The following is a 60,948-nucleotide window of genomic DNA, read 5'->3' as shown; positions in this document are numbered from 1 at the left end:
GTACGTAAAGCTTGGAAGGAGCTTTTCCCATCTGCATTTAAGCAGGACTGACCTTCAGCATGAGAAGAACCCAGCAACCTCTGTTTCACTCATGCTTGTGATGACCCTTCCATACCCTTCATAAGGGCACAGGCCTGCCATACCTCTGACACACGAGTCTTGTTGGAATAATTGGACAGTCATGCAATGCATTGCCACTGGTGCTAGCATTCCTGGGCAAGCTTAATACAAAGGCTTGTCTTCAGAGCCATCCAAACCCAAAACAGAAAGGCAAGCAATCACAATGGACTAGGTGAAGTCTATATTCTGTGTATTCCCAGGCACCCTTGGTTAGAGACTGCAGGCAACAGTGATTGTTCAACCTGGCAGAATGTCCTTTTCTTTCCTATTTGCCATTGCTAGTAGAGCCCAGACTCGATCAAGTGGAGGAAGATAAGCAGCAGTCACTGGTGGGACTTTTTCACACCATCAAGTCATCAACAGCAGGTACAGAACGCTTGCATGAGGAGTCCCGCATTTGAGATCCCACACAGGGGGAATCCACGCCGCCCCAGACTGACAGCATACAGCTTTTGTGACCCCCTCACTTCAGTGGCCGTGACAGGAGCTGCTGTACTCTGGCTGCCTTGACTCCTGTCATCGAGAGATCCAGTTCAGGATGGGAAAATCTGATGTTCACATCTTGCAATATGAACCTGGATGTCATCCTTTTAAAGGGAGCTGCCTACCCAGGCATATGGCTGCATGCCAGGAGGTGGGAGTGAAACATGGTTGCTTCATAAATTCCTAAAGAAGCACATAACTTCAACTACTTCAACTGCTTGCTACCTTACCGATTGAGTCAACAGCTAAATCCCAAAAGGCACATCCAGAAATAAAAGGGCTCCGTTTAAAAAAAAAAAAAAAAAAAGGAGGATCAGGATCTTTTACCAAGACCTTCTCATTAGGAGGAAGACAGAAAGTCCCCCATGACAACTCCAAGCCACTAGTTGCGCCCACAGGGTGATCCAGGTCTGGCCTTAAGCTTTTTGAACTAACAGCACTTTCTTCCTACTTTGAGCAAAACTACCTGTTTTGCCACCTCCCCAACAATTTCTTCATACAGTTGCCAGAAAATCTGCTAGCAGTAAAGCTGTGCTTGCAGCACCAGCAAATACTCACCAGCATCAGCATCTTCAGGGCACCACCAGCCCTGACTGTCCCTGCCCAGCCACCCATGGCTCCCTCACAGCCCAGCACCCCACATCAGCCCCTGGGGCTGTCAGTTCTTGCCCCAGCAGGGCCAATTTCTGGCTGTCCACAGCCCTGCCCAACCACGGCCCCCACCAAACCGTGGGGCCAGGAACCTCCCCATAAAACAGGTTTGATCACTTTGCATCCCCTTGGTTGCTGTTATTTATTACCAACATACGCTGGAGTGTCTTCCCTTTGTGTCTGTTCTGCTGTGACTTACTGTTGCAACATAGCACTGAGTGATGATCTTTAAGTGAATTTTCATATAGGAATGCCAAATGCTCACGTAGCAAATGAAACATTGTGAATTAAACCAGCCAAACCACCATGGCACAAGGGCCAGCCAAACCACTGTGGCGTAAGGGCCAACATTCTGAAAGCTCTCTTTACCACTGCACACCACAGTTTTGAGCAGCTCCGCTGAACCCACAGGGGCTTTGCCCTTCCAAAAGGGCTGAAAATGGTGGAAAATCTGACACAAACGAGTAATGAATTAATTTGTAAAAACAAATACTAACAAATGGTTGAAAGGAGTGCTACAAGAACACCTTCTTATTGTAAAGGGCTTTCCAATTCGCATATTTACAGCTCTTTTTGCGTTTCAGAAGAAAGATGTTTTTCTAGTTTTTACTGAAGCAATAGTTGTTAACAATTCATTTGGACTGTTTTTGCCTTTTTGCAGTGCTAATTGCCCAGAAATCCACTCTTTATATCACTCTTGCCACATGACCTAACAGATGTTTGCATGCCCCTCTTCTGTCAACATGGCTTCACCTCATGGACCTCATCAAGGTTTCCATCATTACCACTATGACAAATAGTTTCTCAGTGTCACCCTCCCTTGTGACTGGCCATGGAAAGAAGAGCTTCTCCTCTGCTCCCTGAGAGTTTATAAACCCAGTGAGATCTTTCAAAGCAATGACACAAGGGCTGTCAGTGTAGTACTCATGCTTAAAGTCACTCAAGGCAACAGGTTTTCGTTACTTTTCCCCCAAGTGGCCTTTAGTGCATCGCCCCTGACACAAACACCTGTTGCAGAGACCTGAAATACCTCACAGAGCCGAGGTGGGGCTTTAACCTCCCCAGTACCCTCTAGCCTCGTTTTTCACGGGTGTAACCCAGGCCATTCCCCCTCTTCCTCACTATGTCGTAAGGCCGTGCCTAGGCAACACAGGCCGATACTAGACCTCGGGCGGCCGCCCAGCCCCGCCAAGCGGCCGCCCCCTCCCGCTGGCACAGCCCCAGCCACAGCCCCGCCCGCCAGCGCCACCCCAGCCTCGTTCCCGGCCCGCCCTCAGCCACGCCCCCCTGAGGGCGCGCAGCGCTGCTCCCGCCCCCCTGCCCGGGGCAGCGCCTGCGCCTGCGCCGCCCCTCGCCCTCCCGTTGCTCGGTCGGCCGGCGTGGGGGGCGGGGGGAACTGTCACCTTCCGCCGGCCCTATTGGTCGCCGGCTGGGCCAGGGCGGGTGCGCGCGCATCCCCGTGCCCGCCTACCCCCGCTGCCCGGGAGGCCCCTCAGCCTGTGCCAGCGGCGTCGGCGTCCTGCGCCGCCGGCCCCAGCCCGGCCCCCGCTGCCGCTGCGCGAGGGGGCCCGCCCCGAGCGGGGAAGGAGCCGCGGCCGCCGGGGCGGCCGTAGCAGCGTTACCCCTCCGGTACGTCGGCGGCGGTTGGCTCTGCTCCCCTCTCCCCTCACCCGCGCGGCTCCGTGGGCCGCAGTGCGGGGCCGCCCCCGGGCTCGGGGGGGCGGCCGGTGGCCAGTCCGCCCGCCTGCCTGCTCGCCCTGCGCGCACGGCGACCTGCTGGCCGGAGGGAGGCGGGGCGGCCTTGCCGCGGCGGGGCTGGACGGCCCGGGGGCCTGCGTGAGTGTCCCGGGGCGCGGTGGGCGCTCCGGGGCGGCTGCTCGTTCCTCGCCTGGCCTCGCGGGCCGCGTGGTGACCGGGGCCGGGGGGTGCGCGGCGGTGCCGCCTCTTTGACCTCTCCGGCGGCAGGTGCCGCGGGAGATCTGGCCCCGGTTGCCGAGGGGTGCGCGCCGCCGCCGCTGGTGTCTCCTTAACGAGTTGCAAGTAACTTTCCTCGTCAGGGACGGCGAGACCCGCCCGCGGCCTGGCGGCGGAGCCGGGGCAAGAGCCGGGGGGGTGGCAGCCGTCGGCCGCTTGGCGTGGCGGGTTCCCGGCCGCGGTGCTGCCCCGCCGGGCCGCAGCGGTGCTGGGCGTGCGTGTGCTGGCAGGTGCCGGCTTGGCGGCGTGGGTCCGCCGCCCCGGCCCTGGGAGTTCTGAACAGCTCTCCGCAAACAGCAGCTCGCCCCGGTTTGCACAGCGGCGTGTGACGCTGAAGCCGGTGCGCACACGCAGACCTGGTGGCGCAGGGATCCCGGTGCTCGCCGCTGAGGCTGGCTGCGCTTGCTGTCAGCAGCGCGCGGTGTGCATGATATTTATGTGAAATTATTTAAAAAAAAAAAATCCCGTGTTTCCTTCCCGTAGTTCTGTTGGCTTCGAAAGCCAAACACAGCAAGATTTGTATATTTCTTAATGTTTCTTTTGGCTTTCATGAATTTTAAAATTTAAGTTTGTTGTTTGTTGTTGTTGTTTGGGTTTTTTTTATAGGACCCTTTTAAAATTATACAGAATTCTAGGAGTTCTGGCCTGTTCCAACATAAAGCCCTTTAACATTAGGATGTGGGATACTGGATTTATAGCTTAGAATATTTGCCTTTCATCTTCATACATGCTTTAAAAAGTTGTATGCAGAAGGTAAATTGACAAGGATATCTAAATATTTTCCTGCCTTTGCTCATAAAGACGGTGCTGATGAATATGAGTTCATAAATCTATTGCTGTGTTCAAGCCTCTTATAAAAACAGTATTTTTTTTTTTAAAAGGCTACTTCTAGTTTGAGTACTTAAGTATGAGCCTGTAGTTTTGAGTATGTGTTTGCCAGATAGGTCTGATATTTCATAATCTTTTTCATGTGTGGTGTTTAGCATGTGTGTTTTATTTTCTAGTATTTTGTCCACAAAAATCTTTTCACTGCCCAGGTTTGGTCAAGGAGCTGTGTGTAGCTTGACTTCACTATGCAGTTAGTCAAAATCAGTAAGACTATGTATGCATTTACTTTGCTGACTGGTCCTGCTGAAATGCACAATAGAATAGTCCCTCCTCTGCAAGCAGTTTGTATGTCCACATTCCAGGATGCAGTTTCCTGGGAAAATAAAAGTATTCAATACTAGTAGCAAGGTCACTGGGGACTTCTAAGGACACAACTTGGTAGCTGAGGCTCTAAACCGTATTTTATGTAGTGGCAGCTTCAGACTAGCCCTGTGTTAGGTTTGCTTAAAGTTTCATCTCAATGTGGGCTTTGAAAGGAAGAAAGAATTGTGTGTGTGTGTTTTCCCCCACACTCACCCCCAAATCTCCTGTACTTCCTGCACTTTCTTTTGTGGAGTTTCTTTTGCCATCTTCCTCCACCCCCGCCTCTGAGGGATTCCACTGCTTCTCTTTTTATATCTTTCACACAAGATTCTGAGTAACAGCTGTGAAATGTAGTGTTCTTGTCGATCTCTGTCTGTAGCTGTCTGGCAAATTGGTAAGATGTAGTAGTATAAGGCAAATGCTTCATGTCCAGCTTTGTGTGATGGCACAGGGACAGGGGAGGCGCTGTAAAACTGTCTCTTCTGAACAGTTGGATTTCTTAGTGCACCTCTTGCAAGTTCAGCAGCTACTGCACAGTGAAATTTCAGTGTCAGTGTTTGATTTTTGTAATACTTACTGCTGACTAATTTACTTCATCTCGCAGACTGAAAATACTGTTGAAGAAAACGACAAAATGAGTAGTCGTCGAAAACGTGCACCTCCATCAAAAGTAGATGAGGAGAAACAGAAAGAGCTCTGCTGGAATATGCATGAAGACCGGAGAAATGAGGTGATAACATTAGATGATGAACTGACTGATGAGGACCACGTTCCAGGTCCAAGCACTTCTTCTGCATCTTTCATTGTTATAGATGATGATAGCATTGATGAAGATCTCATTCAGAAAGAAGGTAGTGGCTCAAAATCTGTTAAGTTTTTGACAGTTAATGATGAGGAAGACTCTTACTCCATCTTGACTCCTGTGTCAGTACAGCTAAATATTATAGTCTTGCCATATCGTGTAGATGGGTCCTGGAAAGCTTTGTTGGGAGAATTTGCTCTTCGTCTTCCTTCTGAGCAAATTCTGACTGAGGAATTCCATGAAAGGAGCTTTACCTTGATGAGAGGAGACTCTGATGATCAGCTACAGGTTTGTGTTCATGAAAGAAGTGAAGAGGAGTACAGTAATGAAACAAAAGAATACCTGGGTGCTTATGAACAACGTATTTTGGTGGAGCCAACTTTAAGTGGTGAAATATTGGAAGGCTTGAGATGGCTGCAAAAGAAAAAGATAATTGGACTTTATCAAAGACCTGGAGAGGCTCAGGTTTTAAAGGTATGGGTTAATATATTTGTTTTGCATTTTAAATGTTCATTTGTTTGTTTGAAATATAAAATAAAAACCTCAGAACAACAAAGTCTGGCAACTGCTGTGCATTTATATAATGTGATGAAAATATGTAGTTTCTGCTTGCCTTTATGAATGTCTTCAGTATGTTTTTGCCTAAAAATCTGTTTTTACTTTTGCACCATTAGTAATGCGTTACCCAAAGGAATCACAGAAGCTTTTACCTGCAGTGTTCTGTATCCTCTATGTGGTGATTTTTAATGGATATATCTGCCTGTCTACTAATTTTCAAAGCACTGCTGTTATTTTCATACTTTTCTAACAGTTATTGAAATGATTAACTGTATAACCGTTTCACAGGTTGGAATTTACCTTCTGGAAGCTGGGCTAAGTAAACCAGAGTTTCTCAGTGATGGAGGTGGGAGACCCAAGAAAGCTAATCAGCTGATCCAAAAACTCATGGAAAAGTTCTATAGCTTTTTAATTCCAGGTAATGCAATTCAGTTGAATGTTGATTAATTTTTGTTATTAAAGCATGTTGGTTTGGTTTTTTTCAGTAGTATTAAATGTAAGTGAAAATAATAAGTTATTCCTCTATCTAGAGCAAGGTAATTTTTTTCAAGGTAATGTTATTAGTGATTCTCTCTGTGTTAGCATATGAATAATGGCCAGATAATGATTAGTTTATGGTCAAATTACAGGTGATATAATATTCCTTGTCTACAGATAAGACCCAGAGGCACATAGAAGTTTGAGTCCTTACCTTTTTGCAAGTAAATACAGTTTTCACTGATTCTTGTTGGCTGATTGAACAGTTCTACAGTAGCTTGTCTTAAGTTACACAGGGAACTGTTTAAAAGAACCATGAATTAAGTTTGGAAAGCTTTTGTTCCTGGTTAGTGCCTAACACACAACTGTGACTACATTATAACTGCTTTACAATATAAGCCAAGGAGAAATTTTGTGAAGTACTACAAAATGCGCCTTTACAACAGTTTTAAAATTACACCAGTGCAAACTTATAAATATGGGCCTTGTTGTCATTTTGAAATTGAAGATACGTTTGCCAGATTATACTGGGTAGAGAGACAGATTTTTATAGAGTGATCAATGACCACTTTATAGTGTCATGGCTTAGGAAACTTAAGAAAACCCAACCTTTGTCTTGTTCCTCAGTGTAGAATGGCTTCAAAATCTTAGTTGAATACTGACTCAATGACAGTGACAGTAATACACTGAGTTTTAATGCTTTTGCAGAAGCAACAGAAGCATAGCGCACACCCACCCACCCCCAATACTTGTACTTCATTTCAGAAGGCAGAAGTGTATAAAAAATTAGGCAGCTTGCTAAAGAGAAGCTAAAAGGAAGAGGTAACGGTAGAATATGTACATCCGTGTCTGCTGCAAAGAGTAAATGCACAACTGTCAGAAAAGACGAGATATACCAAGAAAGGGCCAGGACCAGTATAACTTTAGTATGTGGGGAAGAGAAGATACTGCATCTAAGAGGTCATCCTTCAAAAAACTGAAGTAATCTGACTATAGCAACTTGTCAGTTTAGGTTTAAAAGCACACTGAAGCAGATCCAAAAAGAAGTCTGAAGAATAAAGAGCTTAAGATATAGAAATGAATAATAATATTTTTAAATGCAAAAAGAGAAATGTGGTATCATAAATACATTAGAAGTAGAATATCTCCTGAGAATTTGTAGACTTGAGATGACTAAGGCATTTGAAAGAGTGCTCAAATAAAATGTGCAGGAAGCACAGTTTGCCTCTCTGCCAGTCTTCTTATTGTGGAAGAGTTGGGGAAAGGTACTGTTCACAGACAAAATGAATAGTGACCTATTTGGAGAACCAAAAATAATTTTCTGCTGGAACCTGGGACATTTGTCCTCAGTACGCTAAAGAATAGATTTTTACGGACTGTGTGATTCAGTATAGCTTACAGTTGAAGAGGTGGTGTAGCGTCTGAAATGGAAGATATGCCCCTGAATGTTACTAGAGCAAGAATGTGGACCTGAGCAATGGGTTGTTATACCTTGACTTATCTTTTCCAAAGCCATTCAACCCCTCATGCTCCTAAAGGAGCTGTGTTGCCAGTTGGTAAAATTTCTAACTTTTTCAGCATGTGCAGTTTGATGTGGTGTAAAATAATAATAGTCTTGATTCTACAGCAATGAATGCCATGTAAACAACTAAATAAAGGGTGCGGAGAATCAAAATAAATGGTTGTGAGTATGTATGAAGGTCACCAGTCAAGTCCTACAAAGGATGCACAAGGCATGTGCAGCTTAATGTATTCTGTTATTATTAATGTATTCCTAATGCTTTTGGAAATACGATTGGTGAGATGGCATCATCAACAAACTTTAAATGTCTTATTCAGCATAATAGAGATGAAGAACAACTGAAAGCTTGCAAGCAGGCTGACCAATGGAGATTCAGTATAAATTTAATGTAGATAAATATTTCCACACTGTGAAACCAGTTACATTTTCTAACAGTTTTTAAGTACAGATGGAGCATAAAGTAATATAGCCTTGATTCTACGGTGATGAAGGTTCTTAAGAAGCATAAATGGATTTATGTTAGAATAAATTCTAACAGCTTAGTCTGTGTTTGAATTTCACCTGTTTTAAAACAGAATAAATTGAAATTTTTGTAAAACTGCACATAAGTATGTATTTTAACACTCGCAATATACACCTAAAATGGACTCTACGCAGCATTCCAGGATGAGGCTTCTTATCTCCATTGATGAACAATTTCTTACATTGATGGAGTTGCACACAAGGATCTCTGTTTGCTTTAATAAATATCTGGTTTTATAATAGTTTGTATCCTTTATCCGCTGTATAATGTTGCATGTTTGTTCTTGTTGCTCCAGTGAACGCATAGACACAGATCACCTATAGATCCAGCTAGCTTTGTTCTTAATATGAAAAAAATGGTCTGCGTAATTGATTTTTTTTTTAATTAAAGAAAAAAGATGCCTATTTAATTGCTTTTCTAGTGAATGGTAAATGTTTCGGAGTTTGTTTTCCCATAGTCTCATGGAACTGTAGTATCACATGCAGTAGCATGCCAATAGAATAGACCATATACGATCTTCCTTCAGTTTTCTTAAGAAGAAGAAATTCTTTGTACAAAGAAGAGGGTTTTGGTCTTTGTATGGCAATTTTTAATACCAAATGTGAAGCAACAAATTTTCTATTCATCCATAATAAAGGAGGAAAACAATTACATTTTCAGTGATGCAGATAGTCTTATACAGCAACCTGGAAACTGCCATACAGATAAAATGTAAAGATCCTACTGCAGGTTCAATAGTGGAACTTTAGTTCAGTCATTGAAGGAATTAAGTAGGATACTTGATGAAACCTATCAGAGAAATTGATTTTTCAGGTAGTGTAATACCATCTGTTTCTTGAAGGTTTAAAAAAACCCAAACAAACCAGAAACAAAAGCTATGTAATTGAATTACGTTTTGTTATGGTTGAAAGCATAATTAAATATTCACTGTTTAATAAGTAACTGAGAGAGGAGTAACTTCCTTAGTGTCCTTTTAAAACTCCCTGTGGTACATGAACTTTTTAATCAGGGGGGGGAAATTATCTTTGAGAGAATGAACAAAAAGGTATGGACAAAGCATACCAAGTCATATGAAAAGAACATTTTACATTATATTGTAATCTTTTCTTTCATGTAAAATTCTGGAATTACTTAGTTTATACAGAAGTCAATTTATTAAGCTCTGAAATGTGGGACTTGAAAACTGTTACTTTACCAAGTGTAATGATAAGTGTCATTATGAATCAACTTCATTGATCAAAGTTATACCCTGCAATCACTCTGATTTCTCTGTTCTTTCCGTGAAGTGAGGAATGTGTGTGAGAGGATCCCTTGGAATGGTTCTGTAATATATAAAGCTGCATGTTCTGCTTGGTGCTTTCATTTGGCTGGAACGTGAATAATCCTACACGTGCACTCTGGTTGCCTTCTTTGCAAGTCTATTTTATAAACATGGATTTATAGAAACTTCATGTCTTTTAGAATTCTTTTGTTCCTCGTGAAGCCCTGGAATTGTTCCATTGACTTCAAAGGATTAGATGAGGGCACTCCTGGCTGCCATACATAGGCACATAATTTCCTGCTGTTTGTTTTGGAAACCATTCTTCACCTTCACTATTCACTTGAATGAAAGAAAGCTTTTGCTTTCCATGAGAGTCCTAATAGCAGCCCCAAACCTTATTTTAGGATTAAGCTCTCTGATGTTTGTGCCAGGTACATCTCCTCTTTGTTAGCAGAAAGCATTGTTATTATAATTTGATTTAATTGTACCTGCCGCTAGCTGTTTTCTCTTTTTTTATCAGTATATTATACTTTTTAAATATACCTTAAAGTCACTTTGTGTTGAAAATGCTGGCCTTGACTTGCTTCTAAATGTTTTTGGGTTGGTTTTTTTTGAGAAAAATACTGCAAGGTAGCTTTACCTCCAATACTAGCTGGAGTTACCGTCTTGTCTTTGAACTGTAGAACTGTACAGCTATGGTATTGGTACTGATGTTTTTATTGTCCTCTAAGACCATTGTTCCCTCATCTTATATCCCAAAATGCTGACCCTTTAATTTTTCATGAATTTTTGTTCTATCGTGCTTAAATTCTGTGTGTGCCCATATATCCACTTCATGTGAAAAACAAATAAGCACAAGGCTTTCTTTCCTAGAGGATAAAAAAGAAGGCTATGCTTTCTGTCCTAGAGGGTACATGCTTCTCTTGAGGTAGGATTTTAATTTCTAAAGTACACCTTGTCTGAATTTTTGTAATGATGCAAGTGGTGAGAATTTCATGTTGTCCTACTGCTACAATTTTTTTATCCAGATAGATAATTTAAAGTTAATGTGAAAACTCATTGAAGAGAATCGCCTGTGGGTTTTTTAATACATTATTTTATCCAGAAAGGCTTTGTTTCATGAAAAATACACAAATCCTTGACAGCCCGCTGTGTTTTTTCTGCTTTCTAGAAGATCATGAACTCGTTAACATTTAAGTCTGAAATGTGAGTTACTTGTAGTTCTGTATCAGTTGGAAATGTTTAGTGGAAGGTCTTGGTTAAATAAATAAGGTCTGGTTGCTCTATCCCTAAATACTAAAAGAACAGCTTTGCTGATTATGTATACCTCTGTGATTGCCATAGTGTGTTAATCTTAAATTTTGGGACAGTAGTGCTCATTGTTTCCTGCTGCTGCCTAGCTGAGTCAGGTACAGCCATGGCACGTTTAAATGATGTTTTGCATTGCTTGCTTTCATATAATATTTTGAAACATGTTATTTCATATTTCAAATAAATGTATTGCAGCAAAATTTACTGAAGTGTTGACCACGGTTGATTGATAATGCATGTCTTGAATTATTTGGTGTACGCAGATGAGCTGGAGGAAGATGAGGAAGAGTCTGACATGGAACTAGAGCGACAAAATATTGAAGAGCTTTATGACTTTGTAAGGCATACCCATCAGCAGGATATCGACTTACTGAGAGAGGATGTGCAGCATCCTGCATTAATTCCTATTCTGAGGCCATACCAAAGTGAGGCTGTGAACTGGATGCTTCGCCGAGAGAACCTTGCAAGCACTCCGAGCAGTGGCAAGTATATGAGTCTGGAAAACTGGTGTAATTGAGGAAAGTGGCATTGTATTGATTGAAGCTTTGTTAATGATTTCATTGCCATTTTTATAAAAGCTGTTGTTTGGGTAGTACCCTAAATGATAAACTAAATTTTGCTGAACAGCAGTTGTATCTTGTTGGTCATAAAGCACTGTGGAGGTAGAGGTCTGCTTTTTGTCTCTGAAAGTCGCAGTAAGGCTGAGCAATTTTAAGCGGTATGCTGTTTCTAGAGAAACCTCATAATGAACTCTTTTCTTCATAGAAAATGGACTGCACTTCTTATGGCGGGAGGTCATCACTCTGGATGGAGTAAAAATCTACTATAATCCATTTACAGGCTGGTATGTTTTTATAGTTACCTGCTTCTGAGAACGCCTCAGGGTTGTACTTTTTGAAAACCATATTGGCAGCTTTTACCTTGAGGATATGAGATAATTGATAACTGTCATTTTTCAGTTAGCAACTGAAGGAGTAGAACAGTGATATTTTTAATTTGGAAAAAAAAAAGGCAAACTGGAGTATGTAAAGCACAGGTAAATATGTAAATCTCAAGTTGAAGACATTCTTAACTTTTTTTTTTAGTTTTGGTACAGATTTATGGGTTTAAGATTAACATTTTTTTTAAAAAAATAGGGCATTGGAGGCTTCAACCTTCTGGTCCAATGTTTTTAAAGTCTAAAGGAAAGAGGTACTATAATGCTTTTTATTAATGCTGAGTATTGCATTACAAATTCTATTTCATTTTTCTCATTAATTTGTTTAGAATAGAACCTTTTGATTACTAGTTTGCTTTTTATTTTTTCCCTATATAACTTTCAGATGTTTAACATGTGAACATGAATGTATTTCAATAGTTTGGAGACAAATGTTATGATATGCTAAGGTATAGGAAGGTGAGGCCTGTTAAGGGGAAAAAAAATCCAAAAAGTTCTGGCATACGAATTCCTCTCGGTCAGGTCTGTACACCCAAAAAACTTGCTAGTTTTTGTCAGTCTCAGTTTATCTAATAAAAGATAATGCCTCACCTTAGAAACTTTGCCTTGCTGAAGCTATGCTGTGTGTGTCCCTGAACATGTGCTTCTCTGTTACACCATGCTACAGTTTAATTTGGGAATGTACTTGAATTTTAGTATTATCCGTGAGTATCCAATTGCTGGACCCCAGTGGCCTGGAGGTATTTTAGCAGATGAGATGGGTCTTGGAAAAACAGTAGAAGTGTTGGCTCTTATTCTGACTCATACTGGACCAGACATTAAACAAGATGATCTGATGTTACCTGAGGTAAGAAAACCAGGATAAGATTTAGTACGAAGAGTTAATGGAAATGCACTTCTCTTGAGTTTGTTGCTTTCTGGTTTATAGAGGTCCAGGTCTAAAGCTGGATTAAAGTACAGTGAAAGTGTTTGCTTTGTAGGAGGTGGTACTTGGTGGCATAAATAGTGGAATGGTTTGCATGAGAAGTGATTGATAGTTTGCCATTGTTGAAGAGTGTTAGCAGGCAACTGCACTCTTAATAGGCTGTTGGTAGTTTACACACAGTGCAGGAGTGTATAAATATGTAACTTAGTGTACAATGTTGGAAATAATTCTCCCCTTAATTTCATTGTGTTGATGAGTGTCAAACATCCATTGGACGTGCATTCTGTGCTAAAATAGGGGTGATTTAAACTCTGTGAATAAAGATTTCTGCTCCTCCTCTATTTCATATGATAAATGGGCTTAGTTTTGTATCTTTTCACTTTCCTCATCTGTGCATTCTGTGAAAACTTAGCACACTCACTAAAACCAAAAATTCTTCCTGCAGGGAGAATTTTAAGTAAACTTTTGCCACTTCTGTGAGTTCCATCCTTTTGAATTGATGGCAGCCCATTTCACTGTACATCTATTCATAATGATCTCCTGCCTGATTGTAATTTTATCAGCTAAAAAGACCCAGTTTTAAAGATAATAAGAAGATTCTTAAATGTATCAGAGAGTCAGCGCTGAGGAGTGTGAAGAAGGGAGTATTGGCACTAAAGCATCTAGACATCAACTGGCAGCAATAGCTAGAGACCATAGCTTTTGGAGAGCTGGAGTTAGAAACTGTTTCATCATATGAGTAGTTGGGACAAACACTTAGCTAAAATTTTAGGATCTTTATGAACAGAATTACGTGACATTGTCTGTGATTAAAAGGTACTGTTCCACTCATCCAGAAGACCCCTTTTCATCTGTATTTTTCTTGTCTTCAAACACAAAATGACTTTGTCCTGAAGAAAAAGAAAACAGAAGTGCTTTATTCCAACAGACACTTTCTGAATGACTCCTGGCTTGTATCAGAGTTACTCCAAGTATTTCAATTCATCGTAAGGCTCAAACAGTGTTTGGAATTTTATTGCAGTTAGTGTTAAAGAATTCAGCAAAGAAACCAGTTGGACAGGGCAGAGTGATGTGTCAATGAATACAGCTATAACAGTTAATCCAGTTAATCATAGAATCATTTGTTCCAGCTTTGGGATTCTTTTTTTATGTCCTGGTTCTTCAATATGCATCTCCTTGAATTAAATCACTATTCCTGAATCATTAATAATTAAGTAAATTTGGGGGGGGCAGTCTCTAAAAAGCAACTGACTTGTTACACAGGTGACTAGGTCTTTTCAATCTATATTGTGTACCTCCTTTTGTGTTTCTAGCTACATATTAAGTACATATTTTCCTTCCCCCATCAGTAACCTAGATCACTTACCACTACAGTCCTGCAACAATTCTGAAGTAGCGGAGGACCCAAGTGGCTTGCACAGGGCTGTTTTTTCTGTCAGCGTAAGGTGCTGAAGAGTTTGCTGAGAAACTGAACTGAATGGGGTATCACTCTGTACACTAAAAATGAGCTATCTGAGCAAATTTGTGAGATCTGTAGCAGCTTATGCTTATTTTCAAATGTGAAAAGATTAATGAAGTTCAGAATGACTGTGAAGAAATGTGAGCTAATAACTTATTTAATGTTGTCTGCATTAGGGTAAGCTCGTGAACTTCTTTGTTCCACCTCAACCTTCGGAAGGAAATAAAAAGAAAAAACCAAAGGAAATGGAGCTTAAATTGAAGGAAAAAATACAATATCCTAGTAAGTGTTTTTGATGACTTTTAAAATACCTTTTGCTTTTGGCATCAGTCTTATATTGGCTGCTGACTATGAGCTCAAGACTACTCTTCAGTTCTGCAGAGTGAAATTATTCTTTTGCTGAGCACTCTGATCGAGGATTGCAATGCTACAAAGTCATCCACAGTTAAAAGTTACCAACTCAGAACTCTGTTCTACAGAGCTCCATGTAACTAAAGGTTGTTGTAAAAGAGTTTATGCATTTAACTGAAATACACTGCCTTTTTATAAACTTCAGTAAAAAAGAGTGGCTTCTGTTGCTATTCATTATTGTCTAAGAATCATTGAAAAACAGTGATTTGTAGGGCTACCTCAAGTAAAGCATTGTCAAAACTCCTGCCTGTCTTTATTTTGCATTTTTTGGATGAACACAGTGTTTATAGTTCCCTTGATGTGCATTCTCCAAGGCAACTTTCATTTTATCTGAGCTGTAAGTTTTTTTGCATTGATTCTACATACAGGCTTACGAGTGATGATACTAGCAGCTGTCAAGGAAATGAATGTGAAGAAAGGAGCATCCATTATTGCAATATTTAAGTACATCAGTGCTATATATCGGTATGACATACAGAGAAATAGACGGCTTCTCAAAAGGACTCTAGAAAAACTAATAGCAGAACGAGTAGTAGAGCAAGTCAAAGGACATGGTCTGGCTGGGTCTTTCAGGCTGGGAAAGAATTACAAGGAACAGAAGAAGCGAGAGAGAACCAAAGAGCAGGTAAAACATGCTGCTGTAGTTACTGCAAAGAATGTTGCAAATGCAGATCTTACTTCTACCAATTGCATGCTACTGTCAACTGTGTTGTCTGTGTGCACTATTTCAGCGTCACTGGCTTATTGATAAAAATGAAGAAAATTGAAGCATTTACTTTTGACATTCATGAACAAAGAAGCAGAAATCATAAGTAGATTAAATTTGGGCCTAAAATATTAACTATATCTGTCATAAATCTTTTAAAATAGTGTTGTGGGAGCTGGTGGTGTATTGTTCTGTGAAGTTGTCTTTTGAACACTGGTAAATATTAACCAAATCTTCAAACTGGAAATTAATATAAAATCTTAATATCTGTGTCTTGATGTGTTTATACATTAAAAAAAAAAAGGTGAGGAGAAAGTCTGTATATTCTTGGTTAATTTTGCTTTGTAGATAGCAAGGTCTTCAGAAAGTGTTCAGAAGAAGCAGCTGATTGATGCTAAAACTCAAACCAAAGAATCAAGAAATAGTAATGTCACTTCTGAAAATGTCATTAAAATCCCTTCGCGGGTGGATATCACCATGGAAGAACATGATTATTGTACAACTAGCAAAAATAACAGGAAATTTGAAGCAGATCGTGAGAACTCTGTAAAAGAGAATAATGTGCAGCAGGAAGCTGTGGTCCCAAAGTCTCCTGATTTGCAAGGCAGCCTCCTTGTCTCCAGTGATGTGAGCAGTCATCCTGATTTTGATGTTTCAAAAACTACAGCTGATGTCCAGCAGGAAATTCCAAAGGACCAATCCTCACATTCCCAAGAACATGCCAGCGGTAACATACAACATAGCAGTTCTGTATTTCCATTTAACACCTCTGAATACCGATTTGAATGCATCTGTGGTGAGCTTGGGTTGGCTGACTATAAAGCTCGTGTGCAGTGCCTGAAATGTTACTTATGGCAGCATGCGGAATGTGTAAACTACAAAGAGGAAAACCTGAAGATCAAGCCCTTCTACTGTCCCCATTGCCTTGTGGCAATGAAACCTGTTTCCACGGGAGCAACTCTGATCATTTCTCCAAGTTCTATTTGTCATCAGTGGGTAGATGAGATCAACAGGCATGTAAGATCATCTTCTCTTCGAGTTCTGGTAAGGTTGTGTTCATATTCTGGCGACCTACTTTGTCAAGGCTCGGGGCTTCCTGTCTGACGCATCACATAAAGTTCGGGGGTTTCTTTGTCCTCTGTGTCAGAATTGTGCGTTTCTTGTTATTAGACCTATGTTTTGGCATCCCATGGTGCATTGGTGTCCCAGAAAGACTGGCTGCATTTAGTTCTTCATTTTTTATCTCATTAGTTGGTCACTGGGAGGTGATACATTGGACTAGGTATCTATCAAATGGAAGCAAATTTTGAGCAGTTACAACAGCAGGTGATTTGAGAGGGAAGGTTTTGTGTGTGTGTGGTTTTTTTTGTTTTTTTTCTGAAAGCTTACCAAGGAACTTAGAAAGGCCTAACTATAGTTGTTCTGGTAGTGTTGTCTCACATTTGCACCCAAGCAGCTCTCTAACAGTTGCTTCTCATTTTTTTTCTAGATAAAATCGAATGTTTCAGTAGGTAAAGTGTGCTTGTGAATTTCTGGTTCTTGGGCTTTACAAGAGAAGTCTTGGGCCTTGGTGTTTCCAGAAAATAACACCTTTGCAACTGGGGCACAGTGTCTATAACATCTGCCATATCTTTTAGGATCTTGCTCATCTGGAGACCATGTATTGTCCTTTTACTTGATTTCTAATAGCTGTATGTGTATAAAATAATTACACATATAGCAACTATGGCTATACAGGATTTTTTAAAATATAGTTATCGCAGTATTCAAGGGTAGCCATTGTCTTTTATTAATGATGTAGTCAAGTTTTGTCCTTTGTATTTTTAGTAGGCAAGAACCTTTGCAAGGATAAAGTACTCTGAGAACCGTACATCCCTTCTGTTTTGAATAAAATAATAGTAGTAGCAGATTGATGAAGAGGGAAAGCTTTGTATTCAGGGATATATCTGATGTCTTCAGCTATGCTGCATAGATGCCCGATGTATACATGAATTCTAGGCTTCCGGTGAGCTATTTGTGTGAGAAGTGTAATTAGTTTTAGTGCAGCAGCTAACAAATGTGTAAAACTTGCACAGTTTTCTTAGGATCCAGTCCAAGTTTTATACCAGCTTTGATGAAAACTGTCAGAAATAGATTTACATGGTAACAGTAAAAGAGCTTAAATCCCGCATGTCTGTACGTTAAGCTGTGTAACACCTTCCATTCTAAGACACTGTTTTCAATTTTTTTTAACTGCCAACTATAAGTCATCCAGACTTCCTTTCAGTGTTGCTTCAAAATGAGAATTTGTTGGGTTTTTTCTGTAACATTAACGTGAAAATAGTGCAGACATTTCAAAGAACTAGTTTCTCATGTTAACAGGCTTTGCATTGCATGCAAAGGGTGTTTTTTATTTTTCCACCAGCTTGCAACCCATGGGAAATTCTGATGGCTTTATGTAATAGACAAAGAAAATTTATCTGTAGATCTTGCTTTGTGGCAGGTTGTCTTTTCCTGCCGCTGTGAAAACAACCAACACTTGGCCAAGTTACAAACCTCCGGAAAATCTGTTCATAAATACTATGGAAGAGATCATTAGACTTCGACAGCTACTTTTTTTTCTTCTTCACAGTTGCTTCAGTGAGCATGCTCTTTTTTTTTCCTTCTTTTTCCTCCTCTTTCGTTCTTTCTCTTTTGTTCATGTGCATTGACTTGGTTGCACGTCCTCCATTGTCACACTCTGGAGCTGAACAGAAATTTTCTGCAAGTGTTTCTTCCAGTTGACAGAAACACTGTTGCCGTATGCACAAACATAAAGGAAGATTATTACTTGAAGAAAAAGACCGTTAACAGTGAAATTAACAAATGTGAAATCACATACTGATCATCAAGGGGTAAAGATGGGGGGGAATCAACTAAGGTTTTATAGTGCCACCTTAATTTTGGTATTTTTAACTATTGGTTGTGTGATTGAGAGTGATAAAGTTTGTGCCCATATGAGGGACTGAAAGACACTGTGATTTTCTTAAATGGTAAAAGTGTTTGTAGGTAGTTGCAGGTAAACACTAAGCAAGATTGTGTGTTCTTATATGATAAATCATGAACTTGCAGAATGAGAGACGAATAGAAAGATGCTAGTTATTTCAAGATGAGACTAAAATACAGATTCTTGCTAAAAAAGATAGGGATATTCCTGTATCTGTCAGAAGGAGGCCTTATTTATGTTAATACTGTGATTAACCTACAGACCTAGATGAGTGTTAAGGAGTAGGTAATGATAAAACTCTTAAAGTAAGCAATGGATGCCTGTAATTTTGAAGTAGGTTCCTGAAGTAAATTGGGAGCAAGAGAAAAAGTTTGTATGAGAAGGAGAAAAAAAAGGCAATTGATACATAGCTCTGGTAATAATTGTTCTTAGTACCTGAAAATCCAGGACATGAGGAATTGCTCCTATTCTAAAAATAGATTTTGTGTACTGTACCACATATTATTTGAAATTTTAACATGTTTTGGTATTGTAAGTATACTGGGACTCGTACTACATGCTGTATTTATTTTCTTTAGATAAAGAATATTATCCTGGGGAAGCATGTAGTAAGATATTTGGTGTAGCTTGTTAATTTTTTTATTTAAACTGTATTTGGTGTAGCTTGTTAATTTTTTAATTTAAACTGTAGTATGTTTCCAAAGGATTAAAATGCTTTAAAAAGCATTACACTTAAAAAAAAGCTTTATGCTTAAAATGCTGGGAGATAAGAAAAATACTTCTGATATTAGAACAAATGTCAACATGAAAGGTTTATAATAATATTCTGTGGATGCACAGGGACTGTTTCTTACTAGGTATTCTTTCTTTCTCTTGAGTCTCTGTAGAAGTCTCTTTTTTTTTGTAGATAAAACATTACCCAGAGTATAATTTCTGGGTTTTAAATGTTTTGCTGCATAATTCTGTCTTTGCTTAATTATCCATGAAATTTTTGGGGCATTGGGGAGAAAGGTAATATACCTATGGTAAAGAAGGAGAGGACTGAATATGTAACACTGACTTACATAATGTTGCTCTGTACAACATTATGAAATAATTAATTTTGCAAAGTAACTGTTACAACAGATAACTGTTGTAGAAAATACTGAAGTCCTTTTCTGTTTTTCTTCAAAGGAGGAAAAAATTGTTTTGTGAAAATATAAATAATCATACATAAAAATTTTGCATCAGTGTCTGGATTGCATTTATTATTGGTGTTACTTTTGTGTATTTCCCACCATGCTACTATATGAATACAGGTTTTATGAACAGTTTCTTCTTATATGAGTAACACTGCTAAAAGCATGCATGTTGTAAGCTGTATGGGTGTGTTAGAATTTTTACTGAAGTGGCTCTTACCTTCATTCTTTGCTATTGTGCTATTGAACACAAATCTGTGTAGGTGTATCAAGGCGTGAAGAAGCATGGCTTTTTGCAGCCACACATGTTGGCAGAGCAGGAGGTAGTTATCACCACATATGATGTCCTCCGCACTGAACTGAACTATGTAGATATACCCCACAGTAACAGTGAAGATGGGCGCCGTTTCCGCAACCAGAAGCGGTACATGGCCATTCCCAGCCCCTTGGTAGCAGTGGAGTGGTGGAGGATCTGCCTTGATGAAGCACAAATGGTTGAATGCACTACTGCAAAGGTATGACGTTCCTGGTCATGAATTTATTTAACTTGAAAAGGTTTTGACAAGCTTATTGTAAATAATACAATAAACTTCCCTCTCCCCTTCTTAACGTTCATTGCACTCAGGTAATTTGTCCTTGCAGCTTGTTCTTTATAAGTGAATTTTTTGTTGGAGTTATTTACTAGTAAGTGGTTCTTCTCTTGGGATTTTGGCAGACTCTGAAGTATACCCACCTCAAAAAATACTTAGTGTAATCTATACCGACAGTTCAAAAAACTAGGTCATCACGTTGTATATGGTGTTTGATAATTTCAGACAAGACACTGGCCTATTCGGTGACATGATTCAGAGGCATAGATACATCCTTTGAGTTAGAAGCTAAAATGGTCAACAGTCTGTCTGCAAACTCTAGGGCTGTAGTCTGCAGAGGGTGATTAATTAGTATTTGTCCAGTCTTTTTGCCCAAGACAGGAAGACAAAAATGCTACTTACATAATGAATTATGGGCTTTAATTGTTTGTTTTGGTTTTTTTTTCCCCCACATACTGTTTCTTTTGCTGTTTGTCGTCTTTGAACCTGTATGTGGTGGGTTGACCTTGGCTGAATACCAGGTGCCTCCCAAGCCACTCTTATCACTCTCCTCCTCAGCAGAACAATAGGGGAGAAAATAAGATGGAAAAAAAACCCCCACCTTACGGGTCAAGATGAAGGCAGTTTAATGAAGCAATAGTAAAGGTCACGCTTGTGGAAGTGAAGAAAACCAGAAAATTTATTCTCTACTTCCCATCAGCAGGTGATGTTCGGCCACTTTCTGGGAAGCAAGACTTCATTATGTGTAGTGGCTGCTCCAGAAGGCAAACGTTGTAAATAATGATTGCCCCTCCCCTTCCTCCTCCTTTCTTCTGGCTTTTATATCTGAGCAGACGTCGTATGCTGTGGAATATCCTGTTGGTCACTTCGGGTCAGCTGTCCTGGCTGTGTCCCCTTCCAAGATTTTACGCACCCCCAGCCTGCTGGGGGCTGGTGGGGGATGTTGGAGAGGCAGCCTGGATGCTGTGCGAGCGCTGCTCAGCAGCAGTCAAACCACTGGTGTGGTATCACCAACTTTCTAGCTACCAGTGCAAGCACAGCACTGTGAGGGCTGCCGTGGGGCTCAGCCAGACCCAATACACCTTAATTGCACTTAATTATTTGGAAGTGGATATGACTTTTACCAGCTTTCAGTTACCCTCAAAAAAGCTCAGTACAGTAATTTTATACACATTTTTATAATATATTGTATCAATGCTGCTTACAGGTCTGCTAATCTCACATACTGAAAAAATGTTCAGACCTTTTAAAAATAAGGTCCACATCTTTACAGACTGTGTTCCACTCTGTTCTTCCTTTCCAACTGTTGGTTCTATCTTCTTTTGCTAGGCTGCTGAAATGGCACTCCGCTTAAGTGGAATCAATCGCTGGTGTGTCAGTGGCACTCCTGTGCAGCGAGGATTAGAAGGTGAGATTTTATGTAGCAGTGTCTTCTGTGGGTTTTTCTTGTGCTGATAATTAGGTGTAGGGGTTTGAAGCAGTTAAAATGTCTGCTATTTTTTCTCTGAATTCTTTAGATGCTCTGACTTGGGAAGCAATAATCTTTAAGAATGTAATAAAACCATCAATAAATAAATGTATCAGTACAAAAATTGCAGAGCTGAAATCTTTTTATCTCCCTGAATTAGCAAATACTTTGAGGAGAAAAGCTGTATGGTGGAACAGCTGACTCAAGGCTGTTCTCCAATTTTCACTTAGTAAAGTGGGTAAATATTAACCCTTCCTTATTGCAGCTAAAGATGGTCTGCACTGCTTACAGAACCCTTCTGTCCAATACAGCAAGCAAAGCTGTATTTGCTTTTTGCATAGCCCCGTATGAACTACTGTGGGCATCAGCTGCCATGAATATAAATTCTAAAAATTGTACTAAAGCTTTATGAAACTGTCTTAAGTCCTTATGTAAGGACTTAATGAATTGAGATGAGTGGCGTAGGGAGCTGTATGTTAGCAGGTGTCATTTATCTTGTCTTTTTTGTGAGGTACTCAAGTTTCTGTAGACAGGCTTCATACAGAGATAGAAAAAAGAAAGGAAACAGAGTAACTTCTTTATCTCCCTGTGTTCTTTGGATTTAGAAATATGTGGTGCACATTGAGGCAATTTGAAGGTGGATAAATCGGTGTAAGCATTTGTGTACATTTGTGAAGTATTGTTCAGATACCAAGCTATTATAAAAGTCAATATTGTAGATTAATTCATTATGGAATTATGGATTAAATTTATAAATACACACAGTAGTTGTGAGAATACATAGTTAATAAAGCAAACACTATAGAAGTGATTCATTTGACTGTCATGATTAACTTGTTCAAGTCCTTATGTATGATAGTGTTGATTTAATACATATCTGAAATGTTACATTGTCCATAATACGTGTTGGCCAGGTGCTCAGGCTATATTGAGGCAGCCCCCATCACAGAGGGGAGAAAACTGCTGACTGATTTCAGTTTGTGCCCCAGTGTTGTAATTAAATGGGATAGAATGTCTGGGTAAAAATTGCTTCCTGCATAGAAATAATTCTTAGAATTTTTCTTCCCCTGGTCTGTGATGTATTTGGTGAATGTCTCGCATTTCTCATCTTTTCCAGTAAGATTTAGATATGAGCTTAAAGTCAGTATGTCCTTAAATTTTGTCCCCCAGAATGATGGGTTTCTGAACCATCTCTCAATTAGTAAGAAAACAATAAAAGTGTGTTTTGTTAATGTCTTATGCCTTAGTAGAAAAGTGAATGTCTTCTGAATTGCAGCCCTTTCTAGGATTGTGGGCAACAGACAGTTGGTGCACAGCAGGCTGTGAAGTAATGATACTGAGCAGTATTGCTTTACAAAAACCTGGCAAATCCAGTTAACCATATGCAATCATGTAACTTCTACCTCTCACCTCTGCTCTGAATAGGTTTACGTTCATTGCTCTTGAAAACTTGAAAAGAGGGAAGTGTCTCACAAATAGTTATAGTCCAGAAAGTTCTATGAAAATCAACAACTAGCTAAAGGAGAGAACCTCAGTCGTCCTCCACTTGGTCAAATTACCTATTTTGGTGAGGGAATGACTGGAAAACAAGTGGAAAGATGACAGCCAGGATGTAGTTGCTTTATGTCTGGTAACCTTTGTATGAAATGTAATTTTTTTGGAGGCGTATTGTGAAGTATTAGAGCACAAACACTGTACTAAAACACTTTCTTTTCTTGGCAGATCTGTATGGATTAGTCCTTTTTCTTGGAGTTGATCCTTACTGGGTCAAACATTGGTGGGACCAGCTTTTATATCGACCTTATTGTAGGAAAAATCCCCGGCCTCTCTACAGTCTAATTGCCAAAATAATGTGGAGATCAGCAAAGAAGGATGTGATTGACCAAGTAAATAAGAGTTTTGGCTTTTAAAATTCCTGAACAACATTTATCAATACCTTTATTTGCAAATTACTTTTCTTTTTTAATTGCAGATTCAAATCCCTCCTCAGACAGAAAATGTACACTGGCTTCACTTTTCTCCTGTGGAGAGACACTTCTATCATCGCCAGCACGAGGTGTGCTGCCAGGATGCATTGGCAAAACTCAGGAAGATTTCAGACTGGACTCTTAAGCTTAGTAGCCTAGATAGAAGGACTGTGACTTCTATTCTGTACCCTTTGCTGCGGCTGAGGCAGGCCTGCTGTCATCCACAAGCTGTTCGGGGAGAGTTCTTGCCATTACAGAAAAGGTGAATTTCTGTCACTTCTTAAATGGCTGGCTTTATCCAAAGCAAAAACTCTGATTGTCTCCAGCAGTGCAAGATCCTGTACAGTTCTCAAACAAGCTTAATTTTAAGCTTATTTAGTTAAATATGCAGCTATGGCACACCAAGGTATCTGACTTCTGAAGCTGAGTAGGATGCAGTAGGGTAGTTAATGTAGTTCTTGTGTAAAAGACTATGATACTGGGAGGCAGTTGTTAGTGCAGTAACATTTTAACCTTACGATGCTGATGGATACTGATGGTGTTGCAGGTGACAGAGTTTGAAACAAACCCGATTCTTTTTCAGTTTTAAATAAGCCCACTGATTTTTTATTCATCTTTAGAAAACTCATGTTTATAAATGAGAACAAAAACCAAAATGAACCAACAGAATGGTATAATTCTTTAATTCAAAGAAAATGTTGTTAATCTAAGGTTGCAGAATTGGTAAAGATAGATCCAACATTGAAAGCTGTTTAAATCCTTCGTTCTTTTTTTTCCTCCTTTGTGTGCTTTCAAGATCATCTTCAAGTGCCCTGCAGATACCAGTTTGGTCTTAGCCTTTGTTAGACCAACAGCATGTTGCTAGCACTCTTCGTGAAATATAGCTACTATTACTTTTTCAGTCATTTAGAGGGGCGTTGTGAAAGAACAGGCTGTTTTCATTCCAGGCTCTCAAAGTACTGTCTGTGTTGTTTCTGTTTGAAGCTACAGGTAGGGAAAAAATTAACACTGCCAGTGTTATTTCTGCTGTGCCCTGTTCTTGTTCATCCATTCTATTCAGTCTTTTTCTATCCTTTTATGAAGTTTTGTGCCTACTCCTTCCCCTTTCTCACACAGGGCACCTACATTGCCTAAGCAGCTGTAACGGACGTTGCACCTACTTTAGCAAGTACCAGTAGTAGGCGCTATGCTATAGCACTTTCTGTCCAACAGTCTGCTAGTGTGGAAGCAAGGACTCAGACATGGGAGAAATCAATATTCCCACCAGCCTATACAAGATTATTTGCATTAAAATGAGCCCGTGGAGTACAAATGAAACATCTAAACGGAGCTGAGTATGCTGGGGACAGCTTAGTAGTGTGTTGGCTTTGGTGGAATGGTTGCGGACTAGCAATGAAAATTTTTCTTAAAATTTTATGTACAAAGAAAATTTGTTTCCCAGCACTGTTTACATATCTTTTTTGTGAACCAAGCTTGACAGCAGCAGTGGACGTTCCTAGAACAGAAGATTTGGCTCCTGGCCCTGGCTTTGATTATATTTAGGAGAATAATGAAGAAATTCAGTGCTAGGAGTTTTGATGAATAAGAGAAATCTACTGAAACAAGCAAGTTGATGCTGGAGCATATGGATAAGAGAAACTGGCCCGAAACAAGAAAGCTGAGTTTGAAGCATGTTGCATGTTAGATGACATTTTTTCCCACTTGTGTAGTGAAGGCAGTAAATGAGAGCATCTACTCAGCAAAAATATAGCCCTCAAAAGGGAGTTTTCTAGGCTCCTCTAGTTAAACTGAGTAAAAAACGTTTGGTTTTGTCTCATTTGGTAGTCTCAGGCTATGTATCAAGTTGCATACTCTTTATGTACATCATTTTGCTTTTACAATTTTTCTTGAAACTGCTGATGGTTTTGAAAATGAAAGGTAAGTAGTAATAGCAGAATTATCAGAGTATGAACAGCAGGTGCTATGTGTATATGCCAATACCCCTCCAGAATTCAGCTAATTACAAAGTCATTTTATTGATCTAAAGCCTACTGTAGTGTAAACTCGAGGGCAAATGGAACAGTGTTGCAAGGCAGGTAAACTAAAGGCTTAGTCAAGAATACCCTTCCAGCATATCTTGGGACCAAACTGCACAGGAGTTACATCACCTCTTACCCTACTCCATCTACAGCACTATACACCAAATAGTAGATGCTTCTCCTGAAGGTCAGTGAGGCTGAGGAGCAGAGTTTCAGGGAGCACGGGGTGGTGTCTGTTCTCACAGAAACAACTGGTCACAGAAGCAGCCTCAGGTCAGCTGTTGTAGACTGTTGCAGTTTACTCTCCTATCTGTTCACATCAGTCTTGCTGCCTGGATTCTTTGTCCCTTGGCCTTACTCCAAGCTGTTCTTCATGCTTCTTTCTTTCTTCATTTTCATCTCTGTTCTTCCTCTTACCTGTCAATTTCCTGTATTTTTGTTAAGCTAATTCTCTCCGGACTAAATTCTTCTCATGAATTACAAATATTACAAACAAAAGTAGACAAGGAAGTTTGAACGATAATTGCTAATCTTTACTACTCTCATTTCACATAATTTTCTGTTTACCTTGACACCTCATGTGTTTTGCATGTTTAAATTGGTAGAAGAGGGGAGAAACACAGTCTCATAGCTGTTTTCATTTGAACAGCTTCTAGCAAAATTAGGTCTATTTTTGCTTGTTTCCAGGAACGATTTATTTTGCCTTGTGAAGGAATATTTTACCCAGTTCTAATTTTCCTTTTGCTTCTTATTTCTTGCTTTTAGGAGCTGTCAACCCCTTGACATAATCAAGTTAGGGTAAAGCTCCAGCTGGAAGAAAAGCTGACTAAGTGTTTTTTTTAATAAGTAAATAAATCGCAAGTAAACATTTGCACAGTATGTTGCATGCAAGTAATAATCTTCTATGCTGCACAGCATGACAGTTTTACCTCTCTAGTGTTGTGGTTTTGTTTCAAATTTGAGCCATTTGGTCTCCATTTCAGCACCATGACCATGGAGGAACTGTTAACATCTCTACAGAAGAAATGTCGAACAGAGTGCGAGGAAGCTCACCGACAACTGGTGTGTGCTCTAAATGGCTTAGCTGGCATCCATATCATTAAAGGTAAGATTGGGTGGCTGTAGCATATTCTTTACTCCTTTTAGTAGGCTAATAATGGTTTAGACAACACAATGTAAAAACAGTGGCTTTTTCTAATTGAGGGAGAAAGCCATAGTGAAATCCAGGGAAGCTAGAGAGGCTTGTAACAGTATTTGTAACAAAAACCAACATTCATTCTAGATGATGGAAACAAGGTGTAGTTTGGTGTATCTTTGAGATGTCTCAGAGTATTTCTGGCTTTTATGTTTTATATTCTTTCTTGATTCTACAACCTGTGTACTGAGAGGATAAAAAGTAGTACTTGTGTAATTAAGCTGCTTTTGTTTTATCAGTACTGCTTTCTGGGCTTCCTTTGTGCCCCCTGCCATGCAAACTGCTATCCTGACTGTGGAATCTCTTTGCTACTGCTTGCTATAGAGCTTTGTATGTATGTAGTTTGTCTGAGTTGAGGGGAAAAAAGCTTTGAATGGGAAACAAAACTAATTGTGTTAATCTCAAATGTCCCATTAAACAATATTAGAATAAACTAAAATAATTTAGTCATGAATGTGGAAAAAATGCCTCTTTGCCAAGTAATAAGACTTTTAAAGTTGACAAACTGCTTGAGTTTTTCCAGCTCATGTTAAAGTCTTCCTTCAAAGAGGAGAACAAGCGAACTGCCTCTTCTGTTACTTTCAGAAAGACTACAGAGTCTGTAGTTAGTAGGTTTTTTTACTTTGTTTTGATTGCAGGATGGAGATCAAGTGTTCCAGGTAGAATCAAGTGCTTAAAAATTTAAATACTTCTAAATTACATTATTAGCCAAAGTAAAGTTTGGCCTTTTTTGAAAAGTAGGTTGATGAAAATTGCATCTGGTGAGAAATAAAAACAGGACCGAGGCAGAGTTCTGGTCTATAACACACACACACACCATGCCCCCCAGCATTACTGTTACTCAGTCGTCTTTATCAGCAAGGAGGAAGTGCATATTATATGGAAGTGACGCCATGAATTTATTGTTGGTACAGTTGAAATCTTAGAAGTCTAATTGTTATTAGTCCAACTCTAATTGCTCTGGGCAAAAAAAGAATAATCATCGCGCTTATTTCTACTGCTGGTCCTGCTTTTATGCTTACCTTTTTACTGCCCTTCTGGGTCCTGAGGTCAGTGGTTTCATACTGGGGGTGGCAATGCTATGGCTAGTTATCATTTGGAGTTCTTTGTCAGGAAGAGTAAGATGTTTCTGTTGATGGTTTCTTCTTTCTCACTCAAGGATCCAGTTGGGGTCATTTTGATGTTTGCTAGCACACTTTTACACCTTTCTCGCTCATCACTGGTCTGCAGTTCCACATTAACACCAAACTTCGTGTACATGATGCCTTTTATGAATGTTACATACTATTTCTTTGTTCTCTTTGTTGCCCCTAAAACCAGTTTTGTCCAGCTCTAGGTCTTCATTTCTTTGACTGTGGGTGAGTTACTAATAGCCATGGCTTCCTTATTCACTGCCGAGCCTGTGCACCATCTCTTAGCATCCCATGGCTGTACTCTACACTGCATCCTAATCTTTACTTTTCAAGTTCTCTGCTGTTGTTACTAGGCCTGTATTTCTCTACACTACATCGTTGTGTTAGTTGTAAATATCTCATTCTATGTGGAATAACTGCTTGTTACTGCTGTGTATATAAAGCTGTGATTGTACCACACAGAAAAAAGTTCAAAAAGAAAAAAAAGACAAAATTAGTCATAGACACCTAGCGAATTAAAGAAATTGCTGTCACAGCTCAGCCAAGGAAAAGGTCGAGGTGGGTCAAGAAGAGTTCAAAGGAGGCCTGACAAGCCTCAAGCTTGAGGCCATGCAAATTCAGCAAATCTCAGCACTTTTGGCCTGTTACTAGTAATAGCAACAGTATATTGCAGGACTACACTCTTACAACTGGCAACTGTTTCAATGTAAGAATAAACAATCTTGTTGAAATAGAGTTGTTACACTTACAGATAGGTAGGAAGATGATTTTTGTTTTACTGTTATTTGTTTTTATACTTTTCATGTCCCTGTACTTCTCCATGTTTTAAGAGTCTGCTAAGGCTCTTACTGACTTAAGTAAATTTCAATCGGTTGAGAAAAGAAAATAAAAATTGATTATTTTTTTGCTGCTTTTCCATACGCAAGTTCAATTTTATATTTCTTTTTTAATTTATATATATTTAATTTATAAATATATTTCCTGAGATGTGATTGTGATGTTAGCAGCTTACATCAGTAGTTATGCTCCCTGCATGTATTTAATCATTTCTGCATTTCTGAAGTATGACACAACTTTCATTGTTTTCACTGGAGGAGTGAATTTGCAGTGCAAATTTAGTAATGCACCACTGCAGTGAGTTGTAGATTGTGGGGTTTTCAGACTTATGCAACTGTGAATACGTATTCTAGGATCAAGAATTCTACGGATTTTGCAGTCACAAAAGATAGTTAATTTGGAAACTGCTTTAGTATTTGTGAAATATAATACTCTGTCTTTTACCAGATTTTTGGGGTTTGGGGTTTTTTTTGATTTATTTTTTTTGGGGGGAGAGGGTGGAATGAATAAGGAAGGTTTGCTTGAAGACAAGCAAATACTATACAGCCTCTCTGAAAACATCTCTAGTATGTTACAAGTGACGGCCAGTTGTGACTGCTTGTATGTTTAAAAACCAACACAATATGTGTATGTTTTTGTTACTTTTTTCAATTCAGGAGAATATATATTGGCTGCAGAGCTGTGTATATTTACAAAACAACACAATATGTGTATGTTTTTGTTACTCTTTTTTTAATTCAGGAGAATATGCATTGGCTGCAGAGCTGTACAGAGAAGTTTTACGATCATCTGAAGAGCACAAAGAAAAGCTCAAAACAGATTCCTTGCAAGTGAGTGAGCATTCAAATGTAAAGAGATGTAGTTAAGAACTGGAATACTTTAGATTTAATTTACCAGGTCAGTCTTTTCTTCCTCCCATTGGTGTGCTGAATGACTCTTTCAGTCTGCTGTCGTTGTCATGATCTTTAGATAGGAGTCTGTCCAGTGATCTTCATGTTTCTTTTTTTCTTTTTTCTAAAGATACCGTGAGTCTTCACGGTATCCCAGAAGCAGTGTATGATCTCCACCTGCTGTTCTGCAATAAACTTAACAAGCTGAATTCCTAGACTTGTGTATGTAGCTGTGACTACTCACATTAATGGTACCATATTACATCCTGCAAATACAGGCTGCTGGGTTTTTGTTGAGAATGATATTAATGTGCTAAATGGTAGAGAATAATAACATTGTTGCACTGCAGATGATGTTCTCTGGAGGGGCGTCAAAGCGTGAAAAAGAATAAAAGTGAATTTTCTCTTCAGGCAATATATTAATACATTTTGAATACTGTATTAAAAATATGAATATATTTTCCTGGTAAAAAAGCAGTGGTTCTCTAAGTAACGTATTTTATGTCTTCAAGAAATGTCAGTTCTAAATTGACCAAAATTTTCTTAAGCATAACAAGATATTTAAAATGTTAATGACAGGTAAATAAGAAGTGTTCAATTATCTATTTCTTTACTTTGCTTGCTTCCATAAGTTACTGTTTGATGATCCTGCCTGTGGTCATCTCATGGCTCTGTTGTGTTCCTTTGATCTTCCTTTCTCCTTTGTGACTTCCCAGAGGCGTTTTTCACTTAGCATAGCCATATCAGCATAAACTTTTTAAGCTACTCATAACAAGATTAATTAAGCTGTTTTATTGGATTATGCAATCCAGTAAAGCTTTTTTTCCTTCTGAAAAATGTACACTGGTTAATATAGCCTTTGTGTAATAAAACTCAGCTTCTGTTGAGTGCTTCCCAGTTGTGTAGGCTTAGCTCTTTATGATAATGGCAAACTACTGCTGGCCAGTGCTCTTCAGTGGCTGAGATAGTAATAGGGCAAAGGGGAACTGAATCCAGTAGGTGAGAACTGCACAAGTTCGCGATAGTTGAAGTTATTAGTATGAGTTTGTGGGAGATGAGCAGTCAGCGTAATATTAGGGGTCTGGTTTAGGATACGTAGGGTGAACCTAGGTAAAAGGAGTTGCCTTATATTAACAATCAAGTTTATTTTCCCTAAAAACAAACAGAAATGTCATGTTCTATTCAGTCACCTTTTATTTCAGAAAAATGAAAAACATGAAAAAAGATTGAAGCTTTTGGAAGCTGTTTTGTTTTTCTAATAGCTTATCTAAAGCAAAATAAAGTTAAATGAATTATAATACTCTGAAAGATATTTATAAAAGAATGGGCTCTGAGATAAATAATTCATTTTCCATACTGTCAAGGGCTGTTTTAATTAAGAGGGTGAGTATAGGACAGAATCTGATGACTTGGCATCAAAATTGCCTGCCAATTTGCTTTCGAGGTGTTGAAGGTCTTTTTAATGTTTCATTTCCAACCTCGAAGAATCTTCATTGCCTTTAGAAGATGCTTCTAGATTAACAAAGAAAAAATAAAATTAATTGTAAATGACTACTAACTTCTTGCTCTAAGCTTTCTTTGCTGTTAAAGCTTTTCCTGTCACAGATGTTGCAATGTATTTTTTCATGATTGCTGTTGACTTTCTGTATTTAGAGACTTCATTCTACACACAATTTGATGGAATTGTTGGCAAAGCACCCAGGAATTCCCCCAACTTTGCGTGACAGCCGACTTGCAGAAGAGGTAAATGTTCATTTATTATATATGAATAAATTTTGAAGAGGACCTCTTCAGTTTTTTATTTTTCAATATTTTCTGTAACAGAAGAATTAACATTAACTAGATTTCAAATAAGTGCAACTTAAAATGTAACTACGTACAGTTCCTTTCAGGTTAGTAAAATCAAGAGGTGTTTATTGTGTGAGGTGAGAGCAGAAATGTCCAGTAAAATGCTGCTGTTCCGAGTGCTTGGTAATCTCTGTTTTGTGAGCGTCTTTTATTGAGGTTTTAATAATTTTCATGTCTAAAATGTGCTTTTCCCCACCCCACAATGTTCTTGTGGAAATAACTTGCATAGATGTTACTGATAAAGAATACATCATCCAGAATTGAGTCCTTTATTTCCTCAGATTTTCTTTACTTTTCTCATTTTGACTGCAGACAGTCACAGTCTTCTCTAGGTGAAGTTTGTTTCTTGCATAGATGCCCTAATCATCTTCTCAGTCATGCCTTGAAGCTGGTTTTATACCTCTTTTTTTGGTCCTGTGTGTGGTACTGATAACATCTTCTTTGAATCCTTCTTGAGAAGGTCCTGATTTGCAGTGTTCTTTGTAGCCTAAAGTTTGCCAGTGGCATCTGCCCAGGTCCTCCCTGTATTATCTATATTGTATTCACATGCCCTACAGCAACTGGTTCACCCCATCACTCTTATACTGCCTAAACATATAGAAAGGTTGACAGTCTTTGGCCAGATGAGTGAGTCGCTGTGTGTTACTCTGTGTTCCTGTTTAACTATATCCTTAACCTTAACTGGGGAAATACCTGGTAAGATAGCTGGGATCACTGGTCCTCCTCACTGGTTACTCATAGTGGATATATGGACTACATTTGCAAAAGAACATTGTTACTGTGGCATCATTTAGGTTGGAAGGGACCTTGGGAGGTGTCTAGCTGTACCTCTCGCGCAGAGCAGGGTCAACACTGATTTCTGGCAAGATAACTCAGGGCTTTATCCAATTGGGCTGTTAAAACCTCCAAGGAAAGAGATTTCACAATGTATCTAAACAGCCTGTTCCAATACTTAATAATCCTCATATTGGGGGCAAAAAGTAATGACATAGAACCTCCCATTCCAATTTATAGCCATTGTCCCTTGTTCACTTGCCATCTACTTCAGTGGAGTGCCTGGCTCCCAGTTCTTGGTGATTCCCTTCTAGCTGCTGGAAGGGTGCTATTTTATATCCTCTAAGCCTCTCTTCTCCAAGCTGGACAAGCCCAGTTCTTTCAACATCTCCAGTTATATGGTGGTGTTCAGTATCTGTCTTATTATTTGAATATCTTGTGATATTTTATCATTTTTATGCAAATTCTATGCATAGGTAGTATTTACTCTCTTTTAATGAGACTTGTTCTTTAAAATATTTAAAGAAGTTTCTACCTGCTTTTATAGAAATACTGCCCATTTTTTCTATTGGCCTGCAGCTCTAGCAATTTTTTTATATCACCTTCTTCTGATATTGTAAAGAGGAGGACTGGAGAATTTGTATTTTGCTTACAAATAATGAAGCAGAGATTGTTTTTTGTAGCTATCTTTTGCCAGTAGCTCATCCAAATACCTGAGAGTCCTATACACTCCTGGTAAACTGAGCTTCATCTGTAACAATAATACTATAATTATTTTGATACTAGCAAACAAAAAGAAGACACTTAAACACATCCTAAGATGCACAGAATAAGAATACCCAGTGAAATCACAATGTAATGGTGAAAGATACATATGTGTGTACATGTTACTTGTAAGAAATGTAACTTGTTCATCAGTTGTTAAAATATCAAATAAACTGGTACTCACTGTATTGTGGAGACACCTGCATACCAAGAGGGGTTTTCACTGTCAGAAGTAATTTTTATGAAAAAATTGTGATCCACCTAAAAATAATGAAATATAAACCTTTCTTGGTTTTTTATGGGTAAGTTTTCTATGTAGGTAAGTTAAATTGTCCTGTTCTCATGTTGTTCTAGGGTCGTTTTATTGTTTGCCTGTTCAACACAATGTAATTTAATTTAATTTAATAACACAATTTTAATTTAATAACACAATTTTAATTTACAGGGAAGTAAGAATTAAGAATTAAATTCCAGTTCATTTTTGTAATGCAGCGTATCCTGTTGTGTTGTTTGGGCTTGTCCAAAAGCAAAATTGCATAGTTAGCATCTTTGTAGTCATTTCTCTTCTGAAATTCTTTTGTGGGCTTGCTAATAAATGCTAGATTCTAGAGGAAAAAAATGCTAGATACTACTTATAAATGAAAGGTAGAAGTAGGAAGCTTAAGATTTTAAAATTTTATGGTAGCTGGGAAGTTTTTATATTTTCAGTTATTCTTCATAGATATGATTTGTGCATAATTTAAGCTCTTATTTCCATACAGGCAGAACAGCTCCGACAGCATTATATGAGTAAATCCAATGCGGAAGTTGCAGAAGCCCATCAGGCCTTACAACCAGTTCTTCAGACCATTCGGGAGCTCCAGAGAAAGGCAAGTACCTCTTACATGTTTAGTGTCTGAATTATGAGATTTTTAAAAAAACATTAGCTTCATCTGGCTATCCAGTACTCCAGCTGTTTATTATCTGAGTTCTTTGAAGGCCTATTTTAAATGGGACTTTGGCAGTGTGTGCACACACGCACAGCTCCAAAACATATTCTGTGTTCCCCGCATAGAGGCACACAGTCCTCAAAGAACAGATGACTAAAACCAGAAGTACATGGAGAGATGATTCAAGTAGTTTAACATCATGCTTGATTTTTGTTTTGACTGTGCTGCACTTGTAATTTAGGTAAATGTTACAGGTTTTGGCCTTGAACATTCCTGTGTTGTATCAGATGGCGTTTCAGTTACTTTCAAAGGAACTGTTCTTCGACATGCATTTAGTCATTGTGCTTCGGGTTTAATTGTGTTTAGTCAATATGACAATTCAGGTTTCATGGAAAGATGGAAACCGTTAATGAATTGATGAACACCTGAGTTGAAATGCTGCTTGTCATTTGCACAATAGGGGAGAAATAATAAAGAAATAGGGGGAAATGGCACATGAGGAAGTAAACTTCTGCATCTTCTTTCACATTAATTTCACAGAGAGCTTGCTTTCTCTGATTAAATGATCCTTTCATCTCTTTGAGAGAGAGAGAAAGAGGAAACTTTGAGATTACAGTATCTGTGTGGCTCTTCTGTGTAGATGGCCTCAGTGAATGTAACTACTGCAGCAATTTGAAGGTGTGGAAGTAGGTGGGTATGTAGAAAATTCCTTAATCATATTCACTTAAACAGGAAAGGGAATATTTTTTTAAACATACTCTCATATTCCACTTTCCATGGAATTTACCAGTCTGAGTGTGGCCTAAAGAGCACTGTTAAGCTTTTGCTGCAATGAGTAGATTGGTTGTTTGTTGAATGATCATGGAGAAATCTGTTTTTACATACAGATACATTCAGGTTCTCCTTGGTGGTTGGATGTCATCCAGACAGCAATACAGTATGCCATCGATGAGGAGCTTGTTCAACGTGTGCAAAATGAAATAACCATCAACTACAAACAGCAGACTAATAAACTCTCCATGGCAGAGAAGTAAGAGAATAGCTAAAATAAGCTAATTAATACAGTTGAATCTGCTCAAGTCCTCTTACCAGTTTGTGCTAACAATTGCAATTAAATAGCAGGCGTTTGCTTCAGAGCATCTGGGCTGCAATTAAGTTTCAAAAACAGTCCCCCAAAAAGCATAACTAGATAAAAGACTTAGAAAAGCAGGAGAATTACAGGTTTTTCCTAGACTAGCATTCTTTTAAATGTTCCTTTTTATTATCTACTGTGACTTTACAGTCTTCTGTACTCACGCAACTGCTGAGCAAGAAAGATTCAAAGCTTACTGCATTAAAATTGAGTAACCTCTAAAAAAACCTGAAGTGCTTAAATGGAAAGTAGACAATATGAGAAAGTCCTCGTGTAACAACATAAAATAGCATCACTTCTTTTCTAAGGGAAGAATTTTGGTCTGGTTTCATGTTAGAGACAAAACTACCGCTATTGTGTAGAATTACAGAGTAATGGATTGGAAGTGATATCTGGAGGTCACCTAGACCAACTCCCAGCTCAGAGATTCAGCCCAGTTAGGTTGCACAGGGAGATTTGTCCTGCTAAGTTTAGGATATCTCCAAGGAGGGAAATTTCATAGCTTCTATGTGAAACCTCTTTTGGTATTTGACCCATTGGTGGGGGAAAAAAATATAATTAAAATCCTTCTATCTAGTTAATATTTCCTGTGTTGCATCTTGTGTCTGTTTTCTGTTGTCCTTTCACCATACACCTCTGAGAAAAGTTTGGCTCAGTCTTCTCTGTACGTTCCAGTTAGGTGGATGTAGAAAGCAATAGTGTCTCCCATGAGCAATCTCATTTTAAGGCTGAATAAACCCTTTTCTCCCAGCCTTTTTTTGTATGTCCTGTGCTCCAGCTCTGTAAGTTCATACAGAAAAGGGAGACGTAGGACAGAGAATGCTCTCACAGTTTAACTTCAGGCAGTTTTCTCAGCTACATGAACAATCATTATGCTCTTAAATACGATCTTTCTGAATCTTGTTTTAGTTAAATACATATTTTTATTTATATATATAATATATAAGTACATGCATATACATATGTATATAAATACCTAATGTTGTTATAAAAATGTGTATATGTGTGTAAATTTAAATACTTAAAACTGCACAGGTGTTAGTTAAATATGTGAAGATACATCATCCACTATGACTACTCCGTTATCGTGATCACAAAAGGTGGCACAGTTCCTTGCCCTTGCTGGAAGTAAGCTTCATTTGCTTTTTGTACTTAACATAATTCTGTCGAATAATCTAAATAAAGATACAAAACTTTACCTCTTCTTTCTTCAAAACTCAGAATTATGGTGAGAAGGAAGAAGGAAGTTCTGTCTGTTCAAAGTGGATATTTGGGACACCCAGCTGGAAAGTAGCTTTGCGGAAAAGGAACCTGGGGGTTCTGGTGGGACACCAAGTTGACCAAGAGCCATCTATGTGCCTTTTGTGGCAAGGAGGGCTAATGGTATCCTGGACTGCATTAGACAAAATATTGCCAGCAGGTTGAGGGAGGTGATCTTTTCTGTCTGCTCAGTGCTGGTGAGGCAACACCTGGAGTACTCTTTGTCCAGTTCTGGGCTCTCCAGTATGAGAGAGATGGACATACTGGAGAGAGTCCAACAAAGGGCCAAGAACATGATGAAAAGGCTGGAGCATCTCTCACATGAGAAGCTTAGAGACTTGGGACTGTTCAGCAATTCAGGGGGGATCCCCTTAATATATATAAATACCTAAAGGTGAGGTGCAAAAAAGATGGAGCCAGGCTATTTTTTAGCGGTGCTCAGTGACAGCACAAGAGACAGTGGGCACAAACTGAAACACAGGAGGTTCCTCTGAAGATCAGGAAATGCTTTTTTTACTGTGGGAGTAACTGAACACTGGCACAGGCTACCCAGAGATGTGGTGGAGGCTCCTCTCCATCCTTGAAGATGCTCAAAAGCTGTCTGAGCATTGTCCTAGGCAACCAGCTCTAGCTGACCCTGCTTGAGGAAAGGGGTTGAGCAAGGAAGCCTCCAGAGTCCCCTTCCAGCCTCAACCAGTCTGTGAGTCTGGATATGAGTGTTTTATGGTTAAGTGTTATTTAAGAATGATAGCATCTCATTCTGGTTAAAATAAATTCGAGGAAAGGATTGTTCGCGTGTTCACACTGTGCTCATGTGCCTGTGTGTCTGTCTATATGATTGTCTGGGTCATACTGGGGAAAAAAATTCGAGGTTTTTTTTTTCTTACTAGGAAGTATGTTTTTAAATTGTTGCTGCTTACAGGTTATATAACTTTGGAAGAGCTATCTGCGACTCATATCACCTTTATAAAATAGGGATAAAACTTATTTTCTTTTTAATTCATCTTAGCATGTGCAATAAAACCTTAAAGAACAGTGTCTTGTGAAGTACTACTGGTCAGTGGTGGAAGTAACAAGTGCTAATCTCTGGTTGAGTATTAGAGATGGTTAATCCAGGGTGTAGTGTGGGAAATTTTTATAAATCTGGAATATTTGACAACTGATGATACTAACAACAGACTTGTGATTGCAATTTACATGTATTTTCAGGCTACCTGGTTAGGCAGACTTCTCTATTTTATTTTAAAATATATACTGCTTAAGTAGGTCATCTTAAATGCCAGACTTTCCTAGTGGTGTTAAACCTGTGCTTTTCTCTCCACACTTTATAAAAGGGATGTTTTGGATCAAACTTTCCATATGGGGTAGAACCATAGTCTTGTAATGCACTGTCCTGTCCATGGATGCCAGACCTTGCATAACTGGTGCATTCTCAGCAAGAGACCTCTGCTCACAAGAAGAACACAACAATACAGGAGGTGTTTAATTGGTGTTCATGTTCCCACTCCAATCAAGACAGACAGCTGAGTTTTAGGAAAATAGTTCAGTGTTACGTCCATTTAGTAATTTTAACTTTGAAAGCTAACTTGCAAAATGCAGTGTAATTTTGTGATGGGTGCACGTGTCTGCTGTGAATGGCACAGGTGCACTGAAAATCAGTTTGTTGGCCAACAGATGCAAATAAAACTAAGTATATGCAGTTGTTTACCTTTAGTAGATTTGCATTGTGGACCAGAATGTTGCAGGTTGGTGTTGCCTGCTAATATTCAGCTGCATCTCTCAAGTCATGGAAAGTGTCTTTCTGTTCTAGAAATACCAGGCATCATCTCAGGGGACACGATGGTATGATTTCTAACAGCATTACACGTAGCAGTAATAAGCATTTACTTATTATATGACCTTTGTATGTTGTCCTGGATTGCTATTTCTCTTATACTTCAAAATACTGAATTAAGTTTGTATTTGGTGTCTCGGTGTGCAATTAGTTCCCTTTTTCTTTAAATCAGATTCCGTGATTGCAGAGGCCTTCAATACCTGCTCACAACCCAGTTGGAAGAAGTGAAGAAGTTCCAGAAGATTGTAAGAGAAGCAGTGAAAAACTTAGAAGGCCCTCCCTCTAAGCAGGTTATTGAGGCTGCCACTATCTGCCATTTGCGACCTGTTAGACTTCCACTTAACAAGTATGTCTTGAAAATGGAAAATACACTTTAGAAGTGTTTCATTAAATTTTTCTTTCATTTTAAATAAGAGATTAAAGTCTTTATTCTGTATTCAGGATTTGTACGCACACAGATATTGCAGATCTATTTGTTAGAATCACGACCTTAATTTGGTTTTATTCTTACAAAATCTTTTCCTGTCATTACTGTATCAAGTATACATAGGACTGTTAAATTGTTCTTTTTTTAAGGACTTTTTGTGGTTTTATATATTGGAATAGGGAATTACAGGAATTACTTTGAAATTCCAAGTGTTTGCTTCATCAGAAATCAATCTTCTGTATTGCAGCTGTGTCTTTTGTAAGGCTGATGAGTTGTTCACAGAATATGAGTCGAAGCTCTTTTCTCATACGTAAGTTCATAGCTTTATAAACTTCTCACTATAAAAAAATGTGAAAGTTGGACTCTTTTGTATTTTCTCCTTTAAGTTTTCTGAAATAACTTTATGCACAAATTACAGCAACTTCTTGCTAGTGGCCTTGATGGCAATTTTACTACTCAAGTTTAATTTTTTATGTAAATTTCATCTGGAGAAGTTGTGCACAAGGAATGAATACATGCCACTTTTTCTCAAGCTCCTGTAATATAACCATACTTTTGAAATGAAGTGTTTAAGTGTTCAGAAAGTGTGTATAAATACAAGTATCCTAATTAAACGCATATTCCTGTTTGTGCAAATATTTATTTTCAGTCCAATTGCAAGTGGTATTATACCATACTCATTCATAGATTTATTGTTTTAATTCTGTATAATAGTAACAGAATTTAACTAAAGCTGTAATGTGACAGGAGATTTCAGACACGAAGGCAGCTGTGAGCTGAAAGAAGGGTTGCATCAGCACATGGTGTGAGAGAAGTATGCATAGTGGACATTACTGAGAGGCATAGATTACAGCCCTCTTCATGCTTTCTCTTTGAGTTTTATCTCTCATGTCCCTCACAATGTCAAAATTAGATTGAAAAATCTTGAGGTCGCTGAGAATACATTTTGAAAAGTCTTTACTAGTGGGATCTCTGTTACATAATGATGCTGGAATCATTAGGAAATGTTAGTGTGTTTCTGAATTAATATTATTTGTCAAGGAGTGAACTGGGAAGCTGTAGTGTTTTTAAATAGTGCAATACACAGCAAATTTTGCATTAGAGTTTAACTGCAACTCTTGCTGCTTTAAAAAGTCAATATTGCATTTTTTTAAATGAATGTGACATTAATCATTAATAACTACTGAAAGATAATTAAGATGTGTAAGCCTTTATTAATAGCTATAGATGATTTTGAGCTGACAAAATGGCCTGTACAGTGATTTCATTGCTGGTACTGAGGGCACTGTGTTTGAAGCAAGCTTTTGGGATATTGAGTAAGAAAACAGCTGTTTGTATTTGTTGGGTTTGCATTATCCTTTAACCAAATATTAGAAGGTGAATAAGTAGAAATGGATGTGGAAGTACAAAACCAGTGATAAGTATTGTATTGGGTTTGTTTTTAAGTGTGAAAGGCCAAATGGCAATATTTGAGGAGATGATAGAAGATGAAGAAGGGCTCGTTGATGACCGTTTGCCCACCACAAGTAGAGGTCTGTGGGCGACCAGTGAAACTGAACGTGCCTTGAAAGCTCTTCTCTCCTTTGCCAAAGCTCACCGAATGGATATCAAGCTAACTGAAGAAGGCAGCATATTTCTGGAACTGTATGAAGCGTGGAAAAAGGAATATAAGGTACAGTAAATGCGATGGTGATGGAACAGTCATGTAGTCCATTTAATGTAATATAAACAAATTTAGATTAAACATGAACAAATCTAAGCTGTATTCCTGAAATTAGGGTTTACCTACACAAAGCTTATTTGCAGTGCTTATTACAAGATTTGATTTTAAATGGTTTATATATGATTTAAGAGTTTCTAAAAGCTATACTGGCTACTAAGCATGTTAGTAAGCAATGTAGTTGCATCTATTAAGACAGTATACAGAAAAAATTAAATGTATTAATCTGTTCAGTTAAATCAGAATATAGCAAAACTCAGCTAATAGAACATTGGTCCATTCTGTAATTCAGTTTACTTTCAGTCTTATGCTAGCTACAGACATCCTTTCATTATTGCTTTATTTCCTGGATCTTGTTTACTGCACAATGCAACCTGAAATTAGTCTTCTGTTTGGATCAGAGAACTGCAGGAGTATACTGTGAATTTCTTTATGCATCCGTGTGTGTGTGTGTTTCCTTGTAGTGAATATATACTGGTGATGGAGAAGAGGGAATACCTGTTGCACACATGGGTATCATCCTGTCTTACAGCTTAGGTGCCATCAAAAGTGTTTTCTCTTGAATGCTTCTCCTCATTAACACGGACCTCAGCTTCAGTAGAACACACTTGGTACACTAGTGCCAGGTTTGACTCTTCTGTATGGGTTGGGTTTCTTTGTGGTCTGACATCAGAGGAAATTCCTGTTCCTTGAAGGGTTATCGCCCTTGTGATCTTTCTCCTAGGCTTTCTGTTTCATAAGTCTAGGAAATTGTCACTCATTTTTTTTCAAAACTAGGAGGTTTTGAAAAAGGCAAGATAATTCTTGCAGAAGTATGCTATTGAAGAATTTAAACATTTGTTATTAGCTTTTGTCTATAGAAGAAGAGACTATATTCTAGAGTGATTTGCTTTATGTGTCTTTGACTAATGGAATTCTGTCTGTCTTTATTTTTCAGCAAACTTGGTTACTGATCACCTATTTTCCTCAAATTGGTAGCGCTACTTAAGAGTGAGACTTAATCCAGAGCTGCCTTAAAAAAAATTTAGCAGGTTACAGTGTAACATAGTGCAAAACCTTTTTAAACAAAATGACATCTCGATCAGTATTTAGTTATCTGATAGTTGAAGTTATTAAACCCTTAAAGTTGTGCTGCTGTCAGCAAAGTCAGGTCACTCACTTAGGGTACCAAAATGGTGATTAGAGAATAATAATGCTAGCTCTTCTTGTGCTTTGTTATTTTATATCCTCAGCTTGTAGCAGTTCACAAAAGGAGGACGACATAAGATAACTAGTTACCAAGGCATTACTATGTATTGGAGATTTTCTGCTGCAGGAAAGGAACCCAGTCTCTTCATGTCCTTTTACTTTAGGAAACAAAAGTTGGGGCTAAAATACCAATGAGAATGAAAATAGTGCTGTTGTGATTCCATCTTTTGTGACTTGGAAATACTGAGTCAATTGTCTGTACTATTCTCATCTACATTGAGCTACAGGGATGACACTCTTTAAAATAAGCCTTTAAATCTAAAAAAAAAAAATTGTGGTTTTTTTTTTTAGCAAAAGCAATTTTAGTTTAGTTTCCTTAATTTTGGGGAAGCAAGCTCCTTTCACCTTATTCACTGTCCTTACCCTGAATGCCAGATTTAATACACAGTAATTTTATGTTTCTCATCTAGGCATAGCTCCAAACAAATGCATCATTAGTCTTTCTTATGCTAAAAGAAAATCCCCAGACTTTCAACCAGCACACCCCCCAGCAGCTGAGTGTTTAGAAATATCTCTACAATTCAAAAATCAGAAATCAACAAATAGTAATTTTTGGCATTTGCAAAAGGTCTTAGGATTTCAGTAAGATCACTGGAGATATTTTTTTTTATAAAATATGTAAAAAGTGGAAAGCTAGGGAAGAAATATTTTACTGTACTATTAGTAATTTAAAAATAATGTCTGTTTTATATGTATAGTATACTTCCAGTTGTATCTGTCTGTTTTATAGAAAGCAAGAATTTTTCTTGGGAGAATTGAATCTGCTGTTATCTTCGCCTTGTACTTGTCTGTGCCTTTATCAAGACCACTCAAACTGTTAACGTTTCTTTAAAACATACTTCATCATTAAGAAGCAGTCTTAGTACTATTATAGCTAGCTATTTAAAATTGATTAATCACTTTTCCTTATTTTATTCAGCATTTGCTTAGTCTTGTAAAGCATTTTGTTTCTGACCTTTTATTGCATGAGTTAAAGCAATTGTAGAAGAAATGAGAGACAGCTATTTATAGCTGTTCATAAAGAGAGGCTGGGAAAGACAGCAGGCAAGATGATCTCTTTATCGTTTGTTTTCCTTCATAATTATTTGTTGTTGTGGCTGAATTACTGTAAAGAAACATTATCCCTTACTCCAAAAAGATTTTCACATTATACATTGTATGGCAGAATCATATAAAGGGAACTCAGCTCAGTTCTGCTACTAACTCATTTGGACTTTTCTTACAGTTACTTCATGAATATTGGATGGTGCTTAGGGATCATGTGTCTGCCATTGATGAACTGGCAATGGCTACAGAACGGCTGAGAGTGCGTCATCCTGATGAACCAAAACCAAATCCACCAGTTCTCCACATCATAGAACCACATGAGGTAAAGTACTTGGCTGGAAAGAAATGTTTTTTTTCTGAAAGAACCTATACCTTCTACAAAAAAAAGTCTGTATCTAGATCTATGTATAATGTCTGTAATATGCCCCTGTTTCCATTTGAGAACATCTTGGTGGAGTAGAGTTCCTGTCTGTTTCTACATTCAGTGTAGGCCTTTTGAGCCTGTAACTTTTATTTTGAGATATTTTTGTCAGCCTTCTGACTGTAAGAGTGGCATGCTTCCAAAAGATTGCTGTCCTCCAGCAGCAGGTGAATGGCTCTGGGACCTTTCTCTGCAATTGCCCAGTTTTCCCAAGCTGGTGGAAAATTAAGTTGATCTGTTTTCTCACCTATATTGCTACTTTCCATAAGGACCTAAAAACGAGCCGTGAAAACCTAAAATACAATTACTATTTTTTTCCAGTATCTTGGATTTTCTGAACCAGGTCTGAGACTTTCTGTTCATGAACACAGAGAAAATGCTGGGTTGATTTAACCTCAGTTTTGGTTTTGGTTTTTTTTTCCTCCCCACCAATAGAAATATGTTTTCAGTAGAACATTTTGTGCTTTTTTTCAGTGAGATTCAGTGTTAGATAAAAGTGGTTTTTTTCTTTCTGTAGGGAAACAGTCAATTTTGTCTGTGTATTAAAGCAATTTTTAAAATGGAGCACTGTCCTTAACAAATGTTTAACAAAGTCTAAGATCTGTGTATGAATTTTTAAACATAAAAGAAACACTCATTACTTTATCCTTCATCCTTCGGGTGCTTGCCTCTTCTGTAGTATTAACAACTGTACCACTACCAACTGTAATTAATTTAAAAGGTGTCAGCTTGATGTTTTTGTCTTTGTATAGGTTACATGAAAATTAAGGGCTTCTAAGAAGTATAAAAAAAATAATTGTTTCTTACACATTGTTTTTGAAACCAGCAGTAGAATCTAGGATCTATTTGGCTGTAAGAAGATAGATGATAAATTGAATTAAATTTGAAAGAAACTTTTTAAAAAATGCTATTTTAATTTTTTTTCTCTGTAAAGAACCAATAATGCAAATAAAACAATAAAGACCAAGTTTATATACTTCCTGGGTCTTAACCTGTTCACAGTACTGTGTTCATACTGGGTACAGGAAAGGAATAGTAATTTGCTTGGTGAGAAGTGTGTCTTAAATTTACGGCATGAGCTGTTCTTCTGTCTGTCCCCCATAAATTACTCCGTTGAATTTTGCCAAAAACGTTAATGTAATCCTTATTGTAAAACTTCACTTTTTTTTTTTCTTTTTATTAATTTGTTTAATACCGTTTCCTTAGGTAGAGCAAAATCGAGTGAAACTTTTGAATGACAAGGCAGTTGCCAAATCACAGCTTCAAAAGAAACTAGGACAACTTCTGTATCTCACCAATCTGGAGAAAGTAAGGTTTACAGTTCCTTGGTCTTTACCGAACTGATGTACTCTGTTTACCTAGTGGAAGAAACCTGCCGTTATTTTTATTGACAACTTACATTTTAAAGAAAATATATTTTCTGTAAAAATTCATTACATATTAAAATTCCATGTGTCATTCTTTGTGTTGCTGAATAGTTGTATTTTGCCTGTTTGCTTCATTACACAGTTACAAAACTATGAACTAGTTTTTGATGGTTAAAAATTTAATTAAAACTAACTGGACCATATTTAGTAGAAGTCTTGTAAAATTACGTACCTCTCCATGTACCCTTGATATTTTATGAAGAGCTTACCTTCTTAAACAAAGTCAAAGAGATCTGTAGGTTAAATAAGTGTAAAGAAACCAACAAACCAAAACAGTCAAAACCTATGTATTATACATTATTTTAATCATACTGTACCAGTAAGTACAATTATGCCTAAATAAGCATAGTTAAGCATGATGAGGTATATTAACCTGTTTTTACAACAGTGTGAAGCTAGTGAGGAGTTTCTTGTTTGAAGCACGATTTTACTTGGATTTTTCAAAGTTCGAGTAGAAATTCAGGTACTGTCTGAAGGACTGCAGTATGAACAGTGCTCCTTTTATTTACCAAAAATGACATATTTTTTTAACTTCTCAAGAAAGACTTAATTATTCACGAATGATCTTTAATTTGCTCATACAGGTTTTTTTAAGGACTTCATTGTTCATTTTTTCTAGAAGCATGTCTTAAATATAGAAGAACTTTTTATTTGTTGAAACACCAAGTTTGTATTTTTTTTCTACTTTGCAGTCTCAGGATAAAACTACTGGGGGAGTTAACCCAGAGCCGTGTCCAATCTGTGCACGTCAACTGGGAAAACAGGTAAGATACTTAGCCAGCAGGTTTTGTTCTTACAGTGTCTACCTAGATCTGAGTCAGTTGTGTGTCGGTTTTTTTCAGCATCTGATTTTCAATGAACATTGTATTGAAACAGGGGAAATAGGCCCTTTCCTGTAGTGCACCAGGCAGCCGCTCCCCTGAAATAACATCTTGCTCAGATGCAGGCGCCTCTTCTGCCTTCAGCTGTTGACATCAGTGCTTAAGTGTTCCAACAAAAATGTTCCAAAAATGTGTATTGCTGCTTGTTTTAAAACTTCGAAGTTTTGCTTTCATACTTCTGTCAGAAAAAAATCTTTGTCATTTATAAGCTAACAGATTGAAGAAATAGGTAAGCTTCTGTAGTATACTGTTGTATTTTACTGTAACAGCTCTCATTGATAGTATGTTTTTTCTTCTAGACTTTTAAAGAAATAGCTATCAGCTACTTAAACAGTACTAAAGCCCAGTAGAATAAAGACTGGCAATCTGGATTTTTTTCCCCACCACTTACCTGCTGAACTACAGGAGCTGAAATTTAAATGAGATTTAATCAGAACTGATCTGTATCATAAAGTACAAAGCCATAGTTTATCCTTTACATGCATTAGGTAAAAGCGTGAGCAGACTCCTATATAGTCAAACTGAATTGTCTCTTTTTTTAGGATAGCTATTTTAAGGTTGTTTAGCTTCTGTTAGCTTTATAGACATGTATAAGCACGAACCGGTGTCCTGCAATGTTTCCAAAATTCTCTCTGCATTCCTCTTCCAAGGGTTTTTACAGAAAACAGTTGTTTGCACTGTTTCATCTCTGAGTTGGAGGAGCTTACTGAAAGGAAAAATAATCTTTTCTTTAACTTTGGCTGAGACTGCCACTTTGGATGGTAGTAGCAGTCATGTTGCAAGGAAATTTTCAAGTGCTTTACATCCCATTTTGATTGAAAGAACCTTACAAAGCCTAAAATATCTTCAACTTGATAGTCATGTAGTCAGTTTCCTTTGCTACTTGGACCCATGAAAACTATTTTTTTTCCTTTTAGGTTGGCCTATAGAACAGACTAGTACAGAGAAAGACACTATTTCTAGGTGCAAAAACACTGGTTTACAAATTACTTCTCTGTTACGGAAGGTCACAGCTGACACATAGATATTCTATGCCTGCAAAAGAACAGCTTCTTCAATGTAAACTTCTGTTTCTAATGCATTCTATCAAAAAAATTAAGCCTCTCTATTCAAAATCTTCTAAATTCCCAAGATGTTATCTAGGACGTAACAATTGATAAAAGTTAAAGCAGTTTGTTTATGATTTTTTAATAAAGAGTGATCTGTTATGAATGTATAGATAAAGACTTTTAAAGAAGGCTAATATAAACAGGTTTGTAATTTTTTTAAAAATGGTGTAAATACTTAATCTGTTTACTTAACCTATGCATTAAGAATCATGATTCATAGAAATGTAAGACTTTAATGTTTTTCCTGAAGTTTAGGACTAGGGAAATGCAAAAAAGAACAATAAATGCAGAGAACTTCTGTGGATTGTGAATCTTTTCTGTGCTGGAAAACGTTGAAATCCAGGCTTTTTAGCAGTTGGAATGCTAAAAATTTAAAAATTCTTCAATTTTAATCTGAGTTTCATAAAAATAATGTTTCTATGAAAATCTAAATTATCACGTATTAGTACACTGTTTTCCTTTTGCATTGATCTAAAACTGATACTGTGTTGTGTTGTTTTTCTTAATTCCCTGCATAGTGGGCAGTGCTGACATGCGGACATTGTTTTTGTAATGAGTGTATAGCTATCATCATAGAACAGTACAGCGTTGGCACCCGCCGGAGCTCAATTAAATGTGCCATTTGCAGGCAGACAACATCTCATAAAGAAATATCTTACGTCTTCACTGCAGAATCTGCAAATCAGGAGGATGATATTCCTGTAAAGGTATGTTGTTTATATGAGCTTTGTGGCCCAAACTTTTTCAGCAGTGTGTATTTGTTGTGTTTTGTTGCACGCTGCATCTATGCAGACGAATCTACCCAGTTCTTATAAGTAGGTTCACTTTTTTTTTTGTTTATAATGGGTATAGTTCTTTTCCTTTTGAATTGGATGAGATGTATATAGGCTTTTCTTATAATGTAATCAATGTTTTTGGATTCTTCCCCAAGGAAGGTTGCACATTTTCCTGTCAAGTAAAAGATTTCTTGGGGTTTTTTTGGTTTTTTTTTTGGTTCAGGTGGTTTTTTTCTAACTTACCCTTTTCACAACATTTAAGGCTTTTGGAAACAAAACATGAAAGTAAACAGTGTGAAAGAGGGTATCTTTTTAACACCTACTCTTTAAATGTGCCTGAGGAAAGGAAATTACACATCTGTTAAAGTAATGCTGTCTTAGGGTGTGGCGGGGAGGGACAGCTTTTGCTGAGCTTTGGTTATGTTTGGGGTATTTTTTTAAGCATTTGGCACCGGGTAGAATAAATTGCTGTTTGTATCCAGGTGATTAGGGTTGGGGTTTTTTTTTTCTTATGGTGGTTTTGGCTTTTTGTAGCCAAGGAGAGATGAGGCATAGTTGTGATGTGTTTGCTTGAAATGATTAGTTTGAGAAAGCTGTCTGTACTATGAGGCTGTTAGGATGATGTAAATATTTCAAATTAAATCTTCATTGTGAGCCAGAGAACATGAATCCTGACTCTCAACTTAAGATTCATTATCTGGAATGTTTCTTGAGCTACCTGAGAAGCAGAGTAGTTGTTTTGCATTTTGCATATCTATGGTAATATTGTCTGCTGTAGGAACCATAATTAGGAGGAAAGAAACTGACTGCTTTTTTAGTAGAGGTGAACGAAAAACCTGAAGGGAGTTTATTTCTATGCTTTCTCCATCTAACTTGGCCAATAACAAATTAGTGGACAGATTTTATTGAGTATATCCAGTAACTTGTCCCAAAGTTTATTCAGTAATAAATCAAATAGTAGTGAAGAAAATAGAAAAATGTTAATCCTGTAAAATACTATTTCTCAAAAATAATGCTTTCCATTGGAACCCGTTGACCATGAATTTGTTCTTTGGAGAAGGGTTTCTCTGGTGTGGTGTTAGGGACATTCTCTTTTCCTCACAAGTGTCATCAATAACATGGTTGTGAGGCCTCTTTCTTCAAGATCACCCCCAATTCTTTCCATCTAGTAGTGTGCTGTAAGCTTTTTTTCTGTATTCTGGATGAGTGTTGACTCGATGTAGCTGGATACTCTGCAAGTATTCTTTCTGGGTTTTTTTGGTTTTGTTTGAAAAATCAGAAGGAAAACCTTGGGAAAACTATTCGTGCTTCTTGCCTATCTCTGTGTTTTAAACTTGTCGGTATTTGGCTAAAACTTCACTGACTGGATACATATACCTACTGAAAAGTTGACTGTCGATTAAAGACTGAATTTTAGTCTTAAAATAGCTCCCTATCTGAGCAGTTTGTTTCTCATGGCTTTCCGCTAACAAAGTACAGCTCTGTTGAAGACTGGTAGCTGTTCTCTGCAGTAACTTTCTGTTTATTCCTTTTAGCCTAACTTTCTGAGGAGACAAGGTCTTTTCATTGTACTGTCTTACTTATCCCTTAATTTAGCAACCCATTAGATCATTTCAAACAGCTTGGCAGAGAGTCTGAGTTTCAAAGGTAATCAATTTTCTTCAAGTCTTATTAAAATAGCCATACACATAAAGTATGTCTCCTACTTAAAAAAATACTGTAGCTTGACTTTACTACAAAAGAGATCTTAAAGTTCAAGTCTGTGGGGGAAACTTTATTTGTAATTTGTATGCTGCCCTAATGACAAACGTTAATGAACCTCTAGACAGAAATATGTAGGAGATTGGTTCTGATTGCACTGTTTTATCTACTTTTCTTAGTAACAGAGGGTTTTCCTTGGGCTGAAGGCAGGGGTGGAGGAAGAGACAGCATCTCCATGAGTCTTTAGTAATACTGACATAAATGTGGTGCATAGGTACATTTTTTGCTTTGCAGAAATCTGTTATAGAATAGTGTTAAACCAAAAAACTGGTTATTACAGTTGTGGAAAAAAACAGAGGATTCTGGAATAAAATGCAAACATGAAAAAAAGAATACTTATAATATTTTTATTTAGATGATCCTGCTATCTTTAATTAAACTATGATTATAATATAGCTGGACATACCAATCATAGTTTGATTAGTATAGTTAAAAGTAATAACACAATGTGCTGACAAAGACTTCTGTGGTATCTGTGCAAGTCTCTGTCAACCTTGCGGGTATACTAGGGTTGCTGTCTTGTACTGAAGTCAGTGCTACCACGTTCACAGTAGTTCATGTCAGCCTCCCTGAACAACTGGAATTCCATTTTGAGCTCAAATCATTAGATTTGAAGTAGTTGACAGCATGTGGCGCCAGGGGGAGTAAATACACCGTGTATTTGAAGTGCTAGTTCTTAGGACCTTGCTATATATGTGTTTTAACAGATGATTTCTTCAGTGTTTAGAGATACCACCCTATTTCTAACAAGAAAAATTCAAATACGTTTAATAGATTACATTGAGCAACTAAATTTCATAAATAAAACACAGAAGGATAATGTCATTTACTGTCCTTTGCAAAGAGTTGTAGTGTTTTCTTGTAGTATTTCTTCGTCAACACTTTGGGCAAAGCAAAAACACGAATTCTGTGAATTTGCATGGTGTCTTGAGCAAGGCCCCGTTCATGAAAAGTCTTCATTCATGGAGAACATTAATGAAACATTCATGAAAAATTAACAGTTCATACTGTAGCTTCACTGTATGTACTATCGAAACAACCAGCATTTTAGCATTGTTAAAAATTTCTACCTCGTATTCCTTTAAGGACTGTTAACAAAGAATTACTAACTTACTATGGTTTCTATAGAATACTGAGGTTAAGATCAGTATCTTACAGCATATAATATGAAAATTGTGTGATTTATTCAGCATTTACATTTTTACCTGAACTTTCTCAGACCTCTGGTCTCTTTATTTTCTTCTGTTGTGTTGTATACATCTTGCTTTTCATTGTACCAGGACTAGCTATCTTAAGTTAATGTCTTAGGTGCAAAATGAGTGCTGTAAATGGCAGCATTTTATTCTAAGAGATTACTGGCATCCTTGCCTGTTCTGGTTCCGTAAAAGCTTCCACTGTGGTCAGTATCGCAGTGGGTATTGCCAGCCTGTCACCTGAGACAGAAATTGTTTGTTAGAGGGTAGTTTTGATTCTAATGTGTCCTGCTCCATAATTAATTACAACTAGCTAATCAGTTTATAAATACTTATCTGGATATTCAACAAAATGGCAAACTCGGGTTGAATGGGTAATGGATGGGGTAACATTTTTTTTAAGATGCACTGAAAACAAATAACTCATAATAGCAAGGGTATTTCTGTCAGTTTCACCTCTTCCTAAATATTGAGAACAAAACTGAATTTTGTGTGCTGTGAATGAAAACTTTAGTCATTTGTTAGTTCAATGACAAGCCTATATGTAGTTTGTCTACTATAATGTAAGCAGAGAGGTGGATAACTTTTCACACTTGGTTATCTTATTTTTAAAAATAGAGCAAAAAGACTGTAACCACTTTGATTGTTGTGCTGTTCTTTGCCAGAGTTCCTCTGACCAATCTTGTACAAAGTTCCATTTGTAACACCTGAGTCACAGGAAGTCTGGAGGGTGGAAAAATCAACAACAGTGGCTAAAGTTGCTATCTCTTACAGCAGGAAAAAATAGGACCTATGGTAAGGTCCAAAAAATGTCTCTGAGGAAAAGACAGAGCAGATTAGCTAGAATTTTCATCATTGAATCAAAGATGAATTGTATCAGAAAAGCACATAAATGACCCTGGAATATATAGGAATATTAGGAATATATAAGAAAAAAGTTAGTTTCAGATCTTCTAACTGCAGGTGATTATGATTGGCAGGCAGCTGCCATAGGGCTGCAAATGTGTCATTCATCCTTGCAGATCATAACACCTACTGACATACCAATTGTTCATTGTCTATCTGACTTTTGGAAACAGTGTTAATGTCTACCAGGTGCAACAGAGGTGACGTGGAAAAAAGCGGGTTTGTGTCTGTGACAGAGTTGGAATCGGTATGGAAGACCCTGGGAAATAAAATGGTACTGCTTATTGCAGCCTCTGGTAACACAGTGCGCAGAAAGTCTTTTACATGTATTTCTGGAGCGTTCATTTAGCTGCATAATGTATGAATGATCAAGTAGCCCAGCATCGGTTCCAAACTTGTGCCTAGACTGCTGACATCCTTCCCTGCCAGTTCTGCAGGCAGCATAACTTCAGTAAATTTGATCTGTCATTGTAGGAAGCCAACATAGTTAATTCAATGTTCAGAGGACAGGTGCAGACAGAAATAAAACAATATTTGTCCAGCTGAATCTAGCATGGCTTGAAATGACTATGCATGTAAGAGCTAGTAGGAATTAAATAAGGGCTTCTTAAAAAAGCCACATTAGGTAAAATTACTGTGATACAAAGTACATACTGGAGGAAATAGAGGGAGAAACTAAAGAACTGTTTCTTGAAATCATCTTCCCAACTTAAGGGGAAAAGAGTACAGAAATCAAAGTGGACAAGAAGTAGAATGTAGTATTGGATTCATTAAGCACTGAAATACTTCTGAATGCAGAATATGAAGATGTTTTCATTGCAGCGTGCAATCCTTCAATAATTAATTTTATTAACCAGTTTCTTATTATTTTAAAAATAATTAACAAGCATCATAGTACTGAGTATAAGTTTGGTGTTGCCAGAGTGAGAAACAAAAGCAACAGAAAGAGCATTCAGGTAAGTGTTTTTTCATTGCCGGTTTTCAAGAGATGTGAAGGAAGGGAAACTTAAAAAGTGCGTTTGGAAGATTCTGTAAAGATTGTACCACTAAGTCAAACCTCCGGGGGCTTAACTGCTATGTTTGGTGCAGCTGCACTGCTTGGGCTACCCACTCTGCCTCATGCAGAACTAGATAGGTGTATCTGTGTGGCGCTTCATTTTTCCGTGTACTGTACATGCTGTAATACACTGCTGATCCTACAGCAGTGCATTATAAGGGAGACATAAAAGCAGTTCAGTGCTACTTAACCTGCCCTTCCTCCAGGTTGCTTATTTTTCAAATTCCTGTAAGACAGTGCAAGAGTCCTAATATAATGTTATTTAATAAAGCAATGAATGTGGAAGGAATTGTTTAATATCCTACTTTACTAATGCTCTTCCTTGACTTTTCAAAGGGAAGTCATTCCACAAAAGTGGAAGCTGTGGTCCGAACGCTGAAGAGAATTCAATTTAAGGATCCAGGGGCTAAATCCTTAGTTTTCTCAACGGTATTAATCACCATTTTCTGTTTTGTCTTTGTGTGTGTTTAAAACGGTCATAATATTTTCAGGCTTTAGTTTAGCTACAAAAATGTTGAATCACTCTGTACAGCCACTTGATTGTTTTGAGAATTTGTAGGGCAATTCATGTAACTGGGACATGAACAATGATTGTAGTCAACAGATGTAAAAGCTTGTTTCTTCAAAGGGCAAACAGATTTATATGGGAGCATTAGAAATTCTAGACATTTTTCTTCAGATATTTTTGATACATTGTAAAACTGGTTTTGTGATGGCTGCCAAATTATTTTATTCAAGGTTATCTTTTTAATTGCATTTCTTATTTAGTTTTATGGTAGGTTCAGTTCCTGGCACATTAGTCTCTTTTTTTTCTTTCTCATTTCCCCCCCCCTGTTTTTAAGTTGCAAATGCCAGTATTTTGAAAGTAGTTTCTATCTACTGTTTTTTAGGGAAGTTAATTGTATGTTTTAGTTGTTGTTGTTTGTAATGTTGAGTTACTTTTACTGTGTTGTGTGCTTTTGTTTGTTTTTTACAGTGGCAAGATGTGTTGGACATAATTTCAAAAGCTTTATATGACAACAACATGATTTTTTCTCAGATCAATGGAATCAGTAAATTTCAGGTACACAAAGAATATTTTTCTTAAAAGTATTTTCAGTGGGGAAAATTACAGTTCATAGAAGTTAATATGATCCTTTCAATTCATTGCTTCATTTGAGAAACTGAAAGGTCAGCAAATTTGTTCAGCAGAAGCTTTGATCTCTGAACTCCTTGATTCTGAGAATTGTAATCACAAAAAGCCACAATTTAAACCCTTCAGAGATAAACAGTTCATTCACATTTGAAAAGGAAGTGTTGGCATGGATGTTAAGGATGAGGCACACTGATCAGCCAGGATGCAGGATTGTCACTCTGGGGCCCATAGTAGCTGCTATAATTTCTTGAAAATAGAGATGTTCTCCACACGCTTCATTGAGGAACTTTTGTCATGCTGCCGTGATGTTTGCCTTTTAGGAAAATCTCTCTGCGTTTAAATATGATCCCAACATCAACATTTTGTTGCTGCCTCTTCACACGGGTTCCAATGGGCTAAACATCATCGAAGCAACTCACGTTCTGCTTGTAGAACCCATTCTGAATCCTGCACATGAGCTACAGGCTATTGGCAGAGTACATCGTATTGGTCAAACAAAGTAAGAATTAAAATTGCGTTAACTGGTTTAGATATGGTCCAGAGTAGAACTGCATACTGCAATAAGAATAAATCTAGTTCACTGAACTTCTCAATTTTGGAGATGAGTGTTTTCACAGGAATCCTATTTTTAAAGATGATAAGAGACAGAAAGATTTTTTTTAAAAAAAAAGTTTGCTGAAAATACACAATGTGTATTTTAAGGAATTCTTTTGTGTTATGAGAGTAAGATGCAGAAGCAAATTGCAGTTAGGAAGAGTAGTAGACTCTTGAGTCCAAAGTCCTGAAAAGACTTGTTCAGCTTCTGCCCTATTTTATATGTGCTATTGATACCTTGTTTTTTAACTTCAAGGTTCTGCTTGTAAGCATGTCCAGAAATGTCTTCGCTTTGCAGGTCTGAGCAACTTGCCATTTATGTCACAAGTTCAGGCATGGTCCTTCCTAGTGTCATTGAGAGGCTCCTTCTAGCTGGTCATTCCCACTTCCAGATTAGAAGCTGCATAAGTTGTTGGGTTTTCACTTAACAAAGGTTTTGGAATGTTTATCCTGAACAGATAAGATGTATATGTTTTACCTTAGGTTTTATGTCATTTGAAAAAGTAATTTAAAATCCCTGTACATGAACAAGAAAAATAGCTGGAATCAATTCTGGAATAATAATATTCTAGAATAACTGTGCATTTTGTGTTCTGGAAATGGATACAAAGCAAGAGGACATGAATGAGCATGTGTGTGAAAGAATGTTTTTGAACAGGTGTGTATTTGGGAGTGTTGGTAAAGATTTTGAATTAACTGCAGGCATGGGAAAGATTGATTGCAACAGCCTCCATTATAATTTTACATGACGCTGGCACAAAAGGTCTGGCAAAAACCTCACAATAAAACCAGCAAGAATGTGTGCTGTACTTCTTAAGAACTAAGACTTCAGCAATGCTTACTTGAAAAAGGGCTGTGTTCAAGTACAGTGATCATAAGGGAACACTGTGTTTAGTTTCACTGGTGCAACTATTACCATTTCCGTTGCGTTCTTACTCTTTTTTTTTTTTTTTGGTAGGCTTTTGTTTGTGAACCACAAAGTATTCCCCCATCATTTCTGTGTGTAACATTACCTACCAAAGTTTCAATATAAGATCTGAAAATCATCCAAGCACTTTCAAGGGTTCATATCTTGAGAAGTGTTTATACTGGGGGGCCTGGAATGACTTTCCATTTTTATCTTTGGAGCAGACTCTTTTCCATTTCACTTGTGCCTGACACTTTTGAAATTTTATTTGGTAAATGGAGCTCTCATTTTATGTTTATTGACGTTTTGGGTTATATGTTGTATGAGTGCTTACGATTTCATGTTTGCTGACTACAGTTACTGACTTCTGAAAGAAAAAAGTATAGTATTTTGCCATCTTCAAGAACAACATTGTTAAAACTCTGGGACTGAGCTTTAATTATCCATCACACTGAGCTCTCTCTCCTGGACTGACTTGTGACAGTGCAGTATAAACATTGTATATAGCCAGTGGGCCAAAGTCATTTCTTTAAACAACAATCTAGGTTCTTGAAGGCTGTTTGTTTGTAGCAGGGACACAGAAAGCAGAACTTTGCCCAGCATCTGCTTTAGGATTTTAGTTAATACAGCTTATATTCATTTAGTATGTGATCCAGCCAAGTGGAAGTGTGTGCTCTGGGACCCACTAAGTATCCTTAAATGTCAATGAAAGTTGTTAATCACCTTGTAAGATTTTTTTTTTCTTAATACAGAGGTGGTTTTTTTTAAACACTTAAAATAATTAGTATAAGACTTAAATGTGGTCTTGAACTTTGACAGGAACAGCATAACTTCTGCTGACTTCTGGTTTTGTTTGCTTTTTTTTTAAAAAAAACACATTCAGGTCTACCATTGTTCATAGGTTCCTGATAAAAGCAACAATAGAAGAGAGAATGCAGGCTATGCTGAAAACTGTAGATCGAAGGTATGTGTGGAATTTTTTTTAAAACATCATTAATGCACGGAAAATGAAAAGGTGGTTCTCAACCATACTTTTATTACAGTTAGATATGTGTATCTTAAATATAAACATCAACTGTTCTTCAAATTGTTTTGACTGACAAAAAAGTTTGAAGACTTGAAAAATTGATCTTTTAACCTCGTTCTTGTAACTTGAAGCTTAAGGTATTTTAATTCTCTGGAGAATATTTTGGTTACATTTTGTATTTCATAAAAGCCCAATTGATTAATAAATCATGTGTTAGGCAAACCGAAAAGATAAATCATATTTCCATTAGTATGAAAGCATTTCAATTAATGGAGTAATACAAAGTCTGCCACTGGAGTAACAGCATATGTTACAAGTTCTAATATAGGACATTAATTCTTTCTGTCATTATTTGTAAATTCTGCAAACCTAGTCTGTCAGTGCTGTGTCACAGTGGTTGGATTTGCAGTCAGTGCAAGTGTTGTCCAGATGCTAGCTCATAAGTCAGTCTGGTGAGCAGACACAGAAAGCTGTTTTCACTGTTTATCTTACCAAAATCTACAAGTAATAACGGACTGGGAGTGGAACAAAAGTGATACTTATGTTCTTTATGCAGGAAGTATAAGAGGTTGTTTGTACTTCTTTAGCTATATTGCATACACATATAAAATCAAGGACGAGGCCTTAGTTTAAGGCAATTAGTTATTTTTCCAGTTTTGTGACTGTTACAGAGTATGAGACTAAAAGTTTGCATATCTTTGGCTGTAGTTATGAAAGATTTCAGCTTTAGGTTTGAAAGAAGGATTTAATCAGTTTCCATATCTGTAAAGTAGCACTACTTTTGCATATAAAATTCAGATAAATGTACAGTGGCTGAATGATCCAATGAAGGCTATTGTTTTGAAAGTAATATCAAACTTTACGCTTGGAAGCTGAAGCCAATTCCTGAAATGTTAAGAGGGCAAAGCGGATTATCCCACGTTCTGCTGCCTCTGCAGCGTTTGGTGTTGACCACTGGTAGGGACAGTAGATGGACTTTGTACCTTGCTCAGAATGTGCAAGAGAAGTAGCTGATCGGTGTAATTTCCCTGGCAGAAAATACGTTTTCTGCTGAGCTTCAAAGCTGAACAGTTACTGGGCTCTGAACCATGTGGTCTCTTCCATGTGTACAGCTTGTTACTTCAGTTGATTCCTTCTCTGATGCCTGCATGCAATTTTTTCCCACAGCCACACGAGCTCTTCCATGAAACAGTCAGAAGCCTCAGTTCTGACAGTGGCAGATTTGGCTGACCTTTTTACAGAGGAAACTGAAGAACTTGAGTAAAAACATTGGTTTGGCCTAATGAAATCAGAAAGTACCTGACGTAATAAGCACTGGTATATAATCCGCTTGATCTGTTACTCCTGTAAACATCATATAACATTTGTCCATAACAGAGCTATTGGAAACTGAAGTCTTAATTGTTACTATTTTATTCTGTGGTGAAGTTCTTAGGAGCACATACTTCTGATAGCACTGGAGAAAACTTGCACTTTGCACATTATACGAAAACATGGATTTTATTCCCAAAGAGCATTTGAGCTGGATGCTAAAACTGAGATCCTGGACCCTTGGTTGAGAGGATTTTTACCATCAGGTTTGACTGGCTAGTAGCTCAGTCTGAGAGCAAAACTATGTGGGTGGTTGGGTGGGAAAGGGAAGCAGATAAACACAAATCTAATTTTTTTTACTGTACAAAGAATTGTTAGAAAGAATGACTGTAAATTAATATTCTTCTAGAAAGGGCTTGTTAGCTTTTAATGCAGAGTTACTGCACGTCTTATTGGTAACACTTTAAATAATCTTTACTAATAATTTGGATATTTGTATTAGGCTTTTAGATATTCAGAAAGACTTGTGACAGTTAAAAAATCGTTGTTAATGCTTACTCACTGCAAAATTATGATAATTAAATTATGCTTTTTGTATGTGTGTTGGTCTGGTAATCAGTTAAATACTTGAACTTACTGTACGTGTTTTCACTTATTCCTGAAGCCATGACTAATTTGGTACTTTGTTTAGAAAAAAATAAATAATGCTTTTGTTACAGAATTTTTCAAAATTTAATTGGTTAAGCTGCTGATCACTTTATTTGGTATATACATTTGCTCACCCTGATTTTTTTTTCTGTAGGTCTCCCCTTTAAAGGTGCAGCAATTCACATTCAAAATAGATAAAATTAAGATAGGTGGTCTAATTATTAAGTAAATAATCCAAGTTAGATAATCAGTGAAGAGAGGTGAAACTTCATCCTTAGGTATGTGAGATCACTCTACCCTATCTCTATTGACAGTAGAGAGTTTAGAAAACAAATCCAAGCTAACTTTTAGGCTGCTGAAAGTAGATACGTTTTAAGCCTTTGGCATAAATTGTGGGTCTACATTTACACAACATCATTTCTGAAAGTATTACAGAAGCAAGCTCGGTTACACAGTAGATGTTAAACACAGTTTTGTATTTAGAGACTGGGCAAATGTGTATGCATAAGCAACAGGCTACTTCCCGCAAATCACAATATTTACTGTTTCAGTACACGATGGTTTTTCTATATTTTAGAAATCTTACTTGAGGTTGAAATTGAGTCCTTTGAGAAATCTCATCTTGGAATTTGTAATAGTCTTCTAAATAGATTTGCCATATAGTTACTGAGCTTCTTGAGTTCTGTTTTCAGTCATACTACATTTGAGTTGCACTGTTGTGTATTAAGCCTATCCACATGACAGACAGGTTTTCCGCTGGTAACAACAAATGTGTGTAGAATTTACAAGAATAGTATTGTGGCTTTTTTGGCATTTATAGTCTGTTGTCTTTCTGAACTGATTAGATACTTTGTTCTAATGACTATTTGAGTAAATTTACAGACAATGTATCTTTATTTCCCATATTTGTAAAAGGTTTTAGTATTATCTATATGTTTTGGTTTGGAGATTACTGGTTTTTTGCAGATTACAGTTTGAAGCAAGGGAAATAGAATAGATACTAGACTTTCTTAAAATTAGATTGATCAAACACAGACTGTGGCATCTCCATCCTTGGATGTATTGGGAACTCAAATGACCCTGAGCAACTTGATCCAGCTTCAAATTTGGCCCTGCTACGAGTGGTGTGTTGGACCAGATGACCGCTCCATGGATCTGTTCCAGCCTAAATTATTGTACAGTGTACTGGAGATCACGCTGTACAGACACTCCAGGAACTCTGAGGGCAGCAACATTCCAGTTCCTCATCGTCCTCAGTGAATTTTAATATTGTACAATGTAATGTGGCTGAACAAGGAGCTGCTGTTTACTCTGAGAACTGTGGAAGCACATAAACTGTGGAAACATGTAGTGTTTACATCCATAGCTCTCATTTTAAGTAACTAGATGTGGGAATAATAGTTGTCAGTGAATGTGAAGAAGAGAGGCAAACTGAAACATATCTGCTGAGAGGTTTCCTGAGCTCTGCTAGGTTTTGGGTTATTTATATAAGGACAATGGCATCATTGTTTGTTTACAAAAATGTGGCTTTTGGATTCCTAACCAAAAGCATAGCTTCTCATCAAGCAGTGCATGTTCCTTTACTCCTGACTTCTTTATTTTATGCTCACATAACGGCACGGAATGCCAAAGATCTGGTTCTAGGCGCACTCCCAACTGCCCTGGAGTGCCAGTACCTAAAGCTCTGGAGGTATAATCTTAAAATGTGTATACTAATTGTGTTAAAGCACCTTGTGAAATTGGAAGGTTGAACCATCGGCGTATATAGCCTGTGTCAGTAATAAAATGGATTCTTCAAGTTGCACATAATACTAAGTACAGAGACTAAATTTAAAGAATTACCTTGAAAAAGAAACCAAACTGTAATCTACTGCTTTTTGCCATTCTCTGCAACATTTTCTTTGACACCTTGTGAGGTAAACTTTTTTTCCTTTACTCCCCCGTCCGCCCCCTTGCTAAGGGTGCAGCTTGTACGTCTGCAGTTTTTCTCTTACCAAAGCACAGTGAGACGGTTTTCATGGTGCTGCCATGATTTTGCTGTCTCAGGAGAACACTCTTTTGAAAGACAGTATCTTAGCTGAGAACAAACTTTGTTCTATCATAATAGTTCCAGTATATTCATGGAAATGGTGTTTTCTACAGAAGACACAAATCTATAAATACTGACTACAGTGTTTACATAACTATTGTGTGGACATACCCACAGGCACGTACCAGATTCTCATGTGTTCTCCTGCTAAAACATGGAAACATGATCGAATTGACAGTATTGCTTACCCAGTGAAGTCAATCCCTTTAAAAATGAGGCTCCAACGGATCCCAAAGAACTCAGTGCTGACCTTTCATCTCTTTCAGTTCCCTGACAAATAATTTTGGGAGGTTTTTGGCTGTAGTTGGTGAGGATTTCAGGACAGGTTTTTCTCCCTGTATGTAAGTTCAGTGCCTTAGAGAACCGAGCCGTCCTCTTACTTGGGTATCTGTAAAAGCTTGATGCAAGTAGTAGACTTCCTCGAACTATACGATATGAATGGGTTGGAAACTAAGGAGTAGATTCCCTTGTGGTGTTAAATTGAGCTCTGTGAATTTCACTGTTGATCTTTAAATGAGTTTGTAAGGTTCTCATCTGTTCCCGGCATAGACTGATTTAGAAAGCATTTTGTCTTAACCTGTCAGGTAATGTTTTAGCATACTACTGAAAGTCCAGGATGCACTATAGTTTTCACGCATGTTGGATACTACAAAAGAATATTTACCTCAGTCTTTTCATGCATATTAAGGAATGGACATAAGAGTCAATGCATTTTGTTAGATAGGTCTTCCAAAACCACTTTTCTGCCAATACCTGCAGATGGATTCAAGTTGTCTCCCAGCAGACAACCCTCTACTTCAAAAGCAACTGTGCTTCAATACAAACGTGACTGGGATCCGACAGAAGAAAAAATGCGTAGTTGTTTCTGGGTAAAACCATAATTAGACACACTTCCTCCTGTAAGATTCTGTCTGGATTCATGGCTGAGGACCAGTTTATGGTCTTTCTGACACAAACGGTGCTGTCCTCTTTCCATCTGTTTTTGCAATCCTTATGTTATATTTTCCAGGAGTCCCAGAATTATTCATTTAATTAGCAATTACGCTTCAGGTAAATCAGAGGGGAAAAAGTCTGTATTGGTCAATCTTGGCATTGACCAATGTAAGAAAAACTAATCTTGAAATTTATTGCTCCCCCAAGGTAAGGAATTAGATGGGTTTCTAAAGGAAA

General features: G+C 37.8%; 1 protein-coding gene across 1 annotated transcript; it reads left to right on the top strand.

The window, feature by feature from the left end:
• The first annotated feature begins 2,716 nt into the window (after positions 1-2,716).
• On the top strand, positions 2,717-57,777 carry SHPRH (SNF2 histone linker PHD RING helicase). Its single transcript, XM_056344633.1, has 30 exons — positions 2,717-2,883; positions 5,024-5,695; positions 6,068-6,197; positions 11,137-11,355; positions 11,639-11,717; positions 12,507-12,657; positions 14,371-14,476; positions 14,974-15,230; positions 15,660-16,355; positions 19,718-19,969; positions 21,374-21,452; positions 23,235-23,398; positions 23,485-23,741; positions 26,481-26,602; positions 29,404-29,492; positions 31,206-31,295; positions 33,701-33,808; positions 34,756-34,898; positions 38,267-38,440; positions 38,769-38,831; positions 39,968-40,193; positions 42,715-42,858; positions 44,164-44,265; positions 45,077-45,148; positions 46,893-47,081; positions 52,404-52,496; positions 53,044-53,130; positions 53,523-53,701; positions 55,587-55,667; positions 56,898-57,777. The coding sequence occupies exons 2-30, from the start codon at positions 5,054-5,056 to the stop codon at positions 56,992-56,994; spliced, it is 5,091 nt and encodes a 1,696-aa protein (XP_056200608.1). The 5' UTR covers positions 2,717-2,883; positions 5,024-5,053; the 3' UTR covers positions 56,995-57,777.
• Positions 57,778-60,948: the final 3,171 nt, after the last annotated feature.

The sequence above is a fragment of the Falco biarmicus genome, chromosome 6 (genome assembly GCF_023638135.1).
Source record: "Falco biarmicus isolate bFalBia1 chromosome 6, bFalBia1.pri, whole genome shotgun sequence".
In the NCBI taxonomy this organism is placed as follows: Eukaryota; Metazoa; Chordata; class Aves; order Falconiformes; family Falconidae; genus Falco; species Falco biarmicus.
The sequence above is the reverse complement of the archived record's forward strand: the minus strand, read 5'-3'. Positions and strand labels throughout refer to the sequence as shown.

What these genes read in the sequence shown, in the direction of transcription:
- SHPRH (XM_056344633.1), top strand. Translation starts at nt 5,054, where the DNA reads ATGAGTAGTCGTCGAAAACGTGCACCTCCATCAAAAGTAGATGAGGAG. An exon ending in GTTAGACTTCCACTTAACAA is followed by an intron (nt 38,441 to 38,768) that starts GTATGTCTTGAA and finishes TCTGTATTGCAG; the next exon opens with CTGTGTCTTTTGTAAGGCTG. An exon ending in ACATCATAGAACCACATGAG is followed by an intron (nt 42,859 to 44,163) that starts GTAAAGTACTTG and finishes CCGTTTCCTTAG; the next exon opens with GTAGAGCAAAATCGAGTGAA.